Source organism: Malania oleifera, chromosome 4 (genome assembly GCF_029873635.1).
Source record: "Malania oleifera isolate guangnan ecotype guangnan chromosome 4, ASM2987363v1, whole genome shotgun sequence".
In the NCBI taxonomy this organism is placed as follows: Eukaryota; Viridiplantae; Streptophyta; class Magnoliopsida; order Santalales; family Ximeniaceae; genus Malania; species Malania oleifera.
In genome coordinates this window covers 63,032,863-63,104,951 of record NC_080420.1, presented here as the reverse complement: position 1 = coordinate 63,104,951, position 72,089 = coordinate 63,032,863, and positions in this window count along the sequence as shown.

The following is a 72,089-nucleotide window of genomic DNA, read 5'->3' as shown; positions in this document are numbered from 1 at the left end:
TAAACCTGTGGGAAGTTTGAAAATTTGATCTTTAGTGAGAGAACACGTGGGTTATACACTTGATCAAATTGATCCAATAGTTAGAACTTATCCTAAGGCTGAGATTACCTATATAATCAATCTCTAAACCCTAGTGCCTCAACTTTGGGAATAGAATTGGGAGCCTTGAACGTATACGCATCCTTGAATGTTGTTGAACTGATTGCTAAGCTCTTGTCTGCAATTTCAAAGCATTTACATCATATTAATTTTGGGTTACGTTGATTTTCAAAGGGGATTCCAACAACTATTGTGCAAATAACTTTGGTATTGAGTTTTGGTGATCAAACTAAGTGTTTGCTTGTTCTCAAAGAGTTTTTCATCTCAAGAACTTATCATTGAATATTCATTTTGAGAAGTTGATCTTGAGTTATTATTTATACAAACATATATATATATATATATATATATTTGTAGAAGATCACTACTTGAGAAAAGCTTTTGTTTAAAACTAAAATCTTGAAGAAAGTTTTAAATATATCTTCATTCAAAGGGTTGCTATTTGATTAGTGTAAGAAGTATTTGATTGCAAATCTTCAAAACTTCTAAATACATATTATGGAGGGATATTATTTTTCAAACATAGTGTTTAAAAATCTTTACTATATTCAAAGCTGTTTATTTATTCAAAGATGCAATGTTACAGATTATTGATAGCAAGAATATAGATGTGCTCATTATCAAAGATTATTTTTGGAAAGGATCTTGTTTTCTAATCTTGCTTAAAGTATTATGAAATCGAACCTTATTTTTCTCCAAAGCATTTATTTATAAAATGATATTTGGGAGATATTGATTTAAATGATTGATTTGTAAAGCATATCATTCATATAATGATATCATCGTCACAAACATATTGAGCTTCAAGTTTTATCATATGAATATGTGTTAGGTTTTCCATTGTACTCACTAGTTTTGTTAGAAGCAATATTGAGTTTTTGCAGAGTTGAAATTTTACATTGTAATCATGGTTTGGGTTGTGAATTGGGTGAAGAGGAAGCTGTGTCTCTTGTAAGTAGCAGATTGTAAGGGAGGCTCTGTCCAGGTTAAAGGAGCAGGGATTTAGTGGAATCCTTGAGTGGGTTGCTCAAGGAGAGGACGTAGACTGTGTTGGTTGAACCTCGTAAAATCATGTTTGCCTTCTCTCTTCCCCTATCTTTTTAATTTCTGCATGTATTTCATTATCAGCTTTTGCATGGCTGTATGTTGATTTACATTATACGCACTTGATAATTAATTGGGGAAAATAGACTTTATTAAGATAATAATTTGAATTAATTTCAAGTCCCTACAATTAATTTGTTTGTTGGCCTAGTTAGGCTTACAAACTCTTGGTTTTGATGATAACAAAGTAAAAGTTATTTAATATATTTTCAAGTGATATGATTACAAGTAAATATGAATTGCTCAAAATACATATATCCTGATATAAAAGCTTACAAGAATCAAGGAACAAAGAGAAGTTCATGAGAATATCTAAGCTCTATAAATGAAAGCTCCAACAGAAGTCTAAGAGATTGAAGAGCAGCATTGGAAGGACTCAAAGCCAAGAAAATGTCAAATCAGCTTAGGTCAAAGTCTTTGTATGTACTTCAAGTTAATTCAAATATAAATTTTTCATTTTGAAGCTCATTAGGCAAAAGGAGACTTAGAGACCATAGCATAAGCTTTGGAACATGTTTTTAAAAGCTACACAAGTTAATATTCCAAGATAAACTTAAACAAAAGAGAGAGAAATCAAAAAGGTCTTAAAGAGGAAAAACTACCTGGACAGATGATTGTCTGGTTATGGACAGATGATTGGCCAATTTAGCACAGCTTAACTGAAGACAGAAGCCTGATAGACGATTGTCAAAACTATGACAGACGATTTCCAGTGCAAAGTGAGAAGTCTAGGAATGTTTTACTAGATGACTGTCCACCTTCTGTGTTATTGAAAAACTTAAAATGGTTCATGGATAGACGACTATCACCATATGGACAGACGACTGCCACCTCACTAAGTTATATTATAACTACATTATACAGGTGATAGACGGCTGCCAATCAAGGGACAGATGACTGCCACTTCTTTGCCTATGTTTTTACAGTTATAATATATGGACATACGACTGCTAGGACCTCACAGTCGTCTGGCTTGTGACATTTTTTGAAATTCCAATGGATATAATTTTTGAAATTCAAATAATTGGAAGCTTAAATAAATTTAATGTTTGGAAACAACTCTAAGTATTCTTGAGAAACAAGCAAAGAAGTTTTCTACCTCTATAAATACACTCAAGGATCATTTTTTTAGACACCAAGAAATTAATTCAGATCTCATTTTCTCTCAAAGCCTACTGAAATTCTAAAAGTGTGTTATTGCTTTCATCACTCACAAAATTTTCTAAAAGCTTTGCTGAAGTTTCTCACTGAGTTGTGCATCAAGTTGTTGATTCTTTCATCTATTGAAAGATATCTACGGTGATAAGTTTCTAAGAGCTTCATTTTGAGATTCATGTTCTGAATTTACTGAAGTACATAGTGTTTCGAATTTGTACTAATCAACTCTTTGAGGAGCAAGTTCTTGTACGTCTTGTTTTATATCTTTGTAATAGGATTAGTTGACAATTCGAGTATTGAATCGTTGGACCAAACAAGGAGATATTGTTTAGAGAAGGTAGACTCTAGCCTTACCCAAGGAGTGCTTGTAACCGGTCTTGTTCCACCTGGTAAAGGAACGGTAATAGGGAATCCTTTGGTGGTTTTGCTAAGAGCAAGGACGTAGGCTGTGTTGAAGCCGAACCTCGTAAAAATCCCTATGTTCTTCTTTCTCTACTCTATTCTTTATTTTTCTTTTTACAAAAGATAAAATTTGTGTGGATGCTTTAAATTTCAATTCTAAATGTTTGGTTGTTAAATAGACCAGAAGGTAATTCGTTTTGGATAAATCAGCATTGATTGTGGAAACCGAAGGGGACTACATTGGTTGATTATCCTTGACCTATTAATTTGAAAGTTTATTTAAAAATTGAAGATTAGGAAGAATAATAATTGTGATACATGGCTTATAACGAGGTCAACAAATTTTCACATATATATAGGGTTATTGTTACATAAATTGAGTGATTGATCTTGCTGTGTTAATTGTGATTGTATCTAAGTTTTAATTGTTATTATAACTCAAAAGAACTTAGACTAAAGGGGATAAATTTTTTTTAAAACCCAATTCACCCCCCCTCTTGGGAGGCTATTCCAATTTTAATTGGTATCAGAGCCTAGTTATAATAATTCCTAACAAGAAAATATAAAAAGATCAAATGGCAAATATAGGAGTAATACCATTTGGTGAAGGTCAATCCTCAACCCGTCCACCAATTTTTTGTGGACATAATTATGCGTTCTGGAGAAAGAGAATTCAAATCTATCTCCAACACATGGATTGGAAAGCATGGGAAGTAGTTATGGATGGAGACCTTATTCCCACTAAAATAGTAGATGGAAAACAGATTCCAAAAGAAAAAAAGGATATGACCGATTCAGACTATAAAATGCTTCAAATCAATTCAAGCGCTATAAATTCTTTATATTGTGCCTTAGATGCTAACGAATTTAATAGGGTTATGGCACGCAAGACAACTAAAGAAATATGGGATAAATTAGAAGTGACATATGAAGGAACTATTGATGTTAGAGACAATATGATAGACATGTTAACAAGCGAATATGAAGTATTCAAGATGAATTCAGATGAAATAATATCAAGTATGTACACCAGATTTACACACATAATAAATTCCTTAAAGGCCTTAGGGAAAACTTATACTACCTATGAAATGATCAGAAAAATTCTAAGAGGCCTTCCCTTAATATGGGAACCAAAGGCTACAACTATCACTGAAGGTAGAAACATTAAGACCACCTCTTTAGATGAACTCAAACGTTCACTTCTTACCTATGAAATGACCTTAAAAGAAAGGAATCCTAAACCAAAGCGTAAAAAATCCATTGCACTAAAAGCATCTAGCCACAGCTCTAGTGAAGAGGAAAGTGATACAAGTGACTTAGATCAAGATGAATTAGCATTCATCACTAAGAGATTAGGTAAGTTCTATAGAAGAAATAAGAGATTTCCTAGGAAGTTCAATATAAAGAAATCTGAAAAAGGAGAGACAAGTAGGAAAGAAAATAAAAGTAAGAACGAACCTCCAATATGTTATCACTACAAGAAACTAGGGCATATCAAACCAGACTGTCCATTGCTCAAGAAAGACAAGAAGAAAAAGAAGGAAGCTATGGAAGCTACGTGGAATGATTCAAGCTCCAGCAAGATAGAAAACGAATCAAGCGGACAAGAGATAACAAATATATGCTTCATGGCGAATGAAGAAGAGGTAAACTCCTACTATTCCTCTACAAAATCTTACAATGAGTCGTGTGATGAGTCATGTGACAGCATGCCTTCCTATAAAGGAATTGCAAGTTGAGTTGTTTTCATTGTGTAAGAGATTCATAAAAATTTCCAAGAGAAATATAACTTTGAAAAATGAAAATAAAGAACTATTGAAGCAACTTCAATCATTCAAAATCATTGAAAAAGAAAAAAGACACTTGTATTGAGAAGTTAGAAGAGGAAGTAAATAAAGTAACTCAAGAATTAGGAAAAACTCATAAAAATAGCTAGAATAAAAAGGATTTAGAAGCAAATGAACTTAAGAAATTAGTAGAGGATAAGGAAAAAATTATATATAACTTTACCAAAGGTAAAGATAATTTTGAAAAGATGATTGAACAGCAAAAGCTACATGCAAATAAAGAAGGGATAGGTTATAATGGTAAAACAAATAAAAAGAATACGAAATCATACATGGGATACTTCGTCAAGGAAGCCAAGCACTATACTAGCACTTCCTCAAACAACAAACATGAACACATCACCTGCTATATGTGCAAGACTAAAGGTCATGTAATGTTCAATTGCCCACTAAAAAGAAAGTATGTTAAAGTGCAAGGAGAATGGAAAGTCAATAATGGAACTAATAACAAAACAAAGAAATTTAAAAGAATTTGGGTTCCAAAGACTAACACAAAGAATCCTCCATTGTAGGTATGTTTTAGGACAACACCGTCAACTAATAAGTGGTACTTGGACAGTGGGTATTCAAGGCACATGACCAGTGATAAGACAGAGTTTACCTCTCTAAGACAAAAGGATGGAGAATATGTCACCTTCGGCGACAATGCCAAAGGTAAAATTATCGGCATTAGAAAAATAGGTAAAAAGCCTTCTCTCACTATTGACAATGTGCTATTAGTAGAAGGATTGAAACACAACCTTTTAAGCATTAGCCAATTAAGTGACAAAGGGTTTGAAATAACCTTTACGAAAGAAAAATGCATTATCCAAAATCCTAAGAACAATGAAACCTTGTTTATAGCTCATAGGATGAATAATGTTTATTGTATAAATTTTGAGAACTTAGTAAATCAGAACGTAACTTGTTTGGCAGCAATGAATGAAATAAGTTGGCTATGGCATAGGAAACTAGGACATACTAACATGGACCTATTATCCAAATTATCAAAGAAAAATCTTGTCGAAGGACTACCTAATACCAAATTCATAAAAGACAAGATATGTGATGCATGACAAAAAGGAAAGCAAGTTAAAACAAGTTTCAAAAAGAAAAAAAATACATATCTACAAAAAGACCCCTAGAATTGCTGCACCTAGACTTATTTGGTCCAACTAGAACCTTAAGCCTAGGAGGTAAACAATTTGCTTTTGAAATAGTGGATGATTATTCAAGATTCACTTGGGTATTATTCTTAGCAAACAAAGATGAAGCCTGTGACATGCAAATCACATTATGTAAGAAATTATAATATAAAAAGGGTTATAATATAACAAACTTTAAAAGTGATCAAGGTAGGGAATTAGAAACAAAAATATTGAAAAATTTTGTAATGAATAAGGAATAAGCCATAATTTTTCAGCACCTAAGACTCCACAACAAAATGGAGTTATTGAAAGAAAAAATAGAACCTTATAAGAAATGGCAAGAACCATGCTAAACGAAAATGGTTTACCTAAATATTTTTGGGCAGAAGCTGTGAATACAGCATGTTACATCATAAATAGAGTATCCATACGATCTAGTATAGACAAAACACCATATGAAGTGTGGAAAGGAATAAAACCCAATATTTCTTACTTTCATGTATTCGGTTGCAAATGCTTTATCCTTAATACTAAAGATGATCTAGGTAAATTCGATGCAAAATCTGATGAAGGAACTTTCTTGGGTTACTCAACACACAGTAAAGCTTATAGGGTTTACAATAAAAGAACTCTTACAATTTTTGAACTAATACACATAACGTTTGATGAATCAAATGATCATGTTAACAAAATTAAGATTGATGAAAAATAAGATATTTCACAAAAAGAAGAAGATATTGAAATAAAAGAAGAAAATAATAATGAAGCTTCAAAAGAAAACACAATTGAAAATCTAGAACTACCTAAAGAATGGAGATATGCTAAAAGTCACCCAAAAGACCAAATTCTTGGAGAACCATCAAAAGGAATAACCACTAGAGTCTCATTAAAAAACGTTTGTAATCATTATGCTTTCTTGTCTCAAGATGAACTTAAGAATATAGAAGAAGCCTTAAAAGATGACTATTGGATCATAGCTATGCAGTAGGAACTAAATCAATTTGAAAGAAGTCAAGTATAGGAACTTATATCGAAACCCAAAGATAAGTCAATCATAGGAACTAAATGTGTGTTTAGAAATAAAAAGGATGAAACTAGGGTAGTTATAAGAAATAAAGCTAGGCTTGTAGCACATGGTTACAATCAAGAAGAAGACATTGATTATGAAGAAATATTTGCTCCTATAGCAAGGATGGAAGCAATAAGGATGCTTCTTGCCTATGCAGCCTATAAAGACTTCAAATTATACCAAATGGATGTAAAAAGTGCATTCTTAAATGGCTATATTAATGAAGAAGTTTACAGTAAACAACCTCTAGGTTTTGAAGACTCTAAAAATCCAAATCATGTATTCAAGCTAACTAAAGCCCTATATGGATTGAAACAAGCTCCTAGAGCTTGGTACGATAGACTAAGCAAATTCCTACTTCAAAACAATTTTTCAAGAGAAAAGATAGATAACATGTTATTTATAAAAACCAAAGATAATGATATGCATATAGTACAAATTTATGTTGATGATATTATATTTGGAGCAACTCATGAAGGCTTGTGTAATGAATTTTCTATAACTATGTAGAGAGAATTTGAAATGAGTATGATGGGAGAGTTAAATTACTTTCTAGGATTGTAGATCAAACAAGCTAAAAATGGAACTTTCATAAATCAAACTAAGTATATTAAAGACATGTTAAAGAAGTTTGTTATGGAAGAAAGTAAACCTATAGGAACTCCCATGAGTACCTCAACTAGTCTAGAAAAGGATGAAAAAGGGAAACAAGTTGATACCAAGCATTACCGAGGCATGATAGGAAGCTTACTTTACTTAATAGCAAGTAGACCAGATATAATGTTCAGTGTGTGTATGTGTGCTAGGTTCCAATCGACTCCTAAGGAATCACATCAAATAGAAGTGAAACGAATCCTTAGATATTTGTTAGGCACACTAGATTTAGGGTTATAGTATCCAAAAAGACTGATTTCGGAATGATGAGTTATTCAGATGCAAATTATGTGGGATGAAAAATAGATAGAAAAAGCATTAGTGGGACTTGTCACTTCTTAGGAGACTCACTAGTTTCTGGGTTTTCAAAGAAAAAAAATTTCGTAGCATTATCTACAGCTGAAGCAGAATACATAGCAGTTAAAAGCTGTTGTGCTCAAACTTTATACATGAAACAACAATTAAGGGACTTCAAAATTCAATACCAAACAATCCCCATGAAATGTGACAATACAAGCGCGATAAATATTTCAAAGAATTCGGTGTTACATTCAAGAACTAAACATATTGATATACGTCATCATTTCTTAAGAGATAATGTAGACAAGAAAGAAATAGTACTTGAATTTGTTAATTATCATGATCAATTAGCTCATATATTCACCAAACTATTAGCTGAGGATCAATTTGTATTTATCCGATGGGAATTAGGCATGTTACATATAAGAGAAGTTAACTAAAAGAGAAGAAGAAAAATTGGTCAAGGCAGACGACTACCAAAGATCTAGTAGGCGACTGACAGGCTACTGTCTGTGTAAAAGGCAGTGGACAGATGACTGTCCACTTAGTGATAGACAACTGTCTCACAGCAGGTCATGTTTATCTTACATAAAAACACTATTTTAAAATCCCCAGACGTCTGTCCATTCGTCTATCAGTCTCTAAATCAATTTCTCTTCCTTTTCTTCAAAGTTCTTTCTCTGCTAAACTACTCCCAACAATAATCCATCATAACCCTAATCCATTCACACCTAGAGTTTCCTAAAAACTCAGCTTCACCAGAATGGTTCATACCAAAACAGTGGAAAAAGGACAAAGCTTCCTAGTCCTCTTCAAAGTCGACAAACAATGACGGCATAGAGAAATGGCTGGTTTCTTTGCATGCAAAAGCATTATATCAAAATCATGTTTCGGCAATCGATCCAATGTTCTGCAAGGTACTAGATGTCACTTTCTTTGAAGAAGATTTTCCTGAAATTATCGAAATGTTCAAAACTATAGGATGGGACAAGTTCATTCTTCACCAAGTGAAGGGGTATTACCCAAATCAAATTAAGATTTTTTATTCAAACTTGGTAAAGAAAGAAGTTGGAATTGCTACCGAAATTTATGGTTAAAAGATAACTCTTATCCCACACTCTTTAAGGAAAATTCTTCACATCAAGCATGGAAATTTTGAGTGTACTCCAATTGAAAAGCAATGGCCTATGGAACAGGGTTTCTCACCAAAGAATTTTTGCCTCTTGTGATGAACGATGCACCTATTTATTTTGGACATCCTCCACCATATAAACAACTCAATATTTAAGCACAAATCCTGCATAAGATCATTACATACAATATAATTCTAAGGTCTGGATCCTTTGATCATGTATTGTTCTTTTATTGTTTCATAATGTGGTGCTTACTGAAAGAGAAGAAATTAGACTTATCCAGCATTATACTGAAATGGATGGTTATAAAGCTCAAATCTTCAAGAATTTGGCTTTCGTATGGCGGCATTCTTTCCTTAATCTTTGCTCATTTTCATGTCCTTTCACCAGCTTCAAAAATAGTGAAATGAACCCATTACCACATTTTCTCATCTACTACACTGAAATGAATGGGTTACAAAAAGTATACTGAGGGATGGATGTTTTGGGGTAATAGGGTACAAGACCTACACAAGACGAAAGGAATCCCGCTCCTGAAGAAGTTGATATGCCACCTTGGTTTATTCCATTTTATCAGAATTATACCAGTTTTAGTTCTGAAATGCGGGAAAATTTTGCTTCACTTCAGGATAAAATCTCAACCATTGAGAACAAATATACCTTCTTAGATAATCAAATTGCTAAAATAGAGCATCATGTCACTAAAAATGACACTGATTCAGATAACGGGGATAATGAGAATTCTGATGAGGAAGAAGCTGAAAATGAAGGAGATGAAGAAGAAGGAGGTTCATAGAAATCCAAAGGAAAAGGCATTGCTACAGATAATGACACTGATTCTGAAACATAGATTTTTTATTTTGTTTTTATGCTCCACATACTTCGGTTCTGGTTGTAGTTTACCTTTTTGTTGATGTCAAAAGGGGGAGTATGTATGGTGAGTGAGCAAAGTGTAATACAAGAATCAAGGAACAAAGAGAAGGTCATGAGAATATCAAAGCTCTATAAATGAAAGCTCCAATAGAAGTCTAAGAGATTGAAGAGCAGCATTGAAAGGACTCAAAGCCAAGAAAATGTCAAATCAGCTTAGGTCAAAGTCTTTGTAAGTACTTCAAGTTAATTCAAATATAAATTTTTCATTTTGAAGCTTATTAGGCAAAAGGAGACTTAGAGACCATAGCATAAGCTTTGGAACATGTTTTTAAAAGCTACACAAGTTAATATTCCAAGATAAACTTAAACAAAAGAGAGAGAAATAAAAAAGGGCTTAAAGAGGAAAAACTACTTGGACAGACGACTGTTTGGTTATGGACAGACGAATGGCCAATCTAGCACAACTTAACTGAAGATAGAGCCTAATAGATGACTGTCAAAACTATGACAGACGATTGCCAGTGCAAAGTGAGAAGTCTGTAAATGTTTTACATGACGACTATCCACCTTCTGTGTTATTGAAAAACTTAAAATAGTTCATGGACAGACGACTGTCACCATATGGACAGACGACTGCCACCTCACTAAGTTATATTATAACTACATTATACAGGTGATAGATGACTGCCAATCAAGGGACAAACGGCTGCCACTTCTCTGCCTATGTTTTTACAGTTATAACATATGGACAGATGACTGCTAGGACCTCACAGTTGTCTCGCTTGTGACATTTTTTGAAATTCCAACGGATATAATTTTTGAAATTCAAATAATTGGAAGCTTAAATAAATTTAATGTTTGGAAACAACTCTAAGTATTCTTGAGAAACAAGCAAAGAAGTTTTCTACCTCTATAAATACACTCAAGGATCATTTTTTTAGACACCAAGAAATTAATTCAGATCTCATTTTCTCTCAAAGCCTACTGAAATTCTAAAAGTGTGTTATTGCTTTCATCACTCACAAAATTTTCTAAAAGCTTTGCTAAAGTTTCTCACTGAGTTGTGCATCAAGTTGTTGATTCTTTCATCTATTGAAAGATATCTATGGTGATAAGTTTCTAAGAGCTTGATTTTGAGATTCATGTTCTGAGTATACTGAAGTACATAGTGTTTCAAATTTTTACTAATCAGCTTTTTGAGGAGCAAGTTCTTGTACGTCTTGTTTTATATCTTTGTAACAGGATTAGTTGACGGTTTGAGTATTGAATCGTTGGACTAAACAAGGGGATATTTTTTGGAGAAGGCAGGCTTAACCCAAGGAGTGCTTGTAACTAGCCTTGTTCCTCCTGGTAAAGGAACGGTAATAGTGAATCCTTTAGTAGTTTTGCCAAGGGCAAGGGTAGGCTGTGTTTAAGCCGAACCTTGTAAAAATTCTTCTTTCTTTACTCTACTCTTTATTTTTATTTTTACAAAAGATATAATTTGTGTGGATGCTTTAAATTTCAATTCTGAATGTTTGGTTGTTAAATAGACCAGAAGGTAATTCGTTTTGGATAAATCAGCATTGATTACAGAAATTGAAAGGGACTACGTTGGTTGATTATCCTTGACCTATTAATCTGAAAGTTAATTTAAAAACTGAACATTAGGAAGAAGAATAATTGTGATACAGGGCTTATAACGAGTTTAGCAAATTTTCACATATATACAGGGTTATTGTTACATAAATTGAGTGATTGATCTGGATGTGTTAATTGTGATTGTATCTAAGTTTGAATTGTTATTATAACTCAAAAGAACTTAGACTAAAGGGGATAAATTTTTTTTAAAACCCAATTCACCCCCCCTCTTGGGAGGCTATTCTAATTTCATTGTTCAATATTGAAATAGGGATTAAGTGGTAAAATAAACTTAAAGATTTTTAAAATACCCAATTCACTCCCCTTTTGGGATTATACCTGAATTAACATACTGGAGTTGCCTCATTTCAGCAAACCGAACCTAGACTCGGGCACCCAAATGTTCAAAACTTTCTTTTTAACTGAGTCTATTCGGGTGACTCAACCAAGGTTTAGCCACTTAAAAACTCTCAAGTTGTTTATTTTTTTTCAAGGTTAAAATTGTTTAAACATTGTTATTTTTCCTAATTGGTTTTTAAACAATTCTAATAATGCCTTATGTGTGCTTAACGGTCTGATTTTCTAAAATATCTATAAATACCCACTCCATAACTCAAATTAGTAACTTTGATTAACTCCAAATTCTCTCTAAACCCTTTGTTAATCAAAGTTCTCCCAAACCTTCTACTACAAAAATCTCTTCTTTGGGGCAAAGTTTTTCAAACTAAACTCTCCAACTCTCTTTCCATCCATTCATTTCAAAATCATTTTGTGAGAGAGCATATTTGTTTTGGGCAATTGTTTTTGTATTCACATGCTATAATCTCACATACTATTTATTTTCGAAAATCACTTTTGAGAATATAGCTTGGGTTTCTCCTAATTATTTTCATGATAAATATTTTTGAGGAGAAATTATTTATTGCACAAACATTTTCTTGGACTTAAAATCCTAGATTCTTCAAACACTTTTATTTTCAAAATTCTTTGTTAGAGAACATATTTCTCATGTATATATATTCATATATATTATTTGTGCAAAAATTATTGAAAGAGCAAAATCTTAGGTTCTTTTATATTATTATTGAAATATCTTTTTGGAGAAAACTTCTTATTAGGGTTTAAATATATTTAAGCACCCTTACTCTACTGAACATATTTCATATCATATTAGAGTGCATCAATTTTGAACTTTATTGTGTACATTTCTGCTTATAATTTAGAAGCATTATTATATGTACAAAATTTTTTTTTTATTGAAATGGTTGGGTTCAGCTCGGAATTAAACTGGGGAGTCTCAACCCCGTAAGCGAGACTGGTTCGATTTAGCCCAGAAATTGAATTAGGAAGTCTCGGCCCCCGTAAATGAGACTAGTTCAGCTCAGCCTAGTAATTGAGCTGAAGTTTTCCTCGCCCCTTAAGGAGAGGATGTAAAAGACTTCTGCTCCGCCCATTTAAGTGAGTAAGGTTAGTGGAATCCTTGGGAGGTATGCCCAAGGTAGGGACATAGGTAGTATTGGCTGAACCTCGTTAACAAATCTGTTTATCATTCTCTCTCTGTATTATTTAAATTCTTGCACTTAAATTTCAACATGTACATGAATGTTTGTTTAATGTCATAATTATTTGCATAGACGCATTTGATTTAAATAAGATATACTGCATACGTGTTTGTTTACTTTCACTATTAAAATTATTTAACATACACGTGAGTACATTGAATGAGACATGATATGTGGTGAATTGGCGTAAATGTTTAATTTAGTCGAAAAGTTTTTAAAACCTAATTCAACCCCCTCTTAAGATCACACCAATTCTAAGATCATTTAAGCACACACTAAAATATAACCACAAAGGACAACCATATAGATCCTAAAAATTTAACAATCACATGCAAGCTCGTATGGCAAATTCAAAGACTATGTGACAAGTATTATATTTTTCACTTAAGGTATTCAATAAAAACATAACAATCAAGCACATGCCACAATATGTTTCAATGCACATCTAAGCTCAAGAAAATTGGTGAGCATAACAAGATGGAGATTTAATTTTTTATGCTCCCACTATCGATTTGAATCCAAGCTTAGGTGAATGAACTTCTTATATTAATCATAAATTTATTTCATTATGCCTAGCAGTATAAGCCTTTTCACAAAGAGCAACTATACTAGATATGAATTAATACTATCTTTATCATCTGCCCAGCATATTCTCCTTATAGAATATAGATGCACCAGAAAATATATATTAAAGCATACTATAGAGTTCGTGACCCAAGAACTTTCCATATCAAATCATAAATATTTAAGCATAGGATATAATATTTAGGGTTTTCTGAAGAGCCTCAATATTCAAAAAGTTAAGTGATGCATATGGGTCCTTTATGTTCTTTCTATAGGGAAGGTGCTTAGCTCTCTAAATACCTGACGATTATGCCAGGATGAAGTTTGACTTTCATTTAGTTTTCATTCAACCTTTAAAAAGCATGGATTTTAAGATGATTTTTTAAAACTTGAAGAATATGAGAGAAAGTTTAAAAGTATATCAAAGCTTGAAGAAAAGCAAGAGAGGCAAAAGAAAGCAAAGCAAGGGAGCTCAAAGAAAAGACAAGCATGAAGACTCAAGTGCCAAGAATGTTCAAAGCCCTAGAAGTCTTTATGCAGGTGCTTCATATTTTAAATATCTTTTGAAATATTTTTGAAGCCTTTTAGGGTTGAATGTGGACTTAGAGTGTAACAACCCAGAAAATTTTAAATAATTTGAAATAATAAGGAAGATGGAAGGGGAAGAAAGAATGAATTTGAAAAGGTGGCAGCAAGCATTCGTTGACGAATGGATTGGTCTCATCGATGAATGTTCTTTAAAGCTCATCGACGAGGGTATGTGACTCGTCAACAAGGAATTACCGAGAGGTGTTTTTTTTCCCATGACCGAAATTTGTTGACGAGTTAGCTGTCTCATTGACGAACTATGTACTAGGACTCATCGATGACGAGACCCTACTTATAAATAGTGGATTTCTTTCATTCCTGCGGGAATTCTCTGCATGTTTTTTCTCTCTCTCTCTCACACTAAAATTCGGCACTACCACCTTTTCTCTTCAATTTCAAGCTGGATTTCTACTGGTTTGATAATCAGAGGCCACCACAACACTCCTGGAGGAGTTCTCTACAAATCTACTGGAGTGGATCGTCGGTGGGACTAGTTAGGAATTCATCCCAGATTTAAGGTAATACTTTTTATGTAAAATTTGGCTTTACCTTAGTTGTATGAAATACTATATGTGAAGAAATACTGAAGTTTAATTCTGGAGATGTGGTTTTAAGGACATTGAATGGGGAACCCTGCGGGTGCAGGACTGGTTATTTTAGGAGGCTTTTCAAGATTTAGGTAAGAGGAAATATTTTATAATAGCTTTTGTTAATTATTTAAATGACTAATTTTGGGTAAAAATCCTACACATATAGGTATAATTTTCTGAACCAAACTGATATTGAAAATACTGTTTTTATTATATAAGTATTAAATTGGGAAAAATTGTGAGGTTGAAACCATTTGGATCATTAGATGATTGTTGAGCTTAGGGGAATGAGGAAATTGTTGAGAATGTGAATGTCATTTGACTGAAATTCTTGTTTGGTTGAATACACTGATTTGATTGTGAACATTGTTTGGTTGAAAATACTGGATGATTGAGTATACTGTGGTATTTGTGTGGACATGGTTGATTGGTTAGGTTTGTGATTGATTTGTAGTGTGGTTCATGTAAATGACGATATAACCTTGGCAGTGGTATGAGGAGGTTGTTATATCGTACCTGGTACAACCGTTGTTGACCCTATGGGTCATACCCTGTTTTGATTATGACAAATACTCAGGTATTTAATGATTGCCAAGTTGATGTGCAGGTTTATCTTGGTAGTATCCTATGATGGCACTCGGAGACCCGGAGGAAAACGAAGACTCTGAAGACCTTTAATATAATTTATTTGTTGTAATTTATATTCGGGTCTGTAATATTTAAGTAGGAAAGGTCTGTAATAGTAAATAGGTCTTTGGTTTGTAATAAGCTCATACACATCACATGCATGATAATACGTAAGCTCAAACAAACCATGAATGACAATGGACTTTAGAAAGACCTTAGGGTACCCTTCGGTCGACCGACACCGAATTTTTTCGGTGCTTTCAAATTGGACCCCAAGTGACCTTAGGACACACACATATACACATATGTTTGTTAGGCACTTGAATAGGACTTGCCTGGGTCAATGCGGGACCGAAATGCACACTTGGTGCACTTTCGGTCGACCGGCCAAAACAGTTCATTCTTGGCCTGGTCGACCGAACCATCCCTGGGTCAACAGTTTGACCAAGGCCCGGTCGACCGAACTTCATAGTTCATTTCTTGCCGGTCAACCGAACCATCCCTGGGTCAACGGTTTGACCAAGGCCCGGTCGACCGAACTTTATAGTTCATTTCTTGCCGGTCGACCGAACCACCTGGGAGTCAACAATTTGACCTCCCGGTCGATCGACCACTTTTGTACTCCAACGACCTGGTCAACCGGAGGGTCCTCGGGAGAATTCCCAGCAGTCTGGTCGACCGAACCAGGCAGTTCAAAATGCCTCGGTCGACCGAATCTCGGAGTTTGGAAAATCGCCCTCGCCGGTCGACCGAACCTTTCAGTTCAAAAGTCCCCTGGTCGACCGAGCCATTTGAGTCCTGGTCGACCGAACCATTTCTGGTCGACCAAACCTCTCGGGTTGCTCCTATTTTTTTTACCGCGATTAAATGGTTTAAGCAGGGTTAAAATATTTGAAAGGTCATTAAACTTTCCTAATTATTCCCAATAGGTCCCCAACGGTTATATTTCAAGGGTTGTCTATAAATACCCCCTCATTTGGGATAATTAGCATGGGATTAAAAATATTGATTAAGAGAAATTCTCTGAAAATCCCAAATCTTATAATACTCATATCCAATCCCCATTCACTCATGCTTACCTTCTTCGATCTCTTAAATCCTCTGTAAGTCGATTGAGTGTTTATATTTAATAGGTTTGCTCTCCCATTCATATTTGATTGATTTATTTTCATTGAGAGTTAAACCTAAGTATTCTTAGGAGACTTTGTTAATAAGTCTATCCTAAGAAGACTTTGATAGATCTTCTGAGATTTGCACCTTCATTGCAACATCTTAAGAAGATTGTATTTGTTTTTGGTTGCAAAACATTTTCAAAATACATTCAAATATTTAGTGTGCTTTGTCTTGATAAATCTTTAAAGAGATATTTGTTTGTGTGAGAAAAATCTTTGTTGCAATATTCATTGATTTATATCCATAGTTGAATACAAAGATTAAACTCCTTTTGCAAACCAAACTTATACATTGCTAGAGCTTCATATACATATATATATTGAGAAAACTTGTTGATTGAAATATATGAAGTTTGGATAATATCTTTGATTGAACACTTAGATTGAATAGCCTGTGATACAAAGATCATTTAGGTTTGCACTCTCACGTACTCATTACAACGATAGTAAATCTATTTGAGAGTTGACATCTTAGACCACATTGAGCTTACATATTGAATCATACTGTGGTGTTTGTAATTGCGCGTATTTGGGTACATATCCACTTTACTTGAAAGCCTATTCATTGTACCATTTGATTGTATTTCAAATACTGTTATATTTCCAGGCACGGGCCTGAAGAGGGAGACTAGCCCTGGAATAGTCCCGGATTGGCTTAGACCCGGTTAGGAAAGCTAGTTGCGTCGTCCTATTAAGGCGTGTAGGTTGAGGTCAGCCCCACTAATTGACCTGGTTAAGGTTGAGGTCAGCCCTGTGTTAATTTGACCTGGTTGTAAACGGTGCCGCTCCACCCTTAAGTGAGCTATTAGTGGAATCCTCAAACTTGCGAGCTTGAGGCGGGGACGTAGGCACGGTTGGCCGAACCCCGATAACATATCGTGTGTTCATTTATATTTCCGCACTTTATATTTACCGCACATGTATGTTATGGGTGAATGATGCGTATGACTTAAATTTCACATTATACTTATCTACGCATTTGGAAATTGAATAGGCAGACCCTAGGTTGTGTATATACTGCTGTTTATCCGGTTCAACCTAGGTGATAAATTTTAAAATTCCAATTCACCCCCCCCCCTCTTGGGAATACACCAATTCTAACAAACCGTCATACAACGTTGTTAGTGGTATGAGGAGGTTGTTTACCTATTTATCATCAATGGGGCGTTTGTTTTGTAATCTGTGTGGTTTGAGCAGTTTTGTATGGACATTTATACTATGCTTGATTAGTCCTATGTTGACCAGTCCTGTGTGGACATTTATACTATGTGTTTTGATTAGTCTTGTGTGGACATTGATGCTGCGTGATTTGATCCTATGTGGATTGATTATGATATGGGCGTATGCGTGAAATTTTGTGAAGCCACTTTGTTGGTTGTGTATGAATGTTAATTAATTAATTATTTTGGGTAAATTAAATTATTTCACCCAAGAGCTTGCTAAGAAAGACGAGTACGCTGGTAATTAATTGTGGGTACTAGAGCAAAGGGACGCCACTTGTATGGGTGGGTGATCTTCCCTATTCTCGGTAACTTTACCTGAATACACAACCCGATGGCTTACTGGGAAAGGTGAGTGCCCTGGTGTTAGCACTAGAGTAGAGGGAACCCACTTGTATGGGTGGGTGGATTTCCCTATTGTCAGAAACTAACATTAAAATACCGATTGGTTATGAGTATGTGATTGGATGATAAGGATGTTGATCCTGTGCAATTTTGGGCACGTTATCTGGCTTCTTGTAAATTGTGTGTACACTTGAGATGGCTATTTTAAATTGTATTATAAACATTTTAGCCACACTATTATAAATTATTTCTTCCTTACTGAGAGGTGTCTCACCCCGTCATATGTTAAATCTTTTCAGGTTAACCAGGTGATCGAGTTTAGATAGCTCCAGGGTGGGTAGTTTTGTGAGTTAATTATAGTAGATCGGATATATATTTAGTTTATATTTAATACGTATTAATTTTGGATTTATAATATAAAGATTAGGTTGTAATTATTATGGATCAATGTATGTAAATATAGCACTCTGGTATTTTATGTTGAAGATATTTATTATTTCTGTTGTCTGAATGGTATTAGAGATGTGTGTCGGTCTCGTAATGCACCGGACCCCGCGTGGCGGGTCTTGAACGTTACAGTTGGTATCAGAGCATAACGGTCTTGCGGACTTAGGAGGACTAATACCAAAGTATAGGTTGAGTTGAATGGGGGTAGGAATGGGTAGATTAGGGTGTTGATTAGGAGTTTGAGTTGTTTTCTAGCTTGAAGGCAGAAATCCTTTGACGGACTTCTGTGATTTTCGAAATCTGTTGACGGTTTCAAAAAACCACAATAAATCTATCGACGGTGATGTTTCTTAGTTGTAGGACTAAAATTTGGAATTGATTTGGATAAATTGATGTGGATGTTTAAATGAGGATATGGATATCAATTCGGTTTTATGTTATGTGATTATGATATATATAAAGATGTGGAGATTTTTAAATTGTTTAGTTGTACATTTATATTCAGGGATGGATCCAAAAGGCAAGGGTGTGGATGAAGGAGGAGGAAGCGAAATGGGAGCTTCTAGTGGAGACGAGGTTGAGACATCTCGGCTGTTATGAGGAATAGCTCGCTAGGTCGGAGAAGAAATGAGGCAGGATTTTGGAGGAGCAAGCTATTCACCGGTGCACCAGGGTTGCACCATCAACAAGTTCACCCATCTAAAACCCTCGTCCTTTTAGGGTGGCACCGACCCAAATAAAGCTGAGATGTGGATGCAAGAAATGGAGAAAATATTGGCAGTATTGAACTGTACTGAGGAGCAGAAGGTCCTCTTTGCCACCTTTAAGCTGGTCGGAGAAATTGAACGGTTGTGGCATGCGATGAAATTTTTAGAGGAACAGTGGGTGGTACCAATAGTGATGACCTAGGGTTGTTTCAAGCAAGTCTTCTATGATCGATATTTTCCTGCCACCACTAGGAATACAAAGGCAGAAGAATTCTTCAGCTTGACTCAAGGGTGACTCACTGTTCAGCAGTACGCTGCTAAATTTCTAGAGTTATCTCGTTTTGCACCTTCTGTGGTTCCAAATGAATATCATAAGGCAAGGTGATTTGAGAGGGGCCTGAATTAGAGGATCCATGAGCATATGGCATGTCTGCAGATTCAGGATTTCACGGAATTGGTGGAGAAAACTATGATGGCAAGGTCGAGTCTACAGAAGGGTATAGAGGCTTTTGAGGGAAGTAAAAGGTCTACGTCTCCACAATCCCAAACAAATGTTTGACAAGGGTCGTGGAGGGAAGATTGAGATGCAATAGGCCAGGGGTCAAAAAAAGGTAATTGGGGTTGACAGGGCGACTCATCACGCCCCCATTGTCCTAGGTGTAATCAACGACATTGGGGAGAATGCCGGCGAAAGAGTGTTATATGCTACAGATGTAGCAAACAGGGTCACAGATTTCGGGAATGTCGAGAACCGCCAAATAATAGACCAGCCCCGAACCAATGAAACAACCCGGCACCTTGTGGCGGTGGAGGCTCGGCGCGTTTCTATATGTTGGGTAGCACTAAAGGCCCAGGTAATATGCTTATATGTAATATGTTTACATTTGTAAGTGTGTTAATGTTGTTTGACTTTGCATGATTTGATGTTATACATGTTAGAATTGCTTGGGATTTGTGAATATGGTTAATTAGCTTAATGGTGTGGAAATGGGTTTCTCACGAATTTCGGGGATGAAATTATTTTAAGAGGGGGAGAATGTAACAACCTGGAAAATTTGAAATAATTTGAAATAATAAGGAAGATGGAAGGGGAAGAAAGAATGAATTCGAAAAGGTGGCAGCAAGCATTCGTTGACGAACGGACTGGTTTTGTCGACGAATGTTCTTAAAAGCTCGGCGACGAGGGTATGTGACTAATCAACAAGGAATTACCGAGAGGTGTTTTTTTTTTCACATGACAGAAATTTGCCGATGAGTTGGCTGTCTCGTCGATGAACTATGTACTAGGACTCGTCGATGAATCGACGTGTCTTGTCAACGAGTCCCTGCATATAAATAGTGGATTTCTTTCATTTTTGTGGGAATTCTCTGCATGTTTTCTCTCTCTCTCTCACTAAAATTCGGCACTACAACCTTCTCTCTTCGATTTCGGGGTTTGATTTCCACCAGTTTGATAATCAGAGGTCACCATGACACTCTTGGAGGAGTTCTCTACAAATCTGCTAGAGTGGATCATCAGTGGGACTAGTTAGGAATTCATCCCAGATTTAATGTAAGGCTTTTTATGTAAAATTTGGCTATACCTTAGTTCTAGGAAATACTATATGCGAAGAAATACTGAAGTTTAGTTCTGGAAGATGTGGTTTTAAAGGCATTGAATGGGAAACCCTGCGGGTGCAGGACTGGTTATTTTAGGAGGCTTTTCAAGATTTAGGTAAGGGGAAATATTTTATAATAGTTTTTGGTAATTATTAAAATGACTAATTTTGGGTGAAAATCCTACACATACATGTATAATTTTCTGAACCAAACTGCTATTGAAAATACTGTTTTAATTATATAAATATTAAATTGTGAAAAATTGTGCGGTTGAAACCATTTTGATCATTAAGTGATAGTTGAGCTTAGGGGAATGAAAAAATTGTTGAGAATGTGAATGTCATTTGACTGAAATTCTTGTTTGGTTGAATACACTGATTTGATTGTGAACATTGTTTGGTTGAAAATACTGGATGATTGAGTATACTATGGTAATTGCGTGGACATGGTTGATTGGTCAAGTTTGTGATTGATCTGTGATGTGGTTCATGTAAATAACAATATAACGTTGGTAGTTGTATGAGGAGGTTGTTATATTGTACCTTGTATAACCATCATATAACATTTGCAGTGGTATGTGGAGGTCGTTATATGGACGTTTATACAGGGAGGTAAACATTGGTAGTGGTATGAGGAGGTTGTTTACCTATTTATCATGAACGGGGTGTTTGTTTTTTAATCTGTTTGGTTTGAGCAGTTCTGTGTGGACATTTATACTGTGCTTGATTAGTCCTATGTGGACGAGTCCTATGTGGACGCTGATGTTGAAGTTGAGCAGTCCTGTGTGGACATTTATACAATGTGATTTGATTAGTCCTGTGTGGACATTGATGCTGTGTGATTTGATCCTGTGTGGATTGATTATGATATGAGCGTATGCGTGAAATTCTCTGAAGCGATTTTGTTGGCTATGTACGAATGTTAGTTAATTAAGTATTTTGGGTAAAGTAGATTATTTCACCCGAGAGCTTGCTGAGAAAGGTGAGTATGCTGGTAATTAATTGTGGGTACCAGAGTAGAGGGAAGTAGCTTGTATAGGCAGGTGATCTTCCTTATTCTCGGTAACTTTGCCTGAATACACAACTCGAGGGCTCACTGAGAAAGGTGAGTGCCTTGGTGTTAGCCCTAGAGCAGTGGGAACCTACTTGTATGGGCGGGTGGATTTCCCTATTCTTGGAAACTAACATTAAAATACTGATTGGTTATGAGTATGTGATTGGATGATAAGGACGTTGATCCTGTGCGATTATGGGTACGTTATCTGGCTTCTTGTGAACTGTGTGTACACCTGAGATGGTTATTTTAAATTGTATTATAAACATTTCAGCCGCACACTATTATAAATTATTTCTTCCTTACTGAGAGGTGTCTCACCCCGTCATATGTTAAATCTTTTCAGGTTACCTAGGTGATCGAGCTTAGATAGCTCTAGGGCGTGGTAGTTTTATGAGTTAATTATAGCAGATCAAATATGTATTTAGTCTATGTTTAATATGTATTAATTCTGGATTTATAATATGAAGGATTAGGTTGTAATTATTATGGATCAATGTAAGTAAATATAGCACTCTGGTATTTTCTGTTGAAGATATTTATTATTTCCATTGTGTGAATGGTATCAAAGACGCGTGTCGGTCTCTTAATGCACCGAGCCCTGTGTGGCGGGTCTGGAGTGTTACATAGAGACCATACTTTTAAAACCCTGGAAAATGCTTCTAACAAGTTACATTTAAGCATTTCAAATAACAAAAGAGTTTAAAAAAATGAATTTTTTTTAGAAAATAGACTGGTCAGCCAACTAACCAGAACACACTAAGATTGGCCAGCCCACTAACCAAACACCAAGAATGAATAACTGCCTAGTCGACAGAAATTTTGAACTAAGATCAGTTGGCCGACTGACACGCCCAACCGACAAACTATTTTGAACATGGTTGAGCCAGCGGAATGACAAATTGTTGGAACTTATTTGTCACGGATAGACAGGCCTCAGCCGCCTGTCCAGCCAACTGACTCTAAGAAATGAACTACCCAGTCGCTTGTCCAGTCGATTGACTCTGTGAAATGAATTACCCAGTCGCCTATCTAGTCGACTGACTCCACAAGAATTTTAATTTTGAACTCCAACGTGAAAATTCTAAAAATTAGTTTTTCAAATGTGAACGTTATAAAAACTTGGTGAACACTCCAAGTAACTTGGGGAACAAGGAAACTAATCCTAAAAAGTCTATAAATACCTCTTAATCCCGAGAAATTAATAACCAAGGCATTCACACAGCATTCTTGTATTCAAAACTCTCAATCTCTCTCAAAATTCTATATTGCTTATACTTAATCTAGGAGATATCTTCTGAATTTCTGCTGAATCACAAGTCTACGGTTCTAATACTGAAGTTTTCTCAATCACTAAAGAACCCTTGTTGATCTTTATACTTGAGTTTCAATTCTATTTCATATTTATATTCAAATTCTTGAAGTACATAGTTTTGAATTTGTACTAATCTGCTCTGTTTTGAGAGTGTTCTTGTACACAGTGTTTACTTCATATTTTTTGTAGTTCTTGGATGATTCGAGGTGTTCGGATCATTGGCCAAGCGTAGGGTGTCGCTTGGAGAGATGCAGCTCTAGCCTAATTGAAGGAGTGTCCGAGTGAGGGGTATCACTTGAAGAGGTGGGCTCTAGCCCACTGAAGGAGTGTGTAACGGTGCTATTCCAAATGGAAATGAACTGGTTTAGTGAATTCTTTGGTGGTTTTCCAAAGGCGAGGACATAGGCTGGAGATAAATCGAACCTCGTAAAAACTCAGTGTCTCTCTCTCTTTTCCTTACTCTCTTTAATTTTAGCGTATATAAACTGCGTGGATGTTTTAAATTCTTTAATGATATACACTATGTGGATTAGATATCAAATAAACTTAAACTTAATTTATTTTCAGGATTACGGAAACCGAAAGGGAGTACGTTGGTTGATCAATAAGTTGCGGAAATCGTAAGGGAGTACATTGGTTGATTCAACACCCAAGACTTATTAACTGGGAGTTTTTTTAAAGTCTAAATTCTTGGAAAGAGTGTCGAGCTTCATAGTGAGAAATCAATTATCCACTGGGCTTGCATTAACTACAGGGCTTAAATAAATTTCATATACACAGGGCTGCAAAAGTTGAAAATTGGTAAAGTGTTGAATATTGAATTTTGTGGGTTGAACACTCTAGTTGATTGATTGGCTGATTGTTTAAGTACTTATGTTATATTGGTTACTTTTTTGGTATATAGTTGTGGATTGAATATTGTTTTAAGTATTTGTTGTGTATTTGATAAATCAACAAGAAATCAAAAATTCATTAAAAGAATTAAAAAAGGTTAAGGATTCTTGAAAAATATTAAAAGAAATTTTTTAAACCCCATTCACCCCCCCCCCTCTCTTGGGGCTACACCTCTCCAAGCAGCGTTATAACAAGTCCTAACAAGTAGTTAAATAAAGATCTTAATGGCTCACATAGGCGTAACTCCCTTTGGAGAGGGTCAATCCTTAACAAGGCCTCCTATCTTTTGCGGTTTAAACTATACATTTTGGAAACAACGCATGAGAATCTATCTACAAACCATGGATTGGAAAGCATGGAAGGTTGTCACACATGGTGACCTTATCCCCACTAAACTTATAGATGGTAAGGAAATACCCAAAGAAGAAAAAGAATGGATTGGCCAAGACCATTAGATGTTACAAATAAATTATAGTGCTATGAATGCTTTATATTGTGCTTTAGACATAAATAATTTAATAGGGTCATGGCTTGCAAATAAGCCAAGGAAATATAGGATAAATTAGAAGTTACCTATGAATGTACTATGGGTGTAAAGGACAATCGAATCGATATGCTCACGATTGAGTATGAAGTTTTTAAGATGAAAATAAATGAATCAATCACTATTATGTACACTAGGTTCACCCACCTAATAAACTCCCAAAATGAATTAGGAAAAACATACACCACCTATGAAAATTCGAAAAATACTTAGAGGGCTGCCACCTATATGGGAACCAAAAGCCACTGCAATAACCGAAGGAAGAAATTTGAAAAACACTTCCTTAGATGAACTTACAGGTTCTCTCCTCACATATGAAATGGCAATGAATAAAAGAAGTGGAAAAACTAAAGCTCAAGAATCTATAGCCTTCAAAACATCAAACAAAAACTCTACTGATGAGGATAAAGATGAAATGGATGAAGATGAATTAGCCTTCATATCTAAGAAACTTGCAAGAATACTAAGAAGGAAAAATAAATTCAAAAGAAGAATCTAAAATTCAGAATCAAATGAAGAAGAAACTAATACAAAGAAATCAAAGAATAAAATCCCCACATGTTATAACTGCAAGAAGGATGGACACATAAAATCGGAATGTCCACTACTCAAGAAAGATTCTAAAAAAAAAAAAAAAAAAAGGCAATGAAAGCCACTACTTGGGACAATATGAGTATAAGTAGTTTCGATATCAAGTGACCAAGTGGTTGCTTATGCTTGCTGTATGGCTTGGGACGATGAGGAAGGCTCCTCATCCAAATCCTTAAATAGTTCTTGTGATGGTTCTTCTAATGAATTTAATGATGAAAGCATGCCATCTTATGAAAAGTTACAAAATGATTTATTCAAAGTGCATAAGATGTTAGTCAAAGTAACTAAACAATACGCATCATTGAAAACAAAAATGAAGGAGTGATAAAAGAGTTAATATCTCTTAAACTTGTTGAAAAAGAAAAAGACTCAAAAATCAAGAAGATAGAAAATAAGAACGAAGCTGTGATAAAAGAGTTAGAATCTAAAAATCTTGCTGAAAAGGAAAAAAAATTTTGAAAATCAAGAAATTAGAAAGCAAGAATGAAATGATGATGAAAGAAATAGAAGATCTAAATTTCCTAACTTCTATGGAGAATGAGAAATATCTATATATTTCTAAATTAGAGAATAAAATCAGCAAAATATCTTAAAATCAAGAAAAGGGCAAAGTATACAAAATTCCGAAATTTATGATCTTAAGAAATAAATTGATGATCAAGCTAAAATCACTTACAATTTCACTAGAGGAAATGGAAATTTTGACAAAATGATTGGCTCACAGAGTATGTCTTTAAATAAAGAAGGCATAGGATACAATGGAATTGAAAATAAAATGAAAAAGAATCTTTACATGGGATACTTTACAAAAGCATCTAAAGATTATGCTAGTACTTCTTCAATGCCTACACACATACCACATGTTTTCTATGTAAGAAAAAGGGGCATGTTAAGTTTGAATGTCTATTAAAGAGGAAACGTGTGAAAGCAAAACAAGTTTGGAGAGTTAAAGAAACATCCCTTATTCTAAGAAAGTATGGGTACCAAGATGAAATACTATGACTAAATCCTTCAACTTCAATTAATATCAAATCTATGGAAAATCATACAAAGATATTGAACCAATTGAAATAGAGAATAAGGATAAAATTATTCAAACTTATTAATGCTTATCTTATTGAAACTAATGAAAATTGTTGGCCTCAATCAATGAATGAATCAGACAAGGCTTAAAATTAGAATGTATTAAGATATATGGATGTTTATATGAAATCAAAAGAAAATAAAATGTGAAGCAAATAAAACTTATTGCATAAGTATTTTGATAAAGAAGTGAGCTTGGCAGAGAAATTGTGAAAGAAAACAAAGGTCAGCTGATTGGCCATAAGATCAATTGACTGATTGAATAACACCGTTAAGGAGAAAGGATAGGTCAGCCGACTAGACATAAGCTCAGCCGACTGACTGACGGTAAAATTTTTTAAAAACAAGTTTGAATGGAACTTAAAATGAAATAGAAGATACTTGAGCAACATAAGAACAATCTAAGTAAAAGTGTACTACAATGCACATGATAATGATATACTCCATGCTTGTATGATATGCAATATAAATCTTGAAATTGGTGTCTTGAAAACTTTAAAGACAATGAAAATATTGATGATTTATGGCTCACTATATTTTCAAAATCTGAGCATAAAGTTATTAAGCATGATTTAGAAGCATAAATTTTGGTATGATATTGATATGACTTGATTAATTCTTGACCATGTATGCTTGTGATGGACCACATGGATAAATGGAAAAATTTGCATCTAAATAATTTAGTATCCATGAGCTGTGCATAATGTGACATTAGCATTCGAATCTATAAAGTATATTAGTATTCATGAATATATAAATTGGTATTTGAGCATGACAAGCATAATAATATCCTTGAGAATGTTATGACATTGATATGATATTAGTATTTGATATTAGTATCCGTAAGCATATACATGATATGAATCAAATGTTTGAAACATGGGTGATAAACTTAAAAGCATAATTGGTATCAAATCTGAATCTATTAAATTCAGGGGGAGTATTATGACTCATTGCTTGTATTATGATTTTTCACTTATTTTTAAATTGGTATGATGAATTATTTTTTAATTGGCATCATAAATTTTCAATTGGTATTTTTCTTTAATGTTTCAATTGGTATCAAAAATTCAAAAGTTCAACTGGTATTAGAATTAATGAAAATCTCAATTGGTATCATATGCTTGATATGCATGTTTGATATTTATATGCTCAAAATATGATTTATTTTTTATATCTTACTCCTTTTGATTCATGTCAAAAGGGGGAGAAGTATTTGAGCAAAAATTGAAGATGATATATGTATCAAAAGGAGGAGAAGTACATGATATTGAATATGAGAGTATTTGATCTTCAACTTAAATGATGGGATGAGCATGATAGTAAAAGAGTATTTGAAATTTATCTTGATATTGTTAAGTTTGTTAAAATAATGCTTATTGAAAGGGGGAGTTTTTTCACGCTTACTGAAATTTTTTGCTCCTTGTTCGTCATCATCAAAAAGGGGGAGATTGTTGGCCTTACAAGGCTTAACATCTTGTTTTGATGCTAACAAACAAGAGAAATTTAATATATTTGGATGAGTAATGAAATTTAAGGACTCACAAAGATCAAGCATGTAAAAGCAAGGTCAAGGATCCATTGCAAGCTTATACTTCAAAGAAGGATGATCATATGAAGCTTAAAGCATGGATTTCAAGATGATTTTCTAAAGCTTGAAGAATATGAGAGAGAGCTTAAAAGTATATCAAAGCTTGAAGAAAATAAAGAGAGGAAAAAGAAAGCAAAGTAAGAGAGCTCATAGAAAAGACAATCATGAAGACTCAAGTGCCAAAAATGTTCAAAGTCTTAGAAGTTTTTTTGTAAGTGTTTCATATTTTAAATATCTTTTGAAATATTTTTGAAGCTCTTTTAGGGTTGAATATGGACTTAGAGACTAGATTTTTAAAACCCTTGAAAATGCTTTTGAAAAAATACATTTAAGTCTTTCAAATAACAAAAGAGTTTAAAAATAAAGAATGAAAGTTTTTCAAAAAATGGATTGGTTAGCTAATTGACTAGAACACACTAAGATTGGCCAGCCAACTGACAAAACACCAAGAATGAATAACTGCCTAGACGATTGGCAGTTTGAACTGAGATCAGTTAGTTGAATGACTCGCCCAACCGACTAACCATTTTGAACATGGTTGAACTAGCCGACTGACAAATTAATGGAACTAATTTCTAACAAACAGAAAGGCCTTAACCGCCTGTCCAATCGATTGACTTTGAGAAATGAACTACCCATTCGTTGATCTAGTCGACTGACTTTGTGAAATGAATTACCCAGTTGCCTGTCCAGCCTACTGACTCCACGAGAATTTGAATTTTAAACTATTACGGGAAAATTCTAAAAATTAGTTTTTCAAATGTGAACATTATAAAAACTTGGTGGAAACTCCAAGTAACTTGGAGAACAAGAAAACTAATCCTAAAAGGTCTATAAAAATTCCTTAATCCTAAGAAATTAATAACAAAGGCAATCACACAGCATTCTTGTATTCAAACTCTCAATCTCTCTCAAAGTTCTCTATTGCTCATACTCCATCTGGGAGATATCTTCTGAATTGGTACTATATCACAAGTCTACAGTTCTAATACTGAAGTTTTCTCAATCACTAAAGAACCCTTGGTGATCTTTATACTTGGTCTTCGATTCTATTTCATATTGATATTTAAATTCTTGAAGTACATAGTGCTTAATTTGTACTAATCTACTCTGTTTTGAGAGTGTTCTTGTATACAGTGTTTACTTCATATTTTTTGTAGTTCTTGGATGATTTGAGGTGTTCAGATTGTTGACCAAGCATGGGGTATCACTTCGATAGGTGCAACTCTAGCCTAATTGAAGGAGTGGACGAGTGAGGGGTATGACTTGGAGAGGCGGGCTCTAGCCTACCGAAGGAGTGTGTAATAGTGTTGTTCTGCCTGAAAAGGAAATGGTTTAGTGAATCCTTTGGTGGTTTTCCAAAGGTGAGGATGCAGGCTGGGGATAAGCCAAGCCTCGTAAAAACCTAGTGTCTCTCTTTTTTCCTTACTCTCTTTACTTTCAACATATATAAGCTGCGTGGATGTTTTAAATTCTTTAATCATATACACTACATGGATTAGATATTAAATAAATTTAATCTTAATTTTCTTTTGGAATTACGGAAACAAAAAGGGAGTACGTTGGTTGATCAATAAGTTGCGGAAACCATAAGGGAGTACGTTGGTTGATTCAACACCCAAGACTTATTAATTGGGAGTTTGTTTAAAGTCTAAATTCTTGGATAAAGTGTTGAGCTTCATATTAAGAAATCAATTATCCACAGGGCTTGCATTAACTAAAGGGCTTAAATAAATTTCATATACACAGGGTTGCAAAAGCTGAAAATCAGTAAAGTGCTGAATATTGAATTTTTTGGGTTAAACACTCTGGTTGATTGATTAGCTAATTGTTTAGGTACTTTTGTTCTATTGGTTACTTTGTTGGTATATGGTTGTGGATTGAATATTGTTTTAAGCATTTGTTGTGTATTTGATAAATCAACAAGAAATCAAGAATTCATTAAAAGAATTAAAAGAGGTTAGGGATTCTTGAAAAATATTAAAAGAAATTTTTTAAAAGCAATTCACCCCCCTTCTTGGGACTACATCTTGTTTTTCAATTGGCATCAAAGCGGGGTTAAAACAAATCCTAACAAGTAGTTATATAAGGATTTTAAAGGCTCACATAGGGGTAGCTCCCTTTAGAGAGGGTTAATCTTTAACAAGGCCTCCTATCTTTTGCGGTTTAAGCTACACATTTTGGAAACAAACCATGATAATCTATCTACAAACCATGGATTGGAAAGCATGGAAGGTTGTCACACATGGTGACCTTATCCCCACTAAACTTGTAGATGGTAAGGAAGTACCCAAAGAAGAAAAAGAATGGACTGACCAAGACCATAGGATGTTACAAATAAATTCTAGTGCTATGAATGCTTTATATTGTGCTTTAGACATAAATGAATTTAATAGGGTCATGGCTTGCAAATCAACTAACGAAATATGGGATAAATTAGAAGTTACCTATGAAGGTACTGTTGATGTAAAGGACAATCGAATCGATATGCTCACTAGCGAGTAGGAAGCTTTTAAGATTAAAACGGATGAATCAATCACTAGTATGTACACTAAGTTCACCAATATAATAAACTCCCTAAATGCATTAGGAAAAACATACACCACCTATGAAATGATCTGAAAATTACTTAGAGGGCTGCCACCTATATGGGAACGAAAAGCCACTGCAATAATCAAAGGAAGAAATCTGCAAAACACCTCCTTAGATGAACTTATAGGTTCGCTCCTCACATATAAAATGGCAATGAATGAAAGAAGTGGAAAAACAAAAGCTCAAGAATCTATAGCCTTCAAAACTTCAAACAAAAGCTCTAGTGATGAGGATAAAGATGAAAAGGATGAAGATGAACTAGCCTTCATATCTAAGAAACTTACAAGAATACTAAGAAGGAAAAATAAATTCAAAAGAAGAATCCAAAACTCGGAATCAGATGAAGAAGAAACTAATACAAAGAAATCAAAGAATAAAATCCCCACATGTTTTAATTGCAAGAAGGATGGACACATAAAATCGAAATGTTCACTACTTAAGAAAGATTCTAAAAAGAAAGAGAAAAAGGCAATGAAAGCCACTACTTGGGACAATATGAGTACAAGTAGTTTCGATAATGAATCAAGTGACCAAGAGGTTGCTTATACTTGCTATATGGCCTGGGACGATGAGGAAGGCTCCTCATCTAAGTCCTTAAATAGTTGTTGTGATGGTTCATCTAATGAATCCAATGATGAAACATGCCATCTTATGAAAAGTTGCAAAATGATTTATTAAAACTGTAGAGGATGTTAGTCAAAGTAACTAAATAATACACATTATTGAAAAACAAGAATGAATGAGTGATAAAAGAGTTTGAATCTCTTGAACTTGTTGAAAAAGAAAAAGACTCAAAAATCAAGAAGATAGAAAATAAGATAGAAGTTGTGATAAAAGAGTTAGAATCTAAAAATCTTGTTGAAAAGGAAAACAATTTGAAAATCAAGAAATTAGAAAGTAAGAATGAAATGATGATGAAAGAAATAGAAGATCCAACATTCCAACGTTCTATGGAGAATGAGAAAGGTCTATACATTTTTGAATTAGAGAATAAAATCAGTAAAATATCTCAAAATCAAGAAAAGTGCAAAAGTATACAAAATTTAAAAATTTATGATCTTAAGAAAGAAATTGATGATCAAGTTAAAATCATTTACAATTTCACTAAAGGAAAAGAAAATTTTGACAAAATGATTGGCTCACAAAGAATGTCTTTGAATAAAGAAGGCATAGGATACAATGGAATTGAAAATAAAAGGAAAAAGAATCTTTACACGGGATACTTTACAAAAGCATCTAAAGATTATGCTAGCACTTCCTCAAATGCCTACACACATACCACATGTCCTATTTAAGAAAAAGGGGCATGTTAAGTTTGAATGTCCATTAAAGAGGAAAGGTGTGAAAACAAAATCAGTTTGGAAAGTTAAAGAAACATCCCTTCTTAAACCATCCAAGAAAGTATGGGTACCAAGATGAAATACTATGACTAAATCCATCAACTTCAATTAATATCAAATCAATGGAAAATCATACAAAGATATTGAACAAACTGAAATAGAGAATAAGGATAAAATTATTCAAACTTATTAATGCTTATCCTATTAAAATTAATGAAAATTGTTGGCCTCAATCAATGAATGAATCACACAAGGCTTAAAATTAGAAAGTAATAAGATATATGGATGTTTATATGAAATCAAAAGAAAAGAAAATTTGAAGCAAATAGAGCTTATTGCATAAGTATTTTGATAAAGAAGAGAGCTTGGCAGAAAAATTGTGAAAGAAAACAAAGGTTAGCCAACTAACCATAAGATCGCCCAACTTATTGAACAACACCTTTAAGGAGAAAGGATAGGTAAGCCGACTGGACATAAGCTCAGCCAACTGATTGAAGCTAAAATTTTTTAAAAACAAGTTTGAATGGAACTTAAAATGAAATAGAAGATACCTAAGCAACATAAGAAAAATCTAAGCAAAAGTTCAGTACAATGCACATGATAATGATATACTCCATGCTTGCATGATATGCAATATATATCCTGAAATTGGTGTCTTGAAAACTTTAAAGACAATGAAAATATTGATGATTTATGGCTCACTATATTTTGAAAATCTAAGCATAAAGTTATTAAGCATGGTCTAGAAGCATAAATTTTGGTATGATATTGATCTGACTTGATTAATTCTTGACCATGTATGCATGTGATGGATCACATGGATAAATGGAAAAAATTGCATCTAAATAATTTAGTATCCATGAGCTATGCATAATGTGGCATTAGCATTGGTATCTATAAAGTATATTAGTATTCATGAATATATAAATTGGTATTTGAGCATAACAAGCATAATAATATCCATGAGAATATTATGACATTGATATGATATTAGTATTTGATATTAGTATCCATGAGCATATACATGATATGAATCAAATGTTTGAAACATGGATGATAAACTTAAAAGTATAATTGGTATCAAATCTGAATCTATTAAATTCAGGGGGAGTATTATGACTCATTGCTTGTATTATGATTTTTCCCTAACTTTTAAATTGGTATCATGAATTATTTTTTGATTGGTATCATAAATTTTCAATTGGTATTATTTTTTAATGTTTCAATTGGTATCAAAAATTCAAAAGTTCAATTGGTATTAGAGTTAATGAAAATCTCAATTGGTATCATTTACTTGATATGCATATTTGATATTCATATGCTCAAAATATGATTTATTTTTTATATCCTACTCTTTTTTATTGAAGTCAAAAGGGGGAGATGTTTTTGAGAAAAATTTGAACATGGTATATGTATCAAAAGGAGGAGAAGTACATGATATTGAATATGAGAGCATTTGATCTTGAACTTGAATGATGGGATGAATTTGATAGTAAAAGAGTATTTGAAATTGATCTTGCTATTGTTAAGTTTGTTAAGATGATGCTTATTGAAAGGGGGGGTTTTTTAAGGCTCACTCAAATTTTTTGCTCCTTATTTGTCATCATAAAAAATGGGGAGATTGTTGGCCTTAGAAGGCTTAACGTCTTATTTTGGTGCTAACAAACAAGAGAAACTTAACATATTTGGTTGAGTAATGATATTTCAAAACTTACAAGGATCAAACATGTAAAAACAAGGCCTTAGCCGTCTGTCTAGCTAACTGACTCTGAGAAATGAACTACCCAGTCGTCTTTCCAGCCGACTGACTTTGTGAAATGAATTACCCAGTTGCCTATCCAATCGACTGACTCCAGGAGAATTTGAATTTTAAATTCCAACGAGAAAATTCTAAAAATTAGTTTTTCAATTGTGAACTTAATGAAAACTTTGGGGACACTCCAAGCAACTTGGGGAACAAGGAAACTAATCCTAAAAAGTCTATAAATACTCCTTAATCCCAAGAAATTAATAACCAAGGCAATTACACAACATTCTTGTATTCAAACTCTGAATCTCTCTGAAGGTTCTTTATGGATCATACTCCATCAAGGGGATATTTTCTGAATTTCTTCTAAATCACAAGTCTACGGTTCTAATACTAAAGTTTTATCAATCACTAAAGAACCCTTGGTGATCTCTATACTTGAACTTCAATTCTATTTAAATTCTTGAAGTACATAGTTCTGAATTTGTATTAATCTACTATATTTTGAGAGTGTTCTTGTACGCAGTGTTTATTTCATATTTTTTGTAGTTCTTGGACAATTAAAGGTGTTCGGATCGTTGACCAAGTGTGGGGTATCGCTTGGAGAGGTGCAACTCTAGCCTAATTGAAGAAGTGGCCGAGTGAGGGGTATCACTTGGAGAGGTGGGCTCCAACCTACTGAAGGAGTGTGTACCGGTGTTATTCTGCACAAAAATGAATTGGTTTAGTGAATCCTTTGGTGGTTTGCCAAAGGCGAGGACATAGGCTGGAGATAAGCCGAACCTCATAAAAATATGGTGTGTCTCTCTCTCTCTCTCTCTTTTCCTTACTCTCCTTACTTTTAGCATATATAAACTGCGTGGATGTTTTAAATTCTTTAATGTGTATACACTACATGGATTAGATATTAAATAAACTTAAGTTTAATTTTTTTTTGGGATTGCGGAAACCGAAAGGGATCGGTTGATCAATAAGTTGCTGAAACCGTAATGGCATACGTTGGTTGATTCAACACCCAAGACTTATTAATTAAGAGTTTGTTTTAAGTCTAAATTCTTAGAAAGAGTGTTGAGCTTCATATTGAGAAATCAATTATCCATAGGGCTTGCATTAAACACAAGGCTTAAATATATTTCATATACATAGGGCTGCAAAAACTAAAAATCGGTAAATTGTTGAATATTGAATTTTGTGGGTTAAAAACTTTGGTTTATTGATTGGCTGATTGTTTAAGTACTTGTGCTGTATTGGTTACTTTGTTGGTATATGGTTTTGGATTGAATATTGTTTTAAGTATTTGTTGTGCATTTGATAAATCAACAAGAAATCAAGAATTCATTAAATGAATTAAAAGAGGTTAAGGATTCTTGAAAAATATTAAAAGAAATTTTTTAAACCCAATTCACCCCTCATCTTGGGACTACATCCTGGTTTTTAAGTATGATTATGGGAGCATTTGATAGGGTTAAAATTTTAAGGAGAAGCGCTCCCCCCGAGTTGTGCAATTATGCTATCTTATGCCTTTATCTATTTTTCAAGAAATCAACCGAGGGTGTTAAGATTTTCAATGGTTTAATCTTGGTGTCGAATGCTTTAGGCTTATCGGACCAAAAAGTTACAATGAATATTTGTTTAGATGTGATAAGCCTATGTATGCCTCTTTTCTTATGATCTTCAAAACGTGAGATGCACAAATTCGAATGGCATTAAACTTTAAAGGTTCATGTATAGGTTTCTATGAATTTTTTTTCCATAGATTGAAACCTATAGCAATCATATTAGCCATTCAACTTAATTTGAAGAAAATGAAGCTCTAATGGTCTTGAATTGAAAGTTGAGAGCTACGTGTGAGAAGTGTAGATTAGATCATCTTAAGGATTAAAATTTTTGTTAAGTTCGAAGAGTATTCATTACAAGTGAACTTGAATCAAAGTATTTTTGTGGAAGTAATCATGTCCAGGCTTGGGCAAAGAGCATATGGGAGAATATGAATATTTTTTGAACAATGCTCTTTGGAGAATGGCAAGTACACTTTAGATATGATCATTCTTTTAACAAGGATATGAACTAATGAATAAATGAATCTTTACCAGATTAGATCATGACGTGGTAAAGATTTCCTATGGAGGAGATGAACCAAAATTAGAGACATTTTAAGCACAAAGGGATAATTCAATTTTAACTAAGTGAAAAGCTTAAACGCCTTAGTGGATGACCTCTAATTTGATTGAAAAATAAAGTCCTTTAAATAAGCACTCATAGAATAGGGATATTTGAAAATTAGTGCTTATGACCTGAGTGATGCCTAAGTTTGGATTTAGGCTTTTGTATTTAAAAATGAGTTTACGGTAAAATGATGTAAGATGGATCCCTAAAGCTCAACTTTGTGCAATGGACAATAATGGCTTAACTTAAGGTGTTATATTTAAGCATCAGTTAAGCATTTAGAATTAATTATCTGACAAAGATCCCATGTCCAGTTGGAAGTGGATGCAAATACTAGGTTTTTATATTTTAACCCCAAACCACTCTCTAAGCCTACAATCATCACAACCCTTAATCCTAGGAACTAAGAATCAAATAATTAAGTATTATTAATTTAAATCTATTTTTCCTTAGGTCCTATGGGGTTCGTCTTCATGATAACCCATATCATTTCTTTGTCTAAGCCTCTGGCAAATCTAAATAGACAATTAAACCAAACGTGTCCTTTTCTTATACAAGATAAGCAAGCTTTATATGCATGTGAAGGAATTTGCTTATTTGTTATGTTTTCTCCAGATGATGCATGAAAATTTTTATGACTGTGGGATTTGAAAGATGGACCTTTCTGAAGAATTTGTTCTTTTTAACTCTTAAGGATTTATTATGATTATTCTTTTCATATTATACTTTGGGTGAAACTCTAAAATAATTATTTACTTTTTTCCTTAAGCACATAATTTTCAATATTTTTTCAATCTTTTTCTTTTCTAAGGTAATATGATAAGCTTTCAATTCTTTCAATTGTTTTGCCACCTTTTTATCCTCATTTTTCAAAAACTTTTTCTTCTCAAATATCTTAACTAGAAACTTATGTATTTTCGATGAAACCTTTTCTAGTTCTTTATACACATGCATGTTTTCATTATAGGATTTAACACATGATTCATCACAAAATTCAACAGATAATTCATCAAATAATGTTTTTCTCGAATCAACAGATGAATCATCACATCCAATATTAATTAAACCAAAAGGTGAGTCATATACCTCCTCGTTGGTTATTATAGTTAGCTCATGATCTGCCACTACCTAATCATCTGATCTTTGAGCTTCTAGAGTGGCGATCTCCTTTTCCTAGGTCTCTCCATATCTATTTTCCACCTCAACCCAGATTTCTTGTGCACTTTTACATGCCATGATCTCAAGAAAAAAATTAGAATCTAATGCAAGATATACATGTCCATGGCATATAAATTCGCATGCATTAACGTAATATTATTTTCATCAAATGGCATACGAATTCCATTACTTTTATAAATATGCTAATTCAAACTTTTCAGTGGGTGTAATTAATGCCATAAAATACAAGAGGCCTAGTAGGTGATTGTCCCTCAGCGAATGGAGATACACCAATTTGAGCCACTGCAATCTTTTACAAACACGTTTAAGTCTGTGCAATAAGACTCTAATACCAATTGTTGGAATTGGTGTATTCCCAAGAGGGGGGTGAATAGGAATTTTAAAACTTTCGTCCTAGGTATAAATAATCCAACAACAGTATACCACAACCAAGGGTCTGTGTAGAACATATACCAATCCAAAAAATGAATTACTGAGCAGCTATTCAAACAAATAAAAAATTCTTAGTAATTCACAATCATTCAAAGTGCATATGTAAAATAGTCAGAGCATTAAACAATAACATATAGGTGTGGAAATTAAATTGTGGAAATGTAAAGTGCACACACGATATGTTATCGAGGTTCGACTAATACTGCCTACGTCACAAGCAAGAGGATTCCACTAAGTTGCTCACATGCAAGTGGAGTGACACCATTTACAACACCTTACCAAGATGGTGCACCTAGTTCTCCTAATCGGGTTTAGACCAGTCTGGACTATTCATAGGGCTAGTCTCTCTTTTCCAACCACATGTCGGGAATACAATAGATAATTATTTGTGTACAAGGAAATGCTTTTACTACAAGTAGAAGTGTACGACAATAAGTACAAATACCCTCACGTATGAAATGTAAATAAGCTCAATGTGAGAATGTGACTTTCACAAAAATAATCTTTGAAGAAAAATGTGTATGATGAGTGCTAAAAAATTTTATGCCCAACTAAAACTTTTTCTCCAAAAATATTTTTCCAAGTGAAGTGCCAGAGAATTTAGGGTTATTGCTCAAAATATTTTTGCAAGCACAAGCACGTGAGCCTTTGAATCTTGCAATGGATGTGCAAAATCCACAAGCAAAAAAAATGGATTTTCTCCAAGGATATATATATCAATGAATATATATTGCGAAAACTTGGATTCACTCTCAGAAATATGATTTGAAAGGATAAACAATATATGAGAGTAAACAATTTGACTTGTAAAAATAAATGCCTAAGATAAATATAATGCTTTCTTGAAAGATTTTTCAAAGTAATAGTAAAGAGAGGATAAAAAATTAGCTTAGAAAGATGAAAATATGATATAGAATTTTGAGAGGATTTTCTAACTAATCATCTTGCTAATTATGAGTTATGAAGGGGTATATATAGAGTTGGGTGAAAATATGACCGTTGGGGACAACGAAAATTTTGGGAATTTTTTAATTATGTCTAACAAAAATTAACCCTATTTAACTGTGGTAAAAATTTCGTCAACTCGAGAGGTTCGGTTGACCATATTCATGGTTCGGTCGATCGACATGGTTCAGTCAACCACTTTACCAAGTTCGGTCGACCGTGGCAATTTTAAATTGTGGATATGGTTGACCATCTCAAATCGATTTTGAACCTTTTGTGGGTTCGGTCGACCATCGCTTAGGTTCGGTTGACCGTTCATGAGGTTCGGTCGACCGTGGCCAATTTGAACTATGAGTTCGATCAACCAAGTAGTTGGGCTGTCAGACACGTGTTGGTTAGGTCGACCTAGGACAATATGTTCATTTTAGAATAGTCAACCGAGCAAAGTCAACATGTTGAGTTCTGATCGGTTTGGTCAACCGAGGCACTTAAACTGCCAAGGGTTTGGTTGATCGGGCTTTTGACTTTGGTTAACTTCTCAATTATGCTGACCCTTGATGTCCAGTTCGAAAATCGGTTGGTCAACCGAGGCTTTTACTTAAGCCTAAAAACCTTGCGTTGGTCGACCGAAGTCATTCTTGCCCTAATTTTGACCCTAAATTCATTTTAAAACCCTTGTGAATGAGTTATAGTATTTTAGATTAAGGGTATTGTGTCCTAGGGTCAGTCTATGACCTTTGTTTGATTCCCTACGGTCAATCTATAGTCATCTGAGCATAGCATTCACATCATGCATGATAAGAAAATTATTACAGACAAAAATATAAAACTAAATGCAATATAAATGAATTAAATGTCTTCTTGTTGATCTTTTGCTCTTCACTTCGTGGAGAGTGTCAGGTTTATGTGCATTAAAATCCACCTTGCCCTCTATTTTCCTTAATCCTTATGTGTATGCCGAAATATGAACCTATTCACAAACTAACTACATACATGATATTCCAATGCTTTGTCAGCATCAAAATAGGGATTAGACTCAAAAAGGCAACACAACATGCCCTAAAAAACCTAAAAACAATCTTACATCTTTCACATTTTTAGGTGCAAGTTGGTAGGTTCATCAAGGCTTGGGTCATTAACTACCAAAAATAAAATTTAGAAAACCTAACTAATCCCAAGTTCAATAGAAAGTGGGGTAAGTCGAGTGTCGATCCTCGAGGACTTCAAGCGCCATGTTTGAGCGACTTCCAAATTAGTTTACTATAGCCTTGTATAAAAGAGAAGTAAAAGGTGGTATTTTTCAATGGGTGAAATCTAACCAACTACTAAAAAGCGATTAAATGAAAGCAAGTAAATCTACATTAACCCTACTCCTACAAAGCAATGTTCTGACGTGATTTTAGTTTAGGATGTTGTTCTGCATTATCTACGTTCAGTGATTTTACCATACTAAACTAAATGGAACCTGGCTAAACAATCCAAGGAGTTGTTCGATGGCATAGAGCAGCAAGGGTGCACCAACCATCCGAAGCATGGCCGGGAACCAGAATATATTCTATCACAACGACCACGAGAACCTCTGTGGGAGACTATAGCCTAATACGTGTACCTAACTGAAGCAATAGAGGTGCTAATCTTGTCACTTAACATCATCACAATCCAAACAAGTAAATGAAAGCAGTAAAAAGATCATCCCTTTTATATTTAGATTGTCTATCACTAATGTCAGTAGACACAAGAGAATGATCATGTAATATTCATGGATAGCACATGAACGCCTCTAGTTGTCAAAGGCCATCGAACACTTCATGGACACACCGAAATAGGAATTCAAAACTATGCTACTCTGATTCTAACTTGGCTCTCAATGACATCTTAAGTCTGTCACTTACCTAAAAGAGGCCAAAGAGGAACCCAGAGCTTGTGTTCACAGCAAATACTTATGGGATCTAGGGTTTACAAGGTTTATTTCATAGTTTAGGAAAGTCTATAGCATATCTCGCATAAAAGATCGTCGCTGTCAACCAAGTCGCCCCTATGTCTTTCTTATGCGCGCCTTGGTCAAGACTTGTGAGAAATCAGGAATTCAAATCTTCAATATCTTCGACTGAGTTGCACCTCAGGGTCTTTCTAGTTGAGACTTACATGATCTCAATCTTCAGAAAATCTCACGACCTTGACATAGTTGCCCCTCATGGTTTCTTGGTCGAACACTTCGTCGAGGCTCTCGGTAATTTTAATCTCAGTTTTGGCCCAGTATCTTGATGTGGGCATCATGGAGAACCACCTGGTTGAGGGCTTGGTTGAATCTTGTAGCATTTTGATCTCAGTTTCAACCTTGGAGTGTGCAAGTAAAGACTTAGTCGCCCTTTATGCTACTAGACCCACCACATGGTCGCACATCATCTTCTTATCACTTGATGATCTGAACCTTCAGGAGCATGGATGAGCATCTAATTTGAGCTTTGAGTCCTTTAAATCCTCCTTGGCTTCTCGTAATGCCTAACTCCATAGTTTTAATCTGTTTTTTCTGGAAAAGACAAAGAAACCTTGCATAACTCTGAACAATAATAACTCTGGGCAAATGCATAGTAAAATAAGGATAAAAAAAGATAAATGAGGGTCTAAAATCATGCATTTTAGGGACTCATCATGACCCACTCGAAAAATGAGTAGCTCGGAAGCTATCCGAAGTATAGGAGTTATGTCGTATAATATTCAGCCCAAGGGCTAGATCGTCTCCTCAGGGAATGCGTTTTAATCTCAAATTTCACGTTCTCCCAATCAAAAATAAAATTGTACTAAACTCAGTTCAGATTTAGGGTTTTCAAGGTTGTTGAGATTCTTTTTGACCAATTAAATAAACTCAAAAATTAAATCCTAAAACTAACACACACTGAATTAACGAGCAAAAATGGAAACCCTAATCTACTCAAGGAAACATCGAAACACGCGTTGACAAAAAAAGATAACTTTGAACATGGAATTAAAACACGCAATGGAGACTCAATTAGATTCAACTGGATAACGAAAAACCAAACCTTTAATCAAATCACGATGCCAAAATGCAAACACAATAAAAAATCTAATTCTTGAACGATAACGAACCTAAATAACAAATAAACAAAAAATATTGACTCAAGCAATATCACTCAATAAAAAAGAAAGAGGAAAATTAAAATTCTTGATAAATGCTTAATCTAAAAATTGAAATTACACTTCAATTAAAATAAAAAAAAAACATTAATGTTACTTTAAAAAAAAACAAAAAAAAATGGAGAGAAGAAACACAACAAAGAGTGAGAGAGAGAGAGAGACAGAGGAACTGCTGCAGTAGTGCCATGGAGGTTGGAGTGGCTGGAATTGCAAAGGGCTGTGATGTCTGCTACCGGAGTACTCGATTGTGCTATCTGTTCATGCAGCAGCTGGTGGCCAATGGTGGTGCCTGCAGGAAGTTCCGGCTAGACAAGTTCTGCCCCTATGGTGGCAGGAAACAGTGGAGTTGCAATTGGACTGGAGCAAGGGACGGTTGTTGGCGATGTGGTGCTCAGGTCTGGATGAAGTTTGTTTTATGCTACAGAAGGCCGAGAAGTAGAGGGCTTTGCTGGTGTTTGCTGAAGGACTCGAGATGAAAGGGTAGACTATGGAGTGCAGAGGAGTAGGAGGCTATTGCTGTCAAGGAATGAAGCCTTGGGTTGCTGGGAAAATTAATAAAATAAAGAGGGGAGTAGAGGGAGGAGAATTGAGAGAGAATTGCTCGGGTTACAGAGAGAAAGCAGAGAGTGAGAGAGAAGAAGAACAAAAATAGGACGAAGGAAAAGAAAGAAGATAAAGGGAGAGGAGATAAGGGAGAGGGTAAGAGAAACGTGAAAGAAAGCTATAGAGAGGGAGAGAGCAAGAGAGAAAGAGAGGAGCCCGTGCGGGCTACCTGCTCAAGGTAAGGGAAAGTAGGAGAGTAAAAAGGGGAGGGAAAGAAGCCCTAGACCCTTTAGAGGACCCAAGTGGGGGATCCGGATAGCAGACCCGACGAAAATGAATCTGACCCAGCTTGCATGGCCGGGTGACGTCACCCTTTAATATATTTTTTTTTCTTTTTTTTCTTTTCATTTTTTTGTTCTCTGTTCACCGCCAATTTTGACCTTTTTGAAACCTATTTCTCATGACACTCAAAACACAAATTTTGTAGATAATCTTTTTCTATTTTTCTAGAATTATGAATCATCTAAATCGAAGCTTGGACAGAAAAGTTATGCATGAAATACAAACAGGTGTCGGTTTTGGTTCCAAGGAATTTTCCTACGATAAAAAATTACCAAAAATTCATAAATGGTGCAATAAAGTTCAAGAATGATAAATATGACACTTTATTAAAATATTGGACAAATTTGGACATTTAATTAAAAATATAAGCCATAAAGACTAGGTTAAAGTGCCCAATTACGCAGTTTTGATGCGTAATCACACCCCCCAACTAACATTTTACTAGTCTCTAGAAAATGACGTGAATGAATTTCAAGGTAGTGCCTACAACTACAAACTCCAATGATCATGAAATCAATGCACATGCGACACAAGTATACCGTTTCACATACAAGAAAATAATTGAATGTCACACAGGCTTGTTCATATTCATACACACAACTCCAAAGTACGTTACTCATGCAAGTTTCATCATTTATATGTCAGTTAAGAATAGTATACTCATATAAAATTAACCAGTGGCACAATTCAGAGTTAATGCAATCATATAGTTCAAGTATAAACAGGTAAGCTCCCGAGGTGTGTGTGATGTGTGTGACTCAATACACCTAGGATACCAGTGGACACTTACAAAATGGTCGCTTTGACTCGGCCTAATTGGTATACCCTCAAGAACACTCAAATAAAATGGGTTCACTCATCATATGTGAGGAGGAGTGTCGCAATCAAACATCCCACATATTAAAAGGAACGAATGTTAAGTGTATGGAGTGGACTAGTTTAGGAAAGATCTAGCCTATCTATGAGGTGTCGGGTCCTTCACCCTAACATCTTCTCACCTACTCACCACATCCAATCGAGACCGCCCTAGATCAACTTATTCACAAACTTGTCATGATTACATCTGAGGCATTAACTGGTTGAAGTATCTTCATACATGGAAAACATGTGTCGTGTCCTTGACTTTTTGTGATCTGTATGTGGATCAAGCATTGGCATTTCATATTATGCACATGTTTATTTCTTATTCTTTCTTTTGCTCATTCTTTATTTTCTGTCTTTTCTTGAGCAATAAGGACTATCTTAACACTTCTTTTGTAATCTTCATACCATCAATGGGAATTGAGCTCGAATAGGGCTTCATGAATTAAGTCTATCTCTAGGGGTGACTCAGCCTTCACATTTTCAGTAGGCTACAAGACCTAAATTTCTATCTCCCCACTAGGTGTCACCTTTAGGCTAGAAAATCAAAAATAGAGACTAGTGTACAAAGGATATCCAAAAAAAAAAAAAAGGTTGAGTTTCATGAACTCTAATTTGACGTCAAAAACTCAAACGAACAATACTTGGCTCAACAATACCTCACAAGGTGTCATAGTCGTCACGGGTGTTCTTTCAGTCCTCACAAGAAACCCTAAGTGCAATGAATCATGTGCATGTGTGTGTTTAGCCTCGTGAGATGCTGTGTAAATACATGAAATTTTATAACCAGATTAACACGAATGAACGACCAATTAATTCTTCATGGAGTCATAAGATCATATAAAGAGAAACTACGCATGATTGACTGAAGTGTGTAATTTGTAAGTTATACTCAAGTATGTGAAGGGTATGAGTCAGTGTTACACATGACATAATGCAGTTTTCTTCCTTAGTGCTCTTCCTTTCTTTCTCTTTCTTTTTATTTTTTTGACCTTTTTGAGTTATTTTATTTTATTTTATTTTTTTGATTTTTTTTTTTGATAATATAAAACCCGGTATGTGTACGTGGACAGTGTCACATGCGAATGCTCATCCCCCCCAACTAAAGTGGAACATTGTCCTCAATGTGAAAGCATATGGGAAATAGAAAAGACTGTGCATGGGAAAAGTAGGGCGTACCTGAGTGGTGAAATAATGGAAAACAAAAATCGAACTACGAGAAAATGGACCTGAAAACTAACTAAAAATAAAATAAGATAAAATAAAAGGAAAATAAAGGAAAGAAAAACATCACAATTGTCTGGCGGAGGCTCAGAAGGAATTTTGTCTGGTGGCCGCAGGTATAAAAATTGCATCGGCGGGTCTCCAAATTTAAACCGCCACAGTGAATCAGTCTTCATACCTGCACGAAAATCAGCCTCAAATGAATGAATACGCGTCAATATACCAAACAATATGTGTGCAGGTCGACACTCGTGTGTTGACAAGAAAGGGTCTTTATTCAACATCGTGTCCAGGAAATTTGCTTCTTTACGAACTAACGTGTGATGAGAAGTTATTGGAGAAATTACCTGTAGTTCGTCAGAAGCATTAACACTAAAGGTTTTACCTGGTTCCTTGAAACTTAGATTCTCACTAGACTGGTCACCCTCTCTATCGGGTGTACAACTCATCTTACCACTGTAGGGGTCTACCTCCACATTGGGCTCCTTGACATCTAATTCAAGTAGGGGTGACGGTTCCACGGTTTTTGGGCTCCAAGAGGGAGGTACCACAGGTTGGTACTCCTCATTGGTATCAGTCTCGGCATTAACTGACTGCTCCGCTTTTAGGCTCGTTTCCTCTGATTTTTCTTTGACCTCTTCTGGTTTAGCCATAACTTCTGGTGCTGGGACAACTGGTTGACTGGTAATGAGCATTTCAGGTTGGGGAACTTCTTTCTCACTTCTCGAAGTAGTGGTAGTTTCTTATGTCTCAAGAGAAACAACGCGTATTTTTTGGTGTGGCTGCTAGTACTCCTCAGGACTAGGCCGAAGTTCCACAGGAAATTCCTCTTCTTCTAAGATGTCCAACTGCGTGCTCATCGCATTGATGGTATTCCGCAATTCATTTAAGTTATGAGTACGCTGAGTGTACTGATTAATCTGAGTTTGAATGAGCTGCTAGAGCATATTCGCCATTTGTGTCATGCTATCCTCAAGAAATTCTGATGGTGTACAGCTTTGAGGGATCTGTTGTGGCTGATTTTGAGGCGAAGGATCATCTGGATAATATGTTGGCTTATATGCTTCTCTACCACTAATTGTACAGATAGGGTGTGCAATCCTGGGTGCTTGATTGTATCGTGTATTACACTATGGGACATTGTTAGCTAAGTAATCAAAGAATGATAGTACCTAATCTAGATCCTCGCTAATGGGCTCTTCGTTAGACATGGTTTGGACAAAGTACTTGCAATCAGAGGTAAGAGCAGTATAAAAATAATCAGCTAACCTCCATGAGTCAAACCCATGATGTGGACAAGTCCTTAGCAGATCCTTAAATCACTCCCAGCAAGCTCAATATGTCTCGTCATCCTATTGCACAAAATTAAGAATCTGTTCCTGCAAAAATTAAGTTTTCTGTGAGGGAAAAAACGCATGCAGAAATTCACGCTCCATATTAGACCAATTAAAGATAAAGTGAGATCTTAAAGAATGAAACCACATCTACGCTCTAGCCTTCAAAGAGCCAAGAAATAAGTGTAGTCTAGTAGGTTCATCAGTTCTAGCGTAAGAGAAAAAAATATTGCAAGTCAGCTTGAACTCTGACAAGTGCCGATAAGGCCACTCAGATTCCATCCCATTAAACTAAGGTAACAATGACTTCCTCCCACGCTACCACACAAAATCAAGTTCTTCATCAGGCAAAGTGAAAGAGGATGCAGTGGTGTATTCAAGCTGCAAAAAGTCCATTATCGTGCGCGGTGTAGGTGTAGCCAACGTATTTTTTCAAAACTCAATTTTTTCTGTTTTTTGTTTTCTTCTTTTTTTTTTCTTTTTCATAAAACTAATAAAAATGACGGGAAAAATGCAAATTTGAGACTAAAATCAACATTCCCCAGCAACAGCGCCAAAAACTTGACTCACTCGAAAAATGAGCAGCTCGGAGGCTATCCCAAGTATAGGAGTTACGTCGTGTAATATTCAACCCAAGGGCTAGATCGTCTCCTCAGGGAATGCGTTTTAATCTCAAATTTCATGTTCTCCCAATCGAAAATAAAGTTGTACTAAACTCAGTTCAGATTTAGGGTTTTCAAGGTTGTTGAGATTCTTTTTAATTAATTAAATAAACTCAAAAATTAAATCCTAAAACTAACACACACTAAATTAACGAGTAAAAATGGAAACCCTAATCTACTCAAGGAAACACCGAAACACGCGTTGACTAAAAAAGATAACTTTGAACATGGAATTAAAACATGCAATGGAGACTCAATTAGATTCAACTGGATAACTAAAAACCGAACCTCTAATCAAATCACAATGCCAAAATGCAAACACAATAAAAAATCTAATACTTGAACGATAACGAAGCTAAATAACAAACAAACAAAAAATATTAACTCAAGCAATATCACTCAATAAAAAAGAAAGAGGAAATTAAAATTCTTGATAAAAACTTAATCTAAAAATTGAAATTACACTTCAATTAAAAAAAAAAAAACATTAATGTTACTTTAAAAAAAAAACAGAAAAAAAATGGAGGGAAGAAACACAACAAAGAGTGAGAGAGAGAGAGAGAGAGACAGAGGAACTGCTGCAGAAGTGCCATGGAGGTTGGAGTGGACGGAATTGCAAAGGGCTGTGATGTCTGCTGCCAGAGTGCTTGGTTGTGCTATCTGCTCATGTAGCAGCTAGTGGCCAATGGTGGTGCCTGCAGGAAGTTCCGACTGGACAAGTTCTGCCCCTGTGGTGGCAGGAAACAGTGGAGTTGCAGCTGGACTGGAGCAAGGGACGGCTGTTGGCAATGTGGTGCTCGGGTCTGGATGAAGTTTGTTTTTTGCTACAAAAGGCCGAGAAGCAGAGGGCTTTGCTGATGTTTTCTAGAGGACTCGAGATGAAAGGGCAGACTATGGAGAGCAGAGGAGTAGGAGGGCTATTGCTGTCAAGGAATGAAGCCTTGGGTTGCTGGGAAAATTAATAAAATAAAGAGGGCAGTAGAGGGAGGAGAATTGAGAGAGAACTGCTTGGGTTACAAACAAAAAGTAGAGAGCGAGAGAGAAGAAGAAAAAAAATAGGATGAAGGAAAAGAAAGAAGATAAAGGGAGAGGGTAAGAGAAACGGGAAAGAAAGCTACAGAGAGGGAGAGAGCAAGAGAGAAAGAGAGGAGCCCGTGCGGGCTGCCTGCTCAAGGTAGGGGAAAGTAGGAGAATAAAAGGGGGAGGGAAAGAAGCCTTAGACCCGCTAGAGGATCCAAGTGGGGGATCTGGATAGCTGATCCGACCAAAATGAATCTGACTTGGCTCGCATGGCCTAGTCACATCACCCTTTAATATATATTTTTTCTTTTTCCTTTTTTCAATTTTTCATTCTCTGCTCACTGCCAATTTTGACCTTCTTGAAGCCTGTTTCTCACCAAAAAAAAAAATGAACGTTGTAGATAATCTTTTCCTATTTCTCTAGAAATTTGAATCGTCCTGATCGGAGCTCAGACGGAAAAGTTATGCATGAAATACAAATAGGTGTCAGTTTTGGTTCTGAGGAATTTACCTGCGATAAAAAATTTCCAAAGATTCATAAATGATGTGACAAAGTTCAAGAATGATGATATGGAACTTTATTAAAATATTGGACAAACTTAGACATTTAATTAAAAATATAAGCCGTAAAGACTAGGTTAAAGTGCCTAATTACACAGTTTTGACGCGTAATCACATCACAACCCTCCAACTTACACTTTTATTGTCCTCGAGCAAAGCAAAATGTAAGAAAACTACCAAATCCTACCTACCTCCTATTTCGTGGGAAGTACGGTTGCATTTACCATATACAATAACGCTTTAAACCCCTAGGTTGATCCTAGTGGATGACTTCTAGACTCGTGAGGGTTTCCAAGGCGATACCCACAAACACCAACTTAGTGAATCATGAAATAAAGTCGCATGCAACAAAATTTATACCAGTTTACATACAAGAATATATCCTTATTACATCCAGACCTTTTCATACATGGCTCCATTTTACACACACTCCACAACAATTGATCCGTGCAAGTTTCAAAAATATACAACCATTATTAACAAGCGTGACTCAAAGAGAATTAGGCAGTGATTGCAATTCATAGCTAATATTATCATGTAATCTCGAGTATAAATAGATTATATCACAAGGCATGTGTAAAGTGGGTGATTTGTAACACTCAAGATATCCCTAAACACCCTCAGAATGGTCGTCTTGACTAAGCCTCACTAGTAGACTCTCGAAAGCACTCAATAAAATGGGTTTACTCTCATATATGAGGAAGAATGTGATGATTAAACGTCCCACATACTTTAAGGAACAAATGCTAATAATATGGAGTGAACTAGTCGGAGTGGAATCTAGCCTATTTGTGAGGTGTCGGGTCCTTCACCCTAGCATCTTCTCACCTACTTTCCATATTCAATCAAGACCACCCTAGATCAACTTATTTGTGAACCAGACGTGAATACATCTTATGCATTGGATAGCTGAAGAATCATCATACTTGAAAAAATGTGGTGTTGTGTCCCTAGCTTTGACCTTGCCACATTCGATGGGAATGAGTGTTTTTATTTCATGTTTTTGCATAACTGTTCCCCCCCCCCCCCCGACCCTTTTTTATAGTTTTCCTTTTCCTTCCTTGTCGTGGTTGGTTAGGAATTGAGCTCAATAGGAGTCCAGAACATAAGTTTGTCTCTAAGGATGGCTCAATATTCAAAAATTAAGTAGGCTACAAGACCTACGTTTATATCTCCCCACTAGATGTGAACCGAGAGTCAATTGGTCTCCCCTTCCTTATTAATAAATGATCATTTCAACAATATTTAGCCTTGAAAAAATTTTCCCGCAGATTGTTAGAAGAGAGCAATCTGAAGGCAAATTTCATGAGAAAATATTTCTAAACTTCCTTAAGATCTCTCAGACCTAGACCCCCTTCCGAGGAAGGTTAGAAATTTTTCCCCAAGAGCGCCAATGAATCTTTTTTTTATCTTTCACCTCTCCCCATAAAAAATTAGAAAGAAGAGAGTTAATGCGAGAATATGTTGCTAGGTTTACCGTGATCTCAAGAGGGGGGGGTGAGTTGGTATTTTCAAAAGTTAACACCTAGGTATTCCCCCTGACAGCAGTATGTTCACAACCCTATGGTCAATCTAGTGCGAGCAATATAAATACGACAGGAATTAAATGAAGCAATTTAATTAACAGCACGTGCACTAGTAGAACAATAATGTAAGAGTGACTTACAGAAATGTTATCGAGATTCAGCCAATTTCCTACATCCGCGCCTTGGCTAACAAGCACAAGGATTATCACTATCACTTGCTCACTTAACCGGGTGAAGCGATACCTATATAAACCAGGTCAATTAGCACGAGGCTGACCTCAACCTTTACACCAATCCTTACCGAGCTAGATTACTGCCCCCTTAAGCCACGCTTGGAATCACTCAGATTTACAATCAAATGGTACAATGAAGTAGTGCTTTCACGTAAAGAAGATTTGTACCCAAATAATACGCTCAATCACATGCGCATCAAAAGCAAGGATATAGTGTAAGCTCAGTGATGCAAGGTTTATTCTATCAATACTCAACACAGTATAGTCAATATGAAGCTCAAGAGTATTCAACACAATACAATCAATATGATGCTTAAGAATAATTGACACAAGCAATGACTTGGAATCTAAACAAGATATTTCAACAATACATCAATATTCCAAGCATACTATGCAAATAATCAAACTAGTTTCTAAATGATTTTCTTCATTGAAATGAGCACAAAGCTAGTTTGAAAAAGGTTGCTTGCTTGTTAGAAAATCTTTGCACACCAAAAGCAAAGCTATTGGACACTTGCAATGAAATGCAAAGATCCTAAGCTTCGTTGGTTTAATCCCACACTAGATTTATAAATAAGAAATCTGTGGGTTAAACCTAGACTAAAACTCCCCAAGAAAAATATATATAACAATCATACAAATGAGAGAATCTAGCACTGTATAACAATCACAACAACACACGAAGAACTCTCACAATCTCAGATTTTATCAATGGAGGCAAGTTTGAGAGTTTTCGGACAAAGAAGGGTTTTTCAAGATAGAGAGAGTATTTTTCTAATCACATTTTCTTAATCACATCCTAATCATGCAAATGAGAACATATTTATAGCCAGGTGAAAAAATATAACCGTTTGGGACAAGATGGGTATTATTAAAAAGGTCTCAAAGGATTAAAATTCAATTAGCCTGAAATAACCCTGTTTTATCGTGGGTAAAATAATTTTAACCGGGCAAGGTTCAGCTTGCTGAACCTTGGCTCAGTCCCCTGATAAGACACAATTAAAAATGTTCTTCAATCAAATTCGGTCACCCAGATAAATTTTCGGCAACCCGAAACAAAGTCAGTACCCAAGCTTTGTGACTTCAAATGCCCAGTCATACTTTCGATAGCCTGAAGTCAGGAGTTCGGTTGCCCGGGATACATTTGAACTAAAATCGTAGGGCACCCGAGTTAGTGAACAGTCCCTTTCGAAGGGTTCGGTCGCCCAAAGAAGGTGTGTGTATTTGAGGTTTGGTCACCCGAGGGTTGGTCAACATTCTTGACTTTCAAAGTTCGGGCGCCTGAGGAGTTTTATACTCTAAAGGTTCGGTTGCCCGACTCCTCTTAACTTGCTTAGATTTGACAATTTTAAGCACAATTATAACACACTTATATATTTTATGCTATGTGTGTGAGTGTTGGACCCTAGTGTCTTTGCTATGGCCATTGAGCTTACACTATATCATGTGTGCATGATGTGCATGTGATAAGCATACAATCACATCCTAGATTACTATTACAGACCTTATTACATAAATGATTAATATATTACAATGTAAATTTCAAGATTTCACGGTCTTCTTGTTTCTCCAAGTGCCATCAAGGAAGTTTGATTTGAATCTGCACAAACACTTGACAAACATCAAATATCAATATTTGTCATTATCAAAATTGGGTGCGACCTATAAGGTCAACATTCTCCCCCTTTTTGATGATGACAAATAAAACTAACAAAAATATGGGTTAAGCCAAAGAAGGCTCCCCCTTTCAATATGCATTTTAAACAAATTATGTTACCCATTATTTTTGCCCCTTTTGCATCTCCCCTTTTTAGTAACAGCAAAAAGGGCCAATTAAAGTAAACCAGACAATGAGTAAATGTTACGAATATACAAGAAAAGTTGGAAAGATTTATAAAAATTTCGGCATAGTGGCGTTTGTAAATTGGACTTGCCAAAATATATCATGTATAATTGTAACCTGTTTGAGGTTATATATCCTAGCAGTTTATCCACAACTACTCAAACAGTTCAGTATGGTCCAATCAAGTAAATAAAATATTGATATGAACATGGAGTGGACAAATTTTGCACTACCAATAAGAAACAATGTAAGCATGCAATATGAACTGTGCACATAATCAATAATCAACTTTCACAAAGTCTCAAGTAAGAAGATAAGTCAACAATAGGATTAGTTGCTAAGACTTGAAAAAGTTCCCATGAGAGAGCTCCCTCTAAATTTATGCAAGTTATGAAACATTTAAGTTTTGGGAAGCTTCTCTACTATGCATTAAGTCTAACTCACATCTAATTTGTATGAACTTATCCTCGAGCAGTGGTTTAGTAAATATATCAGCCCATTGTTCATTGGTGCATACAAACTCAAGTGCAACATCTCCTTTTTGTACATGGTCACGAAGAAAATGATGTCTAATCTCAATGTGTTTAGTTCGTGAATGTGAAATAGGATTTTTAGAGATGTTCATTACACTAGTATTATCACATTTAATCGGTATTGTTTCATAGTGCAATCCAAAGTCCACAAGTTGTTGTTTTATATAAAGAATTTGGGCACAACAACTTCCAGCCGCAATATATTCAGCTTCGGCTGTGGATAAGGCAACTGAGTTTTGTTTCTTGGAGAACCAAGAAACAAGAGATTGTCCTAAGTAATGAAAAGTGCCGCTAGTGCTTTTTCTAACAACCTTACTACCGACAAAGTCAGCATCAGTGTAACTAACAATCTCAAAGGTAGTATGCTTAGGGTACCCCAATCCTAATTCAATAGTTCCAACTAGATACCTAAGAATTCGTTTAATAGCTTTTAAGTGAGATTCCTTAAGAGCAGTCTAAAACCTAGAACACATACATACACTAAACATAATATCAGGCCTACTAGCAGTGAGATATAGAAGACTTCCAATCATGCCACGATACAATTTTACGTCAACAGGGATCCCTTGCTCATCTTTATCAAGCTTAGTGGAAGGGTTCATGGATGTACCAAGAATTTTGCAATCTTCCATATTATATTTCTTTAGTAAATCCCTGATATATTTAGATTGGCATATGAAAGTTCCATGATTAGCTTGCTTAATTTGTAGCCCAAAGAAGAAACTAAGTTCACCCATCATGCTCATTTCAAATTCACTTTGCATGCATTTGGCAAACTCATTACACAACTCATCATTAGTTGCCCCAAAAATGATATCGTCCACGTAAATTTGAACAAGATGTATATCATTATTTTTGGACTTGTTGAATAGTGTAGTGTCAATCTTGCCACAGGTAAACCCATTTTCTAGTAGAAAGCTACTAAGCCTCTCATACCAAGCTCTAGGAGCTTGTTTCAATCCATAGAAGGCTTTAGATAACCGGTAAACATGATCAGGATATTTATGATTTTCAAAACTGGGTGGTTGTTCTACGTGAACCTCTTCATTAATATAGCCATTTAAAAAAACACTTTTAACATCCATTTAAAACAGTTTAAAATTTTTAAAAGCGGCAAAGGAAAGTAGCATACGAATGACTTCTAACCTAGCAATAGGAGCATATGTTTCATCAAAGTCAATCCCTTCCTATTGGTTATACCCTTGGGCAACTAGTCTAACTTTATTCCTAGTTACTACCCCATTCTCATCTTTCTTGTTTCTATATACCAATTTAGTTCCAATGATGGTGTGCTCATTTGGCCTACGAACTAAGGTCAACACTTTGCTTCTTTCAAATTGGTTAAGTTCTTCTTGCATGGACATCACCCAAGACTCATCTTCTATGGCTTCTTTAATATTTTTAGATTCTTCTTGGGATAAGAAAGCAGAATGATTCAATATATTTCTCAAGGAGGATTTTGTGGCTACTCCACGGGATGGTTCGCTTATGATTTGACCTATAGGATGATTTCTAATGAATTTCCAATATCTAGGCAACTCCTGATTTCCATTTTCATTCTCTTCAAGTGATTTTTCGTTTGCTTCTTGATTTTCACTTGCATTGTTTTCAATAGACATTTTCTCTAAGCATTTTCTAATATAAATATCATCTTCATCATCTTTATTAGAAAATGGATTAGACTCATCAAACACAACATGAATAGATTCAATGACAGTTAAAGTTCTTTTATTGAAAACCCTATATGCTTTGCTATTTAATGCATATCCTAGGAAAATACCTTCATCAGATTTGGAATCAAATTTTCCTAGATGTTCATTATCTCTAAGCACAAAGCATTTAAACCAAACACATGAAAATAGGAAATATTAGGCTTATGGTTGTTCCATAATTCATAGGGGGTTTTTTTAATTGATGGTCTAATCAACACCCGATTCATAACATAGCACGCAGTATTAATAGCCTCGACCCAAAAATATTTAGGTAAGTTATGCTCATTCAACATAGTTCTACCATTATTTCTTGCAGAGACCTATTCTTTCTTTCTACTACGCCGTTTTGTTGAGGTGTCCTAGGTGCAGAGAAGTTATGTGATATACCCTCTAAGTCACAATATTTTTCTATGCTTTCATTTTTGAATTTCGGGCCTCTATCACTTCTTATGTGAGTGATTTTATACCCTTTTTCATTCTGAATTCTCCTACAAAGTTTGGTGAATTGTTCACATGATTCATTTTTATGTGCAAAAAACAACACCCGTGTGAATCTAGAAAAGTCATCCACAATTACAAAAGCATAAGATTTACCACCAAGACTTTGCACAGAATTAGGTCCAAATAGATCTAGGCGAAGCATCTCCAAAGGTCTAGTAGTGGATATGAATTATTTTTCTTAAAATTAGATTTTTTTTGCTTACCCATTTGACATGCATCACATATTTTATCTTTTACAAAAGATATCTTAGGCAAGCCTTTAACTAATTCTTTTCTAACAAGTTTAGACAATAAATCCATGTTAGCATGTCCTAAACGCCTATGCCATAACCAACTAGCTTCATTTATAGTAGAAAAGCATGTTACTTGTTGTGAAGCTAGATTATCATGAGAGGTAGTATAAACATTTTCATGTCTATCAGCAGTAAAAAGCAGTTTGTGATCTGTTTTATTTTCTACTATGCATTTGTCATTTTCAAAAGATACTTTATATCCTATATCACATAACTGACTTATGCTAAGTAGATTATGTTTCAGTCCATCAACCAGCAAAACATTATCAATAGTAAGAGAGGAATCCTTACCAACCTTACCTACCCCGATGATGCGTCCTTTGGCATTGTCCCCAAATGTTACATAGCCTCCGTCCTTGGGAACAATTGATGTGAATTTTCCCTTGTCGCCAGTCATGTGCTGTGAGCACCCACTATCCAAGTACCATCTGTCCTTGGAGGAGGACGATCTTAGGCATACCTGCAAAATAAGCTAAATGACTGATGATGGTCCCCAAATTTTGTTGGGTCCACGGGGGTTAGTAGCAGGATCTCCCTTAACTACCCATACTTTCCTAATTCGAGCATGCTTATTCCTAAGTGGACAATCAAATTGAATGTGACCAATCCATTTACATTTAAAACATTTTAATCTACGCTTAGGTTCCTTAGGAGGTATATGAGTTTTTGACTCACGTGTAAAGTGTCCTAAGTAAAGATTATGTCGTCTTTCATTTTCAATACCATTAAAACCAAGACCCTCTCTACTTAAGGAGTTTCTTTGGGCACCAAGTAATTTTTTAAAATTTTCTTTGCCTTTAGTGAATTTAAAAATGATTTTGGAGCTATCCTCCAATTTCTTCTCAAGCTAAACAATAGTAGCATCCTTTTCTTTTAAAATGGAGGCATGAGAGGTTTTCGCAATATTAAACAGTTTTGACCAATTCTCACATTTCTTTTTCAAATCATTGTTTTCTTTGGTCATTTAGCCTAATAATTTAGATACACGAATGTAGTTAAGTTGTAACTCTCTAAAAGTAGGCATGTAGTCAGAATCAGAATCAGATGAGTAAAATGAAAGTAATGATCTAGAGGACAATACCTCATCTTCACGTGCCATTAAGCACAGATTAGCGACCTCCGTGTCACTATGATCTGTGTCTAAGTCGTTGCTGCTGTATTGGTCCTGTGAAGTGCTCACCTTCATAGCTTTCTTCTTTTTCTTGGTTTCCTTTTTCAGAAATGGGCAGTCTGGTTTGATGTGCTCGATTTTATTGCAGTTATAATATGTGGGAGCATTTTACTTTTCTTTCCTTTCGCTAGGCTCTCCCTTTTCAGTAATAGATTCCCTGTAATTTTTGAATGGCTTTCTGTTTTTCCTGAAAAATATGCTAAACTTTCTGGTTAGCATAGCCATATCCTCATCAGTTTCAGATCCACTGCACTCACTAGATATGTTCATGGAGGTTTTTAATGCAGTAACTTTCTTAGCCTTGTTGTGCTCATTAAGCCTTTCATTTATGGACAGTTCATAAGTGATCAAGGAACCTATCAGTTCATCTAAGGTCATGGCCTTAAGGTCTCTACCCTTAGCAATGGACGTAGCCTTGGCTTTCCAAACAGGAGGTAAGCCTCTAAGGATCTTCCTAATCATCTCATATGTGGGATAGGTCTTTCCTAATGCATGAAGTGAGTTTATGATGTGTGTGAATCTAGTGTACATGTTCTGAATGGACTCACCTACATTCATCCTAAAAGCCTCATACTCACTAGTCAACATATCTATCGTATTGTCTTTCACATCTCTAGTACCCTCATATGTTACTTCCCACTTATCCCATATTTATTTTACAATAGAACATGTCATAATCCTATTAAATTCATTTACATCAAAACTACAATATAAAATATTCATGGCAGTGGCATTGAAACTAACAGCTTTCATATCGTCATCATCATATTCATCCTCAGTCTTAGGAACCTTAGTTGCACCCTCAGTTTTCATAGGGATATAGTTTCCCTTAGAGACGATCCTCCAAACCTTCCAATCAGTATTCTGAAGGTAGATGCGCATCCTCTGTTTCCAGAAGGTGTAATTAACACCACTAAAAAAAGGAGGACATGTGGAAGATGGTCCCTCAGGGAAAGGGGTCACAGAGCTATGAGCCATATTTGATATTTTTGCAAAATAGCACCTAGTCTATGCTACATGGCTCTGATACCAATTGTTAGCTTTACCATGATCCCAAGAAGGGGGGGGTGAATTAGTATTTTCAAAATTTAACACCTAGGTATTCCCCCTAACTGCTATGTTCACAACCCTATGGTCAATCTAGTGCGAGCAATATAAATATGATAGGAATTAAATGAAACAATTTAATTAACAGCACGTGCACTAGTAGAATAATAAAGTAAGAGTGACACACAGAAATGTTATCGAGGTTCGGCCAATTGCCTATGTCCCCGCCTTGGCTAACAAGCACAAGGATTATCACTATCACTTGCTCACTTAACCAGGTGGAGTGACACCTATACAAATCAGGTCAATTAGTACATGGCTGACCTCAACCTTTACACCAATCCTTACCGGGTTGGATTACCACCCCCTCAGGCCACACTTGGAATCACTCAGATTTACAATCAAATAGTACAATGAAGTAGTGCTTTCACGTAAAGCAGATTTGTACCCAAATAATATGCTCAATCACATACGCATCAAAATCAAGGATATAGTGTAAGCTCAGTGATGCAAGGTTTATTCTATCAATACTCAACACAGTATAGTCAATATGAAGATCAAGAGTATTCAACACAATACAATCAATATGATGCTCAAGAATAATTGACACAAGCAATGGCTTGGAATCTAAACAAGATATTTCAACAATACATTAATATTCCAAGTATACTATGCAGATAATCAAACTAGTTTCTAAATGATTTTCTTCACTGAAATGAGTACAAAGCTAGTTTGAAAAAGGTTGCTTGCTTGTTAGAAAATCTTTGCACACCAAAAGCAAAGCTATTGGCCACTTGCAATGAAATGCAAATATCCTAAGCTTCCTTGGTTTAATCCCACACTAGATTTATAAATAAGAAATTCATGGGTTAAACCTAGGCTAAAACTCCCCAAGAAAAATATATATAACAATCATACAAATGGGTGAATCTAGCACTATATAACAATCACAATAACACACGAAGAACTCTCACAATCTCAGATTTTATCAAAGGAGGCAAGTTTGAGAGTTTTCAGACAAAGAAGGGTTTTTCAAGATAGAGAGAGACTATTTTTCTAATCACCTTTTCTTAATCTCATCCTAATCATGAAAATGAGAACATATTTATAGCCAGGTGAAGAAATATAACTGTTTGGGATAGTATGGGTATTATTAAAAATGTCTCAAAGGATTAAAATTCAATTAGCCTGAAATAACCATATTTTACCGTGGGTAAAATAATTTTAACCGGGCAAGGTTCGGGTGGCTGAACCTTGGTTCAGTCGCTCAATAAGACAATTAAAAAAGTTCTTCAATCAAGTTTGGCCGCCCAGATAAATTTTCGGCAACCCGAAACAAAGTCAATAGCCAAGCTTCGTGACTTTGTGTGCCCGGTCATACTTTTGGTGGCCCGAAGTCAGGAGTTCGGCTGCCCAAGGATACATTTGAACTAAAATTATAGGGCACCCGAGTTGGTGAACAGTCCCTTTCGAAGGGTTCGGTCACCTGAAGAAGGTGTGTATATTTGAGATTCGGTTACCTGAGGGCTGGTCAACATTCTTTACTTTCAAAGTTCGAGTGCCCAAGGAGTTTTATACTCCAAAGGTTTAGTTGCCCGACTCCTCTTAACTTGCTTAGATTTGACAATTTTAAGCACAATTATAACACACTTATATATTGTATGCTATGTGTGTGAGTGTTGGACCCTAGTGTCTTTGCTATGGTCATTGAGCTTACTTTATATCATGTGTGCATAATGTGCATGTGATAAGCATACAATCACATCCTAGATTACTATTACAGACCTTAGTACACAAATGACTAATATATTACAATGTAAATTTCAAGACTTCATGGTCTTCTTGTTTCTCCAAGTGCCATCAAGGAAATTTGATTTGAATGTGCACAAACACTTGACAAACATCAAATATCAATATTTGTCATTATCAAAACCGAGTGCGACCTATAAGGTCAACATATGTGACCTGCGAAACCTTAATAACAGACATCAAATGAATAGGCATGCTAGACAATACATGTCTTAATAAAATCAATCTTCCACCTTGCGAGAGCAACTTAGATTTCCACCCTGCAATTTTCTTTCTAATCTTCTCCATAAGAGGCTCCAATGTCCTAGAAGACAATTTTCTAAGCACCAAAGGCGCACCCAAATATGTAACTGGAAATTTACGTTCCATGAAACTCGTGATTCTCAATAAACCACGCTTCCAAGCATGAGTGATGTATTTTGAAAGGAATAACACTGACTTCGTCTTACTAATTTTTTGATCCAACCATTTCTCATACATTTCTAGAGCGTAAACTAAATTTCTAATAGAGATTTTCTAAAGAAATCAAGGCAAAAATGGTGGTTGATCATTTAGTCAATTATATAATAAATGAAAAAAATTAGTGAATTTGAACTTTCCTAAAGAATATGTTTTAGTATGGATAAAAAAGAAATAAAATGGAAGTTATATTTTGACAATGCAACAAACACATACAGATGTGGAGTAAAGGTAACAATTTCCTATTATTGTTAACTTTCCCCTATGCTAACAATGTTACCAAAGATTGGAAGTTGTTTAGGAATGGAAAACCAAAGATTGGAAGTTGATTCCTTATCAACAGTTTATGGAAAAACTTGTACAACAAATTAAATTCATCCCTTTTAAACATATCCCAAGAACAAAGAATAGATTTGCATATGCATTGGCAACCTTAGCTTCTATTATAAAAATCATAAAATGAGAAAAAAAATCAAATATTAAGGATGGATGTGTATAGTGATCCAACTCACCATATGACTATTGAAGAATAAATGGATGGAAATTCTCGGTATGATGACATAAAACAATACCTAGTGGATTAGCAATATCCATGACATGCTTTAGACAGCATTGATAGAATAATTCAATGATTAACTAGACACTACCTTAGCGGGAATACCCTATACAAAGGGAGCTCAGATATGACCTTGTTAAGATGTGTGGATGCTCATGAAGGAACTTAAATTTTGAAGAAGTACATGGCATGTCATGTTCAACTCATCTTGTCAACATTGGATTTTAAGGACCCATTTGGGTTGCCAATATTTGATGATTATTTAAGAACCAAACAAGTATAGATAACCAAGCCATTGGCAAAGACTAATTCACAAAGACTTCTAATGGAGCAGTGAAAATGACCATCAAATGCAATGAGTGAACATAAACCTAAAAATGACATTGTCTTGGAAAAAATACTTGGAAACTGACTTAGCTGATGAGTTGGATCAAACACCTCACCCTATTGAACCATCACCCATCTCTCAAACTCCAAAGCAAAATGATCTATGTTTGGCCATGGAATGGGATTGCTCTCAACATAGTGGACGAAAAAGATGGAAGAGATTCATTGATAGTGAATATTGGTTTAAAAGATTCCCTAAATTTAAACATCTTGAAGTTAGTACCTTTCAGAATGACCGTGAACGAACTAGGGAAGTTGTGGTGAAGTTATGCAATGATTGGATTGGTTTTTTAAATGCAATAGAGTTTAAGATATCTTTTGAAGTTGTTCATCACAGTAAAAAAGAATGGGATGCACGAAAGAAACAATTTGGTTCAAATATCTATGGTTGGGTTGCTTGTGAAGATGATTACAATTCAGAAGAGCCAGTAGGAGACTATCTTAGTTACAGTGGACAAATAAATAAAAAAAGTTGCTAATATTGTCAAAGAAGCAAAATAGGATAGAAATTGTAACAACCTCAAAATTCAAGCCATTTTTTTTTCATAATATATATATATATATATATATATATATAGAGAGAGAGAGAGAGAGAGAGATAGAGAGATTGATTACTTTGATACCCCCAGTATTATCTATTATAACATCTCAGACCCCAGATGGGCACTGAGGAAGTCTTACTCAAATTGTAACATACCTAAGCAGCTAGAAAACATAAAATCATACATCCATAATTACAATACCAGGATTCAATATTTTCCCAAAACACTATATTTCCTAAAACTACTAATAATATATCCCCAAAAGTACTCACCCTTCCGACGGGGTAGTATATAAATATCCCCTCTACCTCCGAGCCTGATCTACTCGTCTAGTTGGATCACCTGAAAAATGTTAAATTACAAGGATAAGACAACTCTCAGTAAAAAGAAATATGTTATTACCAGTGTGTGGCAACTGAGTTTACATGAATAATACACTAATAATTAACTGAAACTGAAATACCATGTAAAATAATATACAATATAACTCACACCTACGTGACTTAAAATACAATTATATTATCTGAGCTTTCTATTTATTTATACTGCTAGTATTATAATATATCTGTTGTTATTCTATAAGTATGTATACATATAAATAATTATGTAAACTTTTTCCTGGAAAACTATATGTCATGATTTAACCCCTTATGATATAGTTGTGCGGCCCGTAGGCGGGACTTAACACTGTTTGGCCTACCAGGATAAGACAACTCAAACTTTATCATCATCAGACCAGCCTCCTCAACCCAAAATACTAGGGAGCCTGCAATCCCTCCAAGGCATGGCAACTGATCTCCCCACCATCAAACCGGCCACCTCAACCCAGATTTCTAAGGAGCCTGCAATTCCTCCAAGGCACGATTGACTGAAATCCACACACTATCTGAGATATGTGCTTGCACTCTGATTTTAAATAGTTACGGTACTGTGCTCTACTGACTGAGCCAATTCATCAGGGATCTGATACTATATAATACAATTATATATATATATATATATATATATATATATCATACTATTTTACCACGATTCTAATACTAATGAATAACTATAAGAGATCAAACTAAGAGAGCAAAATTGATTTTGAAAACTAAAATGAAATTCCTGACGTTGGTCTGCCTGGATGATTGAGGTGTACCTTCAGAAGTCTGAAGATACAACCTCAGATGACTAAAGTTTTACTTTAGATGTCTGAAGAATTTTCTTAAAATACTGAAGAATTAGTTCAGTCATTTGAAGATTTATTTGTTGAAACACAAAACAAGCAGAACACCCTCAGAAGACAAAACCTTCAGTTCAATCGTCTGAGCTGGGACTTCAAAAGACTGAACCTACAGTTCAGTCGTCTGAACTTGTGTCCAGACTATATTTTTCAATGCTTTAAGGAACATCAGAAGATTGAACCCGAAAGTTTAATCGACTGACCCTACGGAAACTTTAAAGTTTGAACTTCAGCGAGAAAATACGTGGATTGTTTACTTCATCTAATTCATCCAACGGTCAACACTTAACCTAAAGCTGAGATTACTTATAAAAACAATCTCTAAACCCTAGAGCCTCAACTTTTTGATTGATCTTGAGAGCGTTAAATGAAAATACACTTCTTGTCAGCACTCCAACTTATACACATCAAGTTTTGGGCATTCTCATTCTAGATCTTCAAGATTCAAAAGCATTCAATCATATCATATTGCAACGCATCATTTATCTTTGAGGTTTGAGGTTTGGTAAAATTATTTTATGCATTTAAATATTATTTTTGTTTTCTCATACTCATTAGACTTTATATATATATATATTTTGGGAACAAAAATAAAAATCTCAATATTTTTACTCACTGATTGAATATACATACTTGAGAAAATTTTGTTTAAAATAAAATCTTTGATATATTTTTTAATATATTTTTGTTCTACAATAACTATTTTATTGCAAACTTTGAGAGTGTTTCAATATATATTTGTGAGAAATATTGTTTTGAAAAGTTTTGCTTAAATCTTTCTGATATTTCAAGTCATATTTTTATTCAAAGATTTAATCTTACAAATTACTTGATAGCCAGAACCTAGATCTGGGTGTTATTAAAGATTATTTTTACAAGGATCATATCTTGATATTCTTGCATCAAGTGGATTGTTTTAAAACCCTAAAATCTCCAAAGCGTTTATTTATAAGAAATTATTTTTTCAGAGATATTAACTTGAAGGTAAATTTTGTGAAGCATATCATTCATATAATGATCTCTTCGTTACATTCATACTGAGCTTTAAGTTTTATCATATGGATATGTGTTAGGATTTTTCATTGTACTCACTAACTTTGTGTAGAAGCATTTGAGTTTATTTTTAGAATTGTAATTCTATATTGTAATCACGATTCGGATTGTGAACTGGGTTTAAGGAGAAAGTTGTATCTCTTGTAAGCAGCGGAGTAGTAGGGAGTTGTACCTTTTGTAAGCAGTGGATTATAAGGGAAGCTCCGTCCCGATTAAAGGAGCAGGGATTTAGTGGAATTCTTGAGTGGGTTGCTCAAGGAAAGGACATAGGTCGGGTTGGTTGAACCTTGTAAAATCGTGTTTGCTTCTCTCTTACCCTTAACTCCTTTTTAATTTCAGCATTGTATTTAAATTACTTGTGCATTTTGTATGTGTTGAACACTTGTTACATATTTGAGCAATTGGGTAAAAGTGTATGCTTGATAAAGACACATATTAGATTGATTAATTGTGAACCATTAACCTTGTTGCTAGATAACTTGAAAGTTTGTAATTGAAGGTTTTTCAAAATTAGATCTTAAAGGTTATAATCTTTTAAAAATACCCAATTCACCCCTCCCCCCTCTTGGGATCATACCGTAATTCACATTTGGTATTAGAACGAGGTTACATAGACTAAACTGTTACTTTTGTAAAAAAGATCATATGGCACACATCAGTGTAACCCCATTTAGTGAGGGATAGTTGTCCATTAGACCTATTTTTTGCGATGTAAATTACACCTACAGGAAAAGAAGAATGAGTATATATCTTTTAAATGTTGATTGGAAAGTGTGGAAAATTGTATCTAAAATCATGTTGCTATGAAAGTAGTTGACAAGGTAAATGTTCGTAAGACTTAAGATGAATATAGAGGAAGATTGCAAATCTGTGCAAATAAATACTACTACAATGAACTTGCTATTCTGTGCACTAGATGTAAATGAGTTTAATAGGGTGATGGCATGTAACATTTCTAAAGAGATTTAGGAAAATTTAGAAGTCACATATGAAGGTACTATGGAAGTAAAATATAGCAGGATAGACATGCTTACTAGTGAATATGAGGCATTTAAAATCACTAGTGATGAATCTATACAATCCATGTACACTAGATTCACACACATCACGAATTCTTTAAATGCTCTTGGTAAATCTTACCCTACTTATGAGTTGATCAGGAAAATATTTAGGGGACTACCACCAGTTTGGGAAGCTAAGGCTATTGCAATAGCTGAAGGAAGGAATCTGAAGGAGATTTCGGTTGATGAACTGATCGGATCACTCATTACTTATGAACTAGCAATAAATGAAAGGAAGAATGAGCAAAATAAAGTAAAAAAAGTTACAACACTTAAGGCATCATCTAACAGTTCCAGTGAAGGAAGTGATTCAGAATCGGATGATAACATGGCTTTTCTCACTAAGAAATTTGGAAAGTTCATAAGAAAGAATAAGAAATACACCAGAAAATTCAAGGGCTCAAAAACAGAAAAGGGAGAGTCAAGCAAAAGGAAGCAAAATTATGATCTTCGTACGTGCTATAAATGTAGAGAAGTTGGGCATATCAAGTTATATTGTCCCCAGCTGAAGAAAGCGTCTAAGAAGAAGAAGAAGAAGGCACTAAAGGTTGGTTGGGATACTCATAGTACCAGTAGTTCAGAATCTAAATCCAGTGATGACGAGATTGGATATCTGTGTCTGATGGCTCATAAAGACCACAAGATGTGTTTGAGATTGTCCACTTTAAAGGACAAGTGGTGTATGGATAGCGGATGCTCATGACATATGACAAGAGATAAAGCTAAAGTCGCATCTATCATATCCAAAGATGGAGGATTCGTTACATTTGTGGATAACTCAAAAGGTAAAATCATTGGAGTTGGTAAGGTTGGAAAGGAACCTTCCCCTGTCATTGATAACGTGTTATTAGTTGATGGATTAAAGTATAATCTATTGAGTATAAGTCAACTGTGTGATAAAGGTTATAAAGTCTCTTTTGAACATGACAAATGCACTATAGAGAACAAATCTGAAAACAAAATATTGTTTACTATTGATCGTCATGAAAATGTCTACACCATTAGCTTTGACAATCTTGCTTCTCAACACGTAACTTGTTTTTCTGCTATGAATGAGATTAGTTGGATTTGGCATAGGAGACCAGGACACGCAAACATGGACTTAATATCTAAACTAGTAAAAGGAGACTTAGTTAAGGGACTACCTAAGGCCAAATTTGTGAAAGATTAAATCTGTTATGCATGTCAACTAGGAAAACAAGCAAGATCTAGTTTTAAGAAGAAGAAAGTAATCTCTAGCTAGAATGAAAGTCTTTCATATGTTGTTAGCTTATGCTACTTTTAAGGATTTCAAACCATATCAAATGGATATCAAAAGCATATTTTTTTAATGGCTACATAAGTGAAGAGGTATATGTAGAACAACCCCTATGTTTTGAAAATCATAAGTATCCAAAACATGTTTATAGACTAACTAAAACCTTGCATGGTTTAAAGCAAGTTCCTAGAACTTGGTATGAAAGGCTAAGTAGTTTTCGACTAGATAATGGATTTATCAAAGGAAAGATAGACACAACATTATTAATAAAATCTAAGAATGATAACATGGTCCTAGTTCAAGTATACATAGATGATATCATTTTTGGAACAACAAATGAAGAATTGTGCAATGAATTTTCGAGTACTATGCAAATCAAACAAGAAAAACATAGATTTTTTATAAATCAATCAAAGTACATTAAAGACTTACTCAAAAGGTTTAATATGGAAGATGGAAAAATACTAGGGACACCTATGAGAGCTTCTTTGAAATTAGACAAAAAAGAACAAGGTATACTAGTAGATGTTAAGCTTTATCGTGGGATGATTGGTAGCTTACAATATCTGACTGCCAGCAGGTTTGATATAATGTTTAGTGTATGTTTGTGCACAAGATTTCAGGCTACATCTAAAGAGTCACATTTATTAGATGTCAAATGAATACTTAGATACCTAATAGGAACCGTTGAACTTAGATTATGGTATCCTAAGTATACATCTTTTGAGATTGATAGCTATTCCGATGCTGATTTTTTTGGTAATAAAGTGGATAGAAAGAGCATGAGTGGCACATGTAATTTTTTAGGACATTTTTTAGTATCTTGGTTTTCAAAGAAGCCAAATTCAGTTGCTTTGTTCACAAGCTAGAAGTTGTTGTGCTCAAACGCTATACATGAAGCAATAACTTATGGATTTTGGATTAAGTTATGACACAGTTCCTATAAGATGTGACAATACGAGTGCAATAAACACCTCAAAGAATCCTATATCACATTCACAAACTAAACACATAGAAATTAGACATCATTTTCTTAGTGACCATGTGCAAAAGGGAGATGTGACACTTGACTTTGTATGCACAAATGAGCAAGAGGCAGACATATTCACGAAACCACTTGCGAAGGATAGGTTTATCCAAATTAGATTTGAATTAGGCCTAATGTATAGTCAAGAAGTTGCCTAGAATTATATTAGATTACATAAATTAGGGGGAGCAACATCAATTAATAATTCATATTTAATATTCACAATTGGTTAGAATTTTCAAATCTGGCTCATTTGTTTACATTTGGTATTAAAACTAAAGAATGGTTATTGCATGTTAAATTTTTATGGATACATGCTCACATAAATTTTGGACTTTAATGGACTGATGTGCTTATCCATATCTATGAAAAATTAAAATGTTGTGTATGTTCTCATTGAAATTTGATTAAAAAACATAGATATATCTTAGAAAGGGTGAGAGTTTGCTTGTTTCTTGATAACATGAGAGTAATAAGGTAAGTGAAATAGGGAGATATATATATATATTTATGTTATAAGATGCGATAAAGTTATGTTACAACGATATTGTTATATCTATGCCTTTTTGTTGATGTCAAAAGGAGGAGAAGAATATAAGTTTATAGTAAAAATAGTTTGCAAAAGTTTTTTAATACAAGGGGAGAAAAGTACATAAGTACATGAGTTATACGTGCAAAACTAATGCCTATTTTACATTTTGTATGAGCATATTTCTTATTATTGAATTTTAGATTGTGCATTATTTGAGGGGGAGCCTTGTTAGGCGTAACCCATTTTCAATTTTTGCCCATGTGTTTGTCATCATCAAAAAGGGGAAGATTGTTGACTCTATGAGTCCAATCCTCTTTTGATAATGACAAATTACTTGGTATTTGATCTGTGTATTAAGCTTTTTAATAGGAAAATTAGTTACCATGCACGAAAAGTGAGGAAGACATGGAAGCCACAAGGATTAAAGCATATACGACCTGACACGATTCATGGAACTAAAAGAGTAGGAGAATGAAAATATAAGCATCAAGTTCAAGATCATCATGGGAATGGGTATTTAGAATTGATTGTATTTGAATATTTTATATGATATAGCTAGATGCTCAAAATATACCCTATACTGACCTTAGGATACATGCATTCCATGAAAATCTTCAAGGGTTAAACATGGACTTAGAGATCTTATTTTGAATCCTGAAAAATCTTTTATAAAAGATCAAGGCAATAGAGAAAAATTAATGTTGAAAACTAAAATGAAATTTCTGAAGTTGTTCTACCCAGAAAAGTGAGGTGTGCCCTCAGAAGTCTGAAGATACAACCTTGAATGATTGAATTTTTACTTCAGACATTTGAAGAATTTCCTCATAGGACTGAAGAATTAGTTCAATCATCTGAAGATTTATTTGTCAAAACAAAGAACAGACAAAACACCCTCAGAAGACAGAATCTTCAATTCATTCGTCTAAGCTGGGACTTTAGAAGACTGAACCTACAATTTAGTTGTCTGACCTTATGTCTAGACTATATTTTTCAGTCCTTTAAGGAACATTAGAAGACTGAACCCCAAAGCTCAGTCGACTGACCCTGTGGAAACTTTAAAGTTTGAACTTCAGCAAGAAAACATGATGATTGTTTACTTAATCTAATTGATCCAACAGTCAAGACTTGAACTAAGGCCAAAATTACTTATAAAAACAACCTCTAAACCCTAGAGCCTCAATTTTTTCATTGATCTTGAAAGCGTTAAATGAAAATACACTTCTTGCTTGCACCCCAATTTATACACATCAAGTTTTGGGTATTCTCATTCTAGATCTTCAAGAGTCAAGAGCATTCAAACATATCTTATTGCAACGTATCATTCATCTTGAGGTTTAAGGTTTGGTAAAATTATTTTATGCATTTAAATCTTTTTTTTTTCCCATAGTCGTTAGATTTTATATATATTTATTGGGAACAAAAATAATAATCTCAATATTTTTATTCACTGATTGAATATACATACTTGAGAAAATTTTGTTTAAACTAAAACCTTTGAGATATTTTTGAATATATTTTCATTCTACAACAACTATTTGATTGCAAACTTTGAGAGTGTTTCAATATATATTTGTGAGAAATATTGTTTTGAAAAATATTGCTTAAATCTTTGCAATATTTCAAGTCATTCTTTTATTCAAAGATTTAATCTTACAAATTACTTCATAACTAGAACCTAGATCTGAGTGTTATTAAAGATTATTTTTATAAGGATCATATCTTGATATTCTTGCATCAAGTGGATTGTTTTAAAATCCTAAAATATCCAAAGCATTTATTTATAAGAAATTATTTTTTCAGAGATATTAACTTGAAGGTAAATTTTGTGAAGCATATCATTCATATAACAATCACATTGTTACATTCATACTGAGCTTTAAGTTTTATCATATGAATATGTGTTAGGATTTTCTATTGTACTTACTAGCTTTGTGTAGAAGCATTTGAGTTTATTTGCAGAATTGTAATTCTATATTGTAATCACAGTTCGGGCTGTGAACCGGGTTTGAGGAGAAAGTTGTATCTCTTGTAAGCAGCGGAGTAGAAGAAAGTTGTACCTCTTGTAAGCAGCGGATTGTAAGGGAAGCTCCATCCCGATTAAAGGAGCAGGGATTTAGTGGAATCCTTGAATGGGTTGCTCAAGGCGAGAACGTAGGCCGGGTTGGCTAAACCTCATAAAATTGTGTTTGCATCTCTCTTACCTTTGACTCCTTTTTAATTTCCGCATTGTATTTAAATTACTTATGCATTGTGAATGTGTTGAACACTTGTTTCATCTATGAGTAATTAGGTAAAAGTGTATGCTTGACAAAGACACATATTAGATTGATTAATTTTGAATCATTAACCTCATTAGGTTTTTCAAAATTAGATCTTAAAGGTCATAATCATTTAAAAATACCCAATTCACCCCCTCTTGGGATTACACCATAATTCACAATATATGTTTCTGTACATATACTTTAAATCATGGTATTCTGAAATTGCTATAATATGTGTTTCTATGCACATACTGTAAATCATGTATAAATTCCGTACTAATCTAATAATAACTCATGCCACACAACTAAATAAATCCATATTCTGAAATCTATATTTTCTAGTAATTAAATAATTTATGAAGTGTATTCTGATCTAGAAAAATTTATAATTTAATTCCTTTAAACATCTGTAAGTCACATTCCGAAATACATATACTTTATTGATAACAATTTCTAAAATTTCTACCATAACATATTTTCCTTACCTAGCAAACTAAGCTCGTCTGTCAATCCTAACTCACGCCCACTGCATTCATAATTCCAAAATCCTGAAATTGCACACACACACACACACAGATATATATATATATATATATATATATATATATATATATATATATATCCCTGTCAATCAACTCAATCCCTAGAATAATTTCCATACTCATATTTTCCTATACTATAGTTTATTTATCATTTACCTGGGTTCCTAAGATAACACTCGTTGGGATCCTTAACCCATGCCTACGATGTTTCGATGCCCAAACCCTGAATTTATAACACCCTAGTTTAATCATCCCAGACACCAGTATATTAATATTTAATACAAAATCTAGGGTCAGAAAAGCCTACTAACCAAATATACCTAAAATAACCCACTTACCCTGATTTTCATACGGTGCCCAAACTTCTCAAACCAAAATTCTACTCTGTCTAAGTTGTATAAAATCTCCCCAGGATCATTGCGGTAGCTTCTGATTTTCTCGCTAGAAATGTGATTTTTGCTTATTTATAGGTGACTTAACACATGGCTTCGTCGAAAAAGGTAAAGAACTCGTCGATGAACCAATGGGTCTGAAATACACCCTCTTGGTATCTCTTCATCGATGAAACACTGAACTTTATCCACAAATCCTACAAGGAGTTTGTTGATGAAACCAGGGCATTTGTCGACGAACCCTATTTTGACCCTTTTAAATTTTCCATCCTCTCTATTATTTAATTATTATAATTTCTGACTCTCTACATTCTCCCCTCCTTATAAAATTTCATCTTCAAAATTTACTATCTGTGCGGTGCACCATTCTTTGAGGAAAATTTACTACTTATTTTATTAATTACCCTCACTTATGGTGAAGGAATACGTTGTTACATTTTGGGTTCTGGGAGATTACAAATATATATTTATATATATATATATATATAATAAAATTATCCCCAAACCAAAATACTAACTATCTTGTACTCTACTATACAACTTATACATCAATTACTCTGCACAATATCAAAATAAAACTTAATCTATCTGAACTGCTTCAATTTCTTCTTTGACTAATACTGATCCCCACTAAACAAATATGGGTACTTCTATCGTATATCCTCCTCTACCTCTCACGAGGTCTCCTCCACTGCATGATTCCTCCACAGGACTTTTACTAGTGGAATTCTCTTAGTACGCAACTTCTGTTCTTTTCTATCCAAGATCTGCACTGGCATCTCCTCATATGCTAGTATATCCCTGAGCTCTATATCCTCGTAACTGATCACATGGGAGGGATCTGGGACGTATTTCCTTAGCATGGAAACATAAAATACGTCATGTATTTTGGATAGATTTGGTGGTAAAGCTAACCTATAGGCCACTGGAGTCACTCTCTCTAGTATCTCGAATGGACTAACAAACCTAGAGCTCAAATTACCCTTCCTCCTAAACCTCATAACTCCTTTCATTGGTGCTACTTTCAAAAACACTCGATCTCCCATATCAAACTCCAACTTCTAGTGGTGAGTATCTGCGTAACTTTTCTACCAACTGTGAGCTACACCTATCTTTAATAAGTTGAATCTTATTATACGCCTACTGCACCAACTCTAGTCCCATATTTAGCCTCTCACCCATTTCATCCCAGTATAGTGGAGATTTTCGCCTCCTACCATACAATGCCTCATAAGGTGCCATTCTAATGCTGGCTTGATAGCTTTTATTATATGCGAAATCAACCAACGGCATATACTTGGTCCAACTACCCCCAAAATCCAGCACGTATGCTAGTAGCATATCCTCAAGTATCTGAATCGTCCTCTCTGTCTGCCCATCAGTCTAAGGATGAAAAGTTGTGCTGAATGATAACTGAGACCCCAAAGTCCCCTATAAGCTCTTCCAAAACCATGATGTAAAACGTGGGTCTCAGTCTGAAACTATGGATACTGGTACTCCATGGGGTCGAACTATCTCTTGAATATATATCTCTTCTAGTCTGTTCATAGGGTAGCCAACCTTAATAGGTAGGAAGTGGGTAGTCTTCGTTAGCCGGTCTACAACCACCTAAATGGTGTTATGTCCGTGCAGCGCCGGCGGTAATCCTGTAACAAAGTCCATAGATATATGGTCCCACTTCCACTCAGGGATGTAGAGTGGCTGCAATTGTCTTGTCGATCTCTAGTGCTCAGCCTTTTCCTGTTGGCACGTCAAACACTGCTCTACATACTCTGCTATCTCCTTCTTCATACCACTCCACCAGAATGACTCCCGGAGATGTCAATACATCTTAGTGCTGCCAGGATGAATTGTGTAAAGAAATCTGTGAGCCTCTTCTAAAATAATCCTTATAATCGCAGCATCTATAGGAACGCACAGTCTGGTATGGAACCGTAGGGCTCCATCATCTCATATACTGAACTCCTCCCCCTGACCATCTTGCACATCGAACCCCTACATATTCAATACCACAAGATCGACTAGTAGTACTTTCTCCTGAATGCCCACCAAAAAATTTTTAAGTATCCTCCTACTCCTCATTATTGATCCAGTCAGCGTGGCTACTAATAATTCAACATCTAATAGCTATGCCTCAATCC